The following is a 61,332-nucleotide window of genomic DNA, read 5'->3' on the forward strand; positions in this document are numbered from 1 at the left end:
GTTTTGTTTTGGGAGAGCACCTGAGCCATTTTTCTTTACTGTTTTGAGTAATATTGTACTAGATTAGCTTCTAAACATTAGATTTTCTTTCCCTAATCAATTATTATGCATTATATCCTAATTTCTTCTTGTATTACTTTATTTTTCATGAGTAGCTAAATTTCTAGCTAGGGTTGTGGCCCAACCCTAGTGTGGGTACTTAATGGGTGTTTGATTTAGAACTTGTTTGTGATTGGGTTAGTGATATTTAGCCTAGTTCTTGCTTGAATTCAATAATTAATGGTTGCAAACATTGATTCATGCCTAATTGACTTAGTCTCTACTTGAGAAAGAGAGACTAAGTCTAGGAAAACTTGGCTAACAAGAAATTGGGGTGAAATCATAAAATTGATAGCCCCAATTTAAAAGGGTTGAATCTAGAGATAGTAAGACCCGACTTGAGCATTTATCACTTGTTTTGTGCAATAACTATTTGGATTTGAGAAAGTCAAATTGGGCAAAATCACCCAAACTACCGAGAGGTATAGAGTGAGTAATTACCTGTGATTGCTATATTACAACCCCGATCAATTAAACTTGCCCTAGAGTTTACAACACATTAGGTAACCACCTAGGTGGAATTCACGACCCTAGATCTTTTATCATTTGAAAAACAACCAAAACCAATAATATTGTCTCTTAGCTTTACAATTTCAAGCATTAGAGTAAAAGTAGAAGTAGAAACAACAATTGAAAATGTGGAAGTATAATCTAAGGCATATCGTACAATTACACTAAATATATACCTAATCCCAATTCTAACTCCCTCAGGATTCGACGTCGGCTTGCGTTGGATTTTATTATTGCTTCGACACCCTCACTACCTATATTTGTGGTGTGAGTTTGGGCGACATCAATTTTTAGCATCGTTACCGTGGAGATAAACGGATTTAGCTATATATCTAGGTTTTTGTGTGATTTGTCTTCTTTTCCTTCCGAGTCACTAATTTTGTTTTTGAATTACTTATAGGTACGAGAATGGCTCTCAACAATGAGCCTATTGGTAATTTGCATTGGGGGAGGAAATGGACGATGATCAAGGAGATGAGGTTCTTCCCGAACCTCAAGCAAATAGGCAAGGCCGACCGCCTCATGATAATATCCCCGTCCCTCCCCCACCTCCACCAAGAGCGGCAGCACACCGGGTGTTGCCGAACGAGGGTTATGCAAGTGTTATAGTCCCGCCCCGCATGAGGGCGGGCAACTTCCAAATCACCAATGTGATACTTACACTACTTGAGCAATAGGGATTCTTCACCGGAGCTCCAAATCAAAATGCTTACAAGCATCTCAATAGGTTCGTCGATACTTGTTGGGGGAGCAAGCAAACCAATGTTTCTGAGGACGCGCTGAGGTTGAGGCTATTTCCCTTTTATTTACGGGGAAAAGCATTGGAATGGCTAGAGAGATTTCCCAATCATTCCATCCATACATGGGATGAGTTGGCCGAAAATTTCATTGCCAAATTCTTCTCTCCGGGGAATATGGCTACACTACGGGATGAAATTCTAGCATTCAAGCAAGAGCCCAATGAGAGATTGCATGAGATTTGGGAAAGATATCGTACCATGGTTAAAGAGTGCCCGAATAATGATATGACTGAGGCCATGATCCAACAAACCTTCTACAGGGGGATCAACACAACAAATCAATGTGTGGTAAAGCAACTCGCTGGCGGGAACTTTATGAACACACCTTATGCCGAAGCTTGTGAAATTTTTGATGAGATGGCGGATACCTCATTGGCATGGCAAAGTAGGGCCAATGTTCCCCAAGGTGACCCCAATGTCATTCACCTACACAAGGAACTACATGATCATGGGCAAGCTATCGTAGAGTTAACAACCACAGTGAACCAATTGGCAAAAGCTCAGCTGCAACAAGTTCAAAGGCCAAAAAAGGTGAATGCGATGGAAGGCATAAATATGATGATGAACAAGAGACGGCAAAAAGGTCAACAAGGGCAAAGCCGTCCGGAATAATTCATGCGAGATGATAGTGGGTATGACCAAGGTGATTTGTATAATGAGCAAGAAGAAGAAGTGCAATACGTCAACAATTATCAAGGTTAAAGAAACAATGCTCAAAATCAACAACAATGGAGATCATAAGGAAATCAAGGAAATTGGAACAACCAAGGCCACCAAGGCAATTGGAGTGGTGGCAACAATAATCAAGGCAATTAGGGAAATAACAATAATCAAGGCAATTGGAATAATCAAGGAAACCAAGGCAATTGGGATGGCAACAATCAAAGTAATTGGGGAGGTAAACATGGAGGGTGGAACAACAACAACAACCGGGGGTCAGGTTTTCAAATCCCCCGATGTTCCAACAACCGAGCAATCCACCTCCCTATCCTTCTCAAGGCTCGAGCTCTTCAAACAATGAGATAGGACGGATTGAAAATATGTTCAAACAAATGATGGAGAAAAATGATGACTCTGATGCTCAATTATCCTCCCACAATACTTCAATCCGCAATTTGGAGGTTCAACTTGGCCAAATCTCACAAGCATTGAACACTCATCCTAAGGGGTCACTACCAAGTGATACGGTGGTGAACCCGAAGGGTGGGAATAATACGGGACATGCTATGGCCGTGACTACGATAAGTGGAAAAGGTGGAGATGCAACCACCTCAAATCAAAGAAGAATTATGGATGATGATGTTGTGGTTCAAGAATATGAAATTCCAAGAAATGTGGTTCAAGCTAATGACAAAGTGAGAACTGATATTGATGAAAATGTGGAGGAGACGCAAGAAGAGGTGAACCCATCTAGGGAGCACGTGATTGACATACCGGAACCGGTAGTGCCAAAGGCTAAGGCACCAATGCCAAGGACTCCTCCTCCATACCCTCAAAGGCTTGCAAATCAAAATAGTGAGAACCAATTCAAAAAGTTTATTGACATGATGAAGAGTTTGTCTATCAATGTACTATTGGTTGAGGTGTTGGAACAAATATCGAGTTATGCAAATTTCATGAAGGACTTGGTCACCAAGAAGAAGTCGATGAATTGTGAAACTATCAAGATGACACATCAAGTAAGTGCTATTGTGCACTCAATGGCTCCGAAATTGGAAGATCCGGGTGCTTTCACAATCCCTTGCACTATTAGGAGCGCTGACTTTTCCAAAGCTTTATGTGATTTGGGGGCAAGTATCAACTTGATTCCCTACTCTGTGTTCAAAACTTTGGGAATTAGGCAACCAAGACCCACATCTATGAGGTTGCAAATGGTGGATCGGACTATGAAGAGGCCATTGGGAATTATTGATGATGTGTTAGTCCGTGTTGATAAGTTCATACTTCCAGCGGACTTTGGGATCCTTGATTGTGAGGTTGACTACGAGGTGCCTATTATCTTGGGTAGACCTTTCCTTGCTACGGGGAAGGCTCTTGTTGATGTGGAAACCGGTGAGCTCACTTTCCGGGTGGGTGACGAAAAGGTGGTTTTCCATGTGTGCAAGTCGATGAGGCGACCAAATAGCAATGAAGTTTGTTCATTCGTGGATTTAGTGACCGAATTAATTATTGATGATACTAGTGCAACAATGAATGTTGAGGATAATTTGGAAGTCGTATTGCTCAACCTTGATGATGACGAGGAGAAAGAAGGCTATGTGGAGTGTATGAATGCATTGCAAGGGATGGGGTCGTACACTTATGATCCCCTAAAGCTATCTTTGGATCTTGAAAGCTGGTAGACTCCTCCAACAAAGCCCTCAATCGAGGAGCCTTCCACTTTGAAGTTAAAGCCATTGCCTCCGCATCTTAGGTATGAATTCCTTGTCCCTTTTTCTACTTCTTTCTGCTTGACTAACATGCAGGTACAGTCCACATTGGAGGTGCTACAAAGGAGGAAAAGATCAATTGGATGGACCTTGGCGGATATCCGTGGCATAAGCTTCGCCTTTTGTATGCACAAGATTATATTGGAGGAGGGTGCCAAACCCTCCGTTGAACATAAAAGGAGGCTAAATGAAGCAATGCAATAGGTGGTCAAGAAGAAGATCATAAAGTGGTTGGATGAAGGGGCTGTTTACCCCATTTTTGATAGATCATGGACTTCTCCGGTGTAATGTGTCCCAAAGAAAGGGGGCATGACTCTGATAACAAATGACAAGAATGAATTGATCCCCACAAGAACTGTCACCGGGTGGAGAGTATACATGGACTATAGGAAGCTCAACAAAGTCACTCGGAAAGATCATTTTCCGCTTCCATTTCTTGATCAAATGTTGGATAGGTTGGCTGGACGTGCTTTTTATTGCTTCCTGGATGGATACTCTGGTTACAATAAGATTCTTATTGCTCTTGAGGACCAAGAGAAGATCACTTTCACTTGTCCATATGGTACCTTTGCATTATCGAGGATGCCATTTGGGTTATGTAATGCACCGACGACTTTTCAATGGTGTATGATGGTATTTTCACCGATAAGGTGGAAGATATTCTTGAGGTCTTCATGGATGATTTCTCCGTCATTGGGAATGCTTTTGATGATTGCTTGAAGAACTTGGATAAAGTATTGGCAAGAATTGAGGAAACTAACTTGGTTTTGAATTAGGAGAAATGTCACTTCATGGTCGAGAAAGTCATTGTCCTCGGTCACAAGATTTCAAAGTATGGTATTGAGGTTGATAAAGCCAAAATTGAAGTAATCTCCAAACTCCCTCCCCCAACATCCATGAAGGGAGTGAGGAGTTTCTTGGGTCATGCGGGGTTCTATCGCCGATTCATCAAAGATTTTTCCAAAGTGTTGAACCCTTTGTGTAAACTTTTGGAGAAGGATGCTAAGTTCCATTTCAATGAAGATTGCATGAAGGCATTCGAGTTGCTTAAGTTCAAGTTGACTACTACTCCTATTATTACCGCACCGTATTGGAGCTTGCCTTTTGAGCTCATGTGTGACGCAAGTGATGTGGCGGTTGGAGCGGTGTTGGGGCAATGTATCAACAAAATCTTCCATCCGGTCTATTATGCAAGCAAAACCATGAATGATGCCCAAGTCAACTACACAGTGACCGAAAAAGAGCTCTTTGCTATTGTCTTTGCTATGGAGAAGTTCCGCCCGTACTTGATGGGTACAAAGGCGATTGTTCACACCGACCACGCAGCGCTTCGGTATTTAATAAGCAATAAATACTATAAGGCAAGGTTGATGCGGTGGGTGCTTCTATTATAAGAGTTTGATTTAGAGATTCAAGACCGCAAGGGTAGCGAGAATCAAGTGGCGGACCACTTGTCCCGATTGGAGGAGGAGGGGAGGCCACATGACTGCCTTGAGATCAATGATTTATTTCCCGACGAGCAACTCCTAGCCGTTTCAATGACCGGGATGCCATGGATCTCCGACTTAGCAAATTATCTTGTGAGTGGCATTGTACCGAATGAGTTCTTTTCAAACCAAAGAAAAAATCTCAAACGGGATTGCCGTGACTATTATTAGTACTAGTCATATCTTTTTCGAATATGTGCCAATGGTGTGATCTGACTATGTGTGCCGGAGGAAGAACAAATGGGTATTCTTGAGGCTTGTCACTCTTCACCGTATGGTGGTCACCATGGTGGAGCAAGAACGGCGGCAAAATTTTTGAGTTGTGGATTCTATTGGCCTACTCTCTACAAGGATACTAGTGAGCTTGTCAAGCGGTGTGATGAATTCCAAAGGGCCGGTGGGATCTCAAAGAAGAATGAAATGCCTCTCACCACCATTTTGGAGATAGATATCTTCGATGTGTAGGGTATTGATTTTATAAGTCCGTTTGTTAGCTCTTGTGGGAATACCTACATTCTAGTTGCAGTGGATTATGTATCTAAATAGGTTGAGGCCATTGCTTTGCCCAACAATGAAGCAAGGAGTGTGGTGGCATTCTTGAAAAAGAACATCTTCACGAGGTTTGGTACCTCAAGAGCCATTATTAGTGATAGGGGTTCGCATTTTTGCAACAAGGCTTTTGATACCTTACTCACAAAGTATGGTGTCACTCATAAAGTATCAACCCCCTACCATCCTCAAGCAAGCGGACAAGTTGAAGTGTCCAACCGGGAGATAAAGAGTATTTTGTCAAAGACAGTCAATGCCAACCGGACGAATTGGTCAGGAAAACATGATGATGCTCTTTGGGCTTATAGAACGGCCAACAAAACACCGATCGGGATGTCTCCATACCGGTTAGTGTTCGGGAAGGCATGCCATCTTCCGGTAGAACTTGAGTATAAGACCATGCGGGCTTTTAAGAAGCTGAACCTTGAATGGGATGTCGCAGCAAATCTAAGGATTTCACAATTGAATGAGCTTGATGAATTCCGGTATCATGCCTACACAAGCTCGTCTCTTTACAAGGAGAAGATGAAGTACCTCCATGACAAGTACATCCATAACAAGGAATTTAAAGAGGGTGATCTTGTTTTATTGTTCAATTCTCGGTTACGGATATTTTCGGGCAAGTTGAAGTCAAAACGGAGTGGCCCCTTTGAAGTGGTAAATGTAACCCCCTTTGGTGCTCTAGATTTGAAAAATAAGAATGATGAGGTGTTTAGAGTCAATGGGAATCGGGTTAAACATTATCTTGGCAAGGTTGATGATGGCCACATTGTGGCTATTTTTCATTTCAAATGATTGGTAATCTGCGTCGTGCCGCGACGTTAAATCGGGCACTTCTTGGGAGGCAACCCATGTATCTTTTTCTTTTTCTTGTTTTTATTCTTTGTTAGATAGTTTTGTTTTGTGCTAACTAGTTTTGAAGTGTATGCAGGAATGGGTGTGCATTGCAGGGACTGTGCAAGAAAAAATGGCTAAGTGTCACAAAAGTGCAAACCGCACAAAAATTATGCAGACCGCACAATCACTCTGCGGCCGCACAATTCTGTGTGCGGTCGCACAACTAGAAGATCCAAAATGCATGGTCTCTAAAGTTTGGCCTGTCAAATTTCCTTAACAATTTGCAGCCACACACAAAATTGTGCAGTCCGCACAAATTTTGCGACCGCACTCACTTTTGTGTGGACCACAGAAATTCTTCCAAGGTACAGGTAAGGAGTGCGGACCGCACTCAAAATTGTGCGGCCGCACTCAGGTAAGTTCTAGGCCCGACGGGTCAACCTATAAATATGGCTTTTTATAACTTTTCACACTTTACACTCTCTGAAATCTCAAGCCCTAAGCAAGCATAGTGCATACCCCATTAGCTCTAAATCTTCTCTCATTTCATCAAGTTAGATTCTCACCTGCATCATTCACTACTGGTATGTTCAATCCATGTTAGATTTTTGTTCTTTCTTCTTAATTTGTGTTCTTGTTTTCTTTGATTAGTTTAGTTATTTTTAAGCCTATAAAATATGCTTAATATGTGCTTCAAAATCATATGTGTAGCTTCGTATGTGTTAATTAGGGACTGGGTAGACCACTAAGCTTGTCAATTTGTGCAAACCATGTCTAAATTGTGAAAAATTGCATGAACCCTAGTTTACTACCCGTGAAATTCAAATTGTGCGTCCGCACACATTTTTGTGCGGTCTGCAGTCCTTTAACTTAGGGCTTTTGTGTGATTGAATTGTGTAGACCGCACTCAAAAATATGCGGTCCGCAGTGAAATTGTGCGGTCTGCAGCAAAATTGTGCGGTCCGCACTGATGAATGATCACAGATACCAGTATTTTGAACCTGGGGCTGTGCGGTCAGCACTTTTGGTTGTTCGGTCGCACTCACATTTGTGCAGTCCGCACTTGGCAGTCTGGGGCCGCACTCATTTTTGCGTGGTCTGCACTGCCTCTTCTGTTTTTCCACAACTGGCCTGCAATTGTCATACATATATATGTGTCCTATGCACCTGAACTCTAATTGATTCTTATTGTTATGAATTGCAGACGATGGTTAGATCACATGGTGGAGGAGGTACATCAAAAGGGACGATAAAACCCTCCCGAGGCCGAAGCTGAGGCAAGGAAAACATCAAGAAACCAACCGCCAACAGAGTTCCTGAACCCTCCGAGACCAGTGAGTATCTCCCATCTGGGGAAGCTTCTGAGGGTAACTCCGTCCAAGCACAGGCAGAAGCCCAATCATAACAAGTCCCGGGTAGATTACACTTGGTAGATGAGTCATCTTCCACTGCTAGTTCTTCTAAAAGTTCGAAAGAGGGTAGCCCAGATTCTGAGCCCTCTTCCTCACATGCCCTGGCTGCACCAATCAATATTGATGATGATGATGATGATGTCCCGGATGATGGTAGAGCGGGTGATGCTACAGTGGGGGCTTTAGAGAGGTCGAGGAGAAGGGAGATGTGGGAAGACAAATTTGTCAGCTTGACTGCCTTCAACAAATTTAGAGAGTGGTGGCCCCAGAGATCGCTCACTCTTGAGCGACAATTCTTGATGAACGATTTGGACAAGCACAACCCAAATGTCCTTAAACAGTTCCAGGAGAGAAAAGGATGGAAATGGTTCACCCAAAGCATCCTCGATGCAAATAAGCACTTGATTAAAGAATTTTATGCCAATGTGGCTCACATTAAGAAGGGTACCAAGGTGACAAAAGTGCGAAATCTGAAAATCCAATTCGACTCCTGTGCTTTGAACTCTTATGTGGGATTTGAATAAATAAAGGCAGTCCAATAATTAGGAAAGATGGCTATGGGTGATGCAGCTCGCTCATGGCTAGTTGAGATTTTGGCTATTCGAGGATCACCACCTCTGTGGCTTACAACAGGGGTTCCCATAGTTCGGGCCACCCTAAATTTTCAAGCAAAAGGGTGGCAAACATTTGTGTGCAGCCGCATTGATCCGTGCCTAAATGAGAACAACCTCTCACTTCCCCGTGTAGTCCTGGTGGATTTGATTATGGCTGGGTATCCGATTAATGTTGGTGCTATTATGTCCACCAACATCACATTAGTTGTCCAGAAAGATGAGAGATAATACCTGTACACGAACTTCCTCACAGAATACTTCAAAGATCAAAAGGTGGAGCCGAGGCAATATGATACAGAAGTAAAGGCCAAGAAGCCTTTCTCATGGTACCACCAGTAGGGTGCTGACAACCCGAAGTTCAAGGGTAAGGCAACTACCTCCGCTGGCCAGTTTGAGGAGCCAGCGGTATTAGTTACTGATTTAGCTTTTGAGCCTTCCACAGCATCCGGTCCTTCCACCAGGACAGCAACCACGTCACCACTGTTGTCTTCTAGACCACCGGCTTCATTATCAGTGCCAGCTTCATCCACTTATCCACAGACTGCGCTACAAGTCTCCCAGATATTGGCGAGTCTCAACAACTGGATGCAGGCAACTACTTCAAAGTTGTCTGACATATCAAGTGCTATTGCAGCACAGTCAGCAGCCCCAGCAGCACCACATGTACCTCTATCAATGGAGGAAATATTGAATAAGATTCTGGACAACCAGAAGACCATTATGGAAACTCTAGTGGCGCATGGGAAGGTCATTGAGGAGTAGGGAAAGCAAACAAAGAAGATGCGGAAGTATCAGGCATCGAAGAGGTCAGTGGACAAGTTGAGAAAAGTGGTTGCCAAAATTGCATCTGCCAGAGATCTACCACTGAACTTACTTATAGAGGAAGCACCTTCAGACCCAGCAGCACAGGCAGCATCAGTAGTACTAGAGGTATCACATATAGCAACCGGCTAGTGTGAGGAGCCAGTTGCGATTGCCCACACCGCTGAGGAGATGATCCAGATGCTCAGCAACCCTGTTGTCCCTCAACCAGGTGATGATGAGATACAGCTAGAGGAGATAGAGGGTGTTGCGGATCCTATGCAGACTGAGACCACATAAGGAGTTCTCGTAACTCTCTACCCTTCCATGTTCTTATTTTTGTTAAGCATTTGGGACAATGCTTATTTTTATTCGGGGGGTGGTCTATTTTGATTGATTGACATTGACATGTGGCTAGTAATAACTCTTACTATTTTTTTCCTTTATCTTTATTTTCTCTTTGGTGTGTATATATTCTCCTCCTTCGTATGATGTATATATTTAGTCTCCCCTATGTATATATTCATTTTACTTCGATTTGTATATTCATTTATCTTGCTTTCCGTAGTTTATTTCATAGCTTCTTTACTTTGTCTTTCTTAGTAGTATAACTTCTTATTTCTTTACTTCGGTTTGTATATTCATTTATCTTGCTTTCCGTAATTTATTTCGTAGTTTCTTTACTTTGTCTTTCTTAGTAGTATAACTTCTTATTTACTTTAGTAGTTTCTTCTTGATTTGTTAGCTTCTTTTTACGTTTGAGTGATCAATAAGCCTTTGGTTTTCTTAATGCCACGGTTCTTTCCAAAGGTGGATTTTGAGTGAACCGGGTAGCTCTTCCCAACGATGGATGGCGTGACAACCTTCTTAAGAGATTGAGTCCGTTTTCTTTTATGTTTAGGCAAATATAGTAGTAATGAATAAAAGGGTCTCAAGCATGCTTCACTTGGTACCAACACATTTACCTCCGACCTTATGGTTAAAAACAAAGTTGTTGGCATAAAATAGCTCTAGTTGTGACCTTTTGACTCTTGTGTTGACTTAAACAGTCATCGAGTGGTTCAGTCAAGCCATTTGTGATTCTCAATCTTAACTAAGGTTGTTGTGGGCCCTCGTCTCTATTCTCTTTAGCAATCCAGCAACATGAAAGGGGAGGTATTGAATAGCAAGTCCAAGTTCCCGTGCTAATAGTCTAGAACTTGCCCCGAATGTTTTTCTAGGCGAAATTCTAAGTGTAGCTTGGCTTGAGAAATGATTATAGGCTCTCTTTGATTTGAAATTTGAAATCTTCCATAGCCTACCAATGTGATATCCCTAGTCAACCCATTTGAGCCTAAGCCTCTTATTTTAATAACCATGTTACAAGCCTTTATCCGTTTTGTAATGACCCTCTCTTGGCACCCAATCTTTCCTTAGCATTCTTGAGAAACAATTGGCAAAAATATAAGTTTGGGGGAGAGACGAGGAGTTTGAAAGTGATAAAAGGTACAAAGAATAGAAAGAAAGGAAGAAAACGGAAGGCAAAGAAAAGAAAGAAAGAACAAAATGAAAAATGCCAAAAAGAAAGTGGATAAGGTAGAAAGTTGAAGGGATTCAAAGAAAATAATAATGAAAGGCATGGAGTAAATAGAAAAGAGAAAAATAAATGTCATGACCAAGAAAGAGTGACGTTACGTCTCTCTAGTTCCCCCGAGGAAAAAGGAATTGACTCAAAGAGTCGACAAAGTATGAGCTTACATTACAAAGAAAAAATGGAGTGCTTAAGGAAAGATGAAACCATTATATTCCAACAATTCCTACCTTAGTCCAAAAGCCTTCATTACATCCCACAAAAGCCCTACATGATTTCAAATTGAGTAAGCTTACATTAGTGGTGATTTACATAAGGGGCAAGCTTATGGTACTTAGAGCCGGACTTGTGACATTCTTTAGAGAGAGATGAGCAAACTTTTCACAATCCTTGCATCGAGTGTTACATTCTAAAGTGAGATATGATAATGGAGAGTAAAGGAGGAGGAGTTTGGGATCCACAATGACCTACATGAAAGAGCGAGCTTCCTTGATGAATAAAGTTAACTCTTGATGCTCTAGTGTCACATTAGAACTATTGTACTCAAAATGGCAAGTCATTGCATTGTTGATAATTCATACGTGTTGTGGGTAATTGTTGGTCCCAATTGATATGTGATTGATTCACCTTAGGCCAGCTGAAATATCCCTTTTTCTAGTGGAGGTGGGAATTGCCTTAATTGCTTGAGGACAAGCAAAAGCTTAAGTTTGGGGGAGTTGATAAATAGGGATTTTGACCGCTTATTTGCTCTCTTTTACTTGAGTTTTAGCTCAACAAAGCTTAAAGATATTCCCGAAAACTAATAAAATGTGCTTTCGTGCAGGAATATTGGGAGACAAACCAAAGAAGTCAAAGTCAATTCATAAAGGAGCCAAAAATGGACAAGAACCAAAACAAGGCAAAAAGACCCACAGTGCGGATCGCACAATACTGTGTGCGGCAGCAGAACAATGAAACATCACTGTCAGATGTCCTTCAGAGTATGCGGACCGCACAATTATTGTGCAGCCGCAAAAAAGGAGATTCAGAGAGTTAGTTTTTGGGCAGGCTGAAGACATGTGAACCGCACCATAATTGTGCGGCCGCAGGATGACAAGTGCGGCCGGACTCATAATTGTGCGGTCCGCAGAAGAAAAGAATTAGATAGCCATGTTCCAGTTCAAGTGTGCGGCCGCACTCGGAACTGTGCGGTCCGCGCAATCAAATGAAGTGCGGCCGCATCCCACTTTTATGCGACTGTAGAAGGCCTAGTTGACCAGTCAAGCTCAGAGTGTGGACCGCACACAGAATTGTGCTGCCGCACAACCTCCGCAGGAGCATTTTTGTCAGATATTTTTAGCTTAGTATAAATAGAAGTTTTTGTCATTTTTAGGGTAAGTTTTGTTTTGGGAGAGCACCTAAGCCGTTTTTCTTTACTGTTATGAGTAATATTGAACTAGATTAGCTTATAAACATTAGATTTTCTTTCCCTAATCAATTATTATGCATTCTATCTTAATTTTTTCTTGTATTTCTTCATTTTTCATGAGTAGCTAAATTTCTAACTAGGGTTGTGGCCCAACCCTAGTGTGGGTACTTAATGGGTGTTTGATTTAGGACTTGTTTGTGATTGGGTTAGTGATATTTAGCCTAGTTCTTGCTTGAATTCAAGAATTAATGGTTGCAAACATTGATTCATGCCTAATTGACTTAGTCTCTACTTGAGAAAAAGAGACTAAGTCTAGGAAAATTTGGCTAACAAGAAATTGGGGTGAACTCAAGAAATTGATAGCCCCAATTTAAAAGGGTTGAATCTAGAGATAGTAAGACCCGACTTGAGTATTTATCACTTGTTTTGTGCAATACCCATTTGGACTTGAGAAAGCCAAATTGGGCAAAATCACTCAAACTACCGAGAGGTATATAGTAGATAATTGCGTGTGATTGCTATATTACAACCCCGACCAATCAAACTTGCCCTAGAGTTTACAACACATTAGGTAATCACCTAGGTGGAAGTCACGACTCTAGATCTTTTATCATTTGAAAAAAACCAAAACCAAAAACATTGTCTCTTAGCTTTACAATTGCAAGCATTAGCGTAAAAGTAGAAGTAGAAACAATAATTAAAAATGTGGAAGTGTAATCTAAGGCATATCGTACAATTACACTAAATATATACCTAATCCCAATTCTAAATCTTTGAGGATTCGACCCCGACTTGCGTTGGATTTTATTATTGCATCGACCGCCTCACTACCTATATTTGTGGTGTGAGTTTGGGTGACATCAATCCCACATCACCCTATCCCATACAGGTCTAATAACACAACATAACCAAAATTTCTCAATTCAACCTAGCCCACAAGCCTTAGAATCCAATTTCTAACATCCGGGATTTCTTATAAGATCTGAATCTCGCTACCTACACATCGTATAAGTCTAAACAAACTATACCAAGCCGCAATCATAACCCAAGATACAATCGCATGATATACCGCAAAATTCAAATACTCATAGCAATAATTTCTAATCACAGTAGCTGCTCAAAACCACCCAATATCGGTAATAAACCTCATGTCAAACAAAACCCCGTTCTTAAACCTTCGTACACTGCTGATGATAAAAGAAATGCGTAGAACTCATAGCCATTCATCAGATCAACCAATCATGGAATTCCCTCTCATTCGACAAGAACTATAGCCAATTCTAAGCCGACTTTTGATATTATCCTTCCAAACATGCTGTAATCAATTCTGATAGTATCCATTCTAGGTCCAATGATCTCATATCATCTAACATGACCACTCTAGTGACATGCCATATCAATACAATCTAACGCCATAACCCGTGCAATCCGTGCACCAATAAGCAACCTTCCAAATATACTCAAATCATGGAAAACTGATTCAGATGGGAGAATTGTCCCGCAAGCTCAACAAGTACCACCACAACTCAATGCTAAGAACCTATCACTCACCATAGAACCAAAACACATGAATCTAACACGAGGGATCATATCTCAGCATAACTCTGCTGCAATGCGTGACCCCATCCAAACATTGGTCCATATGAAATACCTCAGCCACCATGCTCAAAATTAATAACCACGCAAAATTCGACATCAAGTACCCAAAGTGCATTACTGTAACCCCGGAGAGCAAATAACACAATACCACAATCCGTAAAGAACATAGCCAACGCGCAAATAATCACGCTATACTCAAATACTCATCTCGCTCAAATTTCGCTATAACGCCCAAATAGAACCACACCGTGTGTGCATATAGCCCACGAATCGCAACCCCTCGTAGCATAAAAGAGTAATTCACAGATCATTTTAGAACACGAATAATCTCAACAACAACTGAATGGCACATCCCTCAATAATAGCAGTACGGAGCCAAGCAATCCGACTCGATGTAGAATACCCATCCTAGTTGGGCCTACCAATGGGCCCCCAAATCGACTCCGATCACCTACCAATAGATAAATAACCCTCCGAAGGTCCACAACGACTGAATCATAACACATACTATCATCTGGATAGCTTCGGCCACAACTTCACGGTCCGCAACCATGAAATAATCTGTTCCTGAGAACTCCCAATCTCCAGCTCCATAGGACACACGAATCACCACATTTGATCCCAACTCCACCACCAGAATGTCTAACACATCTCTCATACACGATCATCCCATGAAGAATACTTCTAAAATTCTTTCGTGCCACATAACAAAATTTGAATATCAGCAGTCGATCAGCCAGGAGAGTGTCGCAATACCAATGAAATATCCATAAATCAAAATACATTGCCCCTTCTGAAATGTATACTTTCATCAGGCCATATCGATTAGTAATATCATTTACCTAGTCATCTGCAACCGTCCATGCTGCCTACGAATTTATGTCCTTCCCTTCAAAACTGACTGTGACCTTGCACATGCAAATCTCAATCCCACACAATACACCGCGTCTACCATGACTTCCTGTGAAGAGTACAAGAATCTCATAATCACTCTGAGTCCCAAGCAAAATACATACCCGATCAGTCAGAAACCTTCAATTTGATCTCATCCCGGAGGAAATCCCAATACGCACCATATTCCTTACACCGGTAGAAAATATACTCCTCGAACCGTGGTAAAAACCATTGAGAACTCTTCAAAACCCATTTGTACACAACCAAGCTATCAGATCCAAATCTCTCTGACTCAACCCAGCCACGCAGGTTGCCAAAACCTAAGAGCATTGCCACGAAATAGCTGTAGAGACTAGCCACATCATAAGTATCCAAAGAACTGATTATATCCATTACTGTGATGATCTAACCTACTACCACGTTATCCTATTTATCCAAGTCCCTTCCAAATTGCAATCAAGTTGATACTTCTCCTTGCTGGAACACAACGATCCTTAACCAAAATTCACCATACAAGAGACCCTAGTATAAAACCACAACGCCCTAAGGCCCATAAGCCGTTGACTTCCCTCTTAAGCACCCCAAAGCACCACAACCGAGACACCCACTTTAAAGAGACCTCATGTGAACCTAAAACTGTTTCCTTCACCTTCTTGATGACGAAATTCATAATCTACAATGGTATAAAAATTCCACAAGTCTCGACAACATCCAATGCAACTCTCAGTTTCTAGCCATATCCAAATATTGAAAATTCCAAATCGCTACATATAAATCTTGAATCCATTAGAACTATTCTCGAGAGTCATCCACTCAACTCAAACCTCAATTAAACCGACCAAATGGACCGAACGACATGTGCCCCATTAGCACACCAACACCCAAGGGAGTAAAGAGTAACCCACACTCCTAAGCAACCGAGCAAATTCCTACTCCATGTACACTACATCCTTCGCAAATAACCACTCAATTATTTTATAATTCTCATATACCCATAGAGTGTAATACAACCTGTATCCGGAAATTCCTTTACCCGAGTCATCTTCGATCTCGACCTCTGCAAGTCATGACTGATTCACCAGTATACCCTGAACCAAAACCAATACAACATATAACCATGCAATCAACTCGTCGATAGCAAACTCCCCCACTTGGCTCAAAGCCATAGAATAAAACATCTGACTACTTCCAATAACCATACCCCATTACTACCATAATACCACAGTGAGATTCTATTAAATCCTTCATCCACTCATGCAACACAAACTATCTAGTACCTCAAATCATCTACAAATCTCGCGTTCATCCTCGTGATCGTTAAGCCAACTTCCGCAGGCGATCCAAACTCAAATTGCAACATATATCATTCAATGGTAAAGGAGAACTCTCTACAAAACATCTTAGGGATCACACAACCTCAGGACACCTCATAGGGGATAACCCACCTACTTTGCCTCAAACTGACATCTCTCTACACCCTTCCACAGTCACGACTACGATGCAATCACTTAATCTTCTCGATTTTGAACTCATCAACAAGACATGAGTCTCCTTCACTCCACAACTAAACAACATGAGAGATCCCTCAACACACCCATAACTCGAGACCATCCACCAAATAAAGAAAGAAATCAGACACCCCATAGTCCTTGCTACATCTCAAGTAAACTCTTCTCATCATATTCGAACAATCCGAACACATCTCGTAATCTCATCTTACTCACCACATAGTCATCCAATCACAAACTCCACTAATAGGGACACCAACGGACCTATAAGTCCCAAAAGCACATATTTACATAATTGAAATCTCAGTGCTCAAGCTACCATCAGAACCCGGCCTCAAGTCCTCTAGATTGGCCCATCCTCAGCATAACAAAATCACATCTCGCACCTCAACTATGGAATCACAAGCCGTCGGCACACAGTCGATACCGAGCGCTCACCTACGCGTACGAATGCATGGAAGGAATTCAAAGAGTTACGCTTCAAGCTGAATCAATGTCGCATGATAAGGAATGAAAGATGGGAAGTATATCCTAAATGTCATGTAGCCTCCCGAAGATAGGTATGGACGTCATCATACCAATCCGCAAGACTCTACTAGACACTTGCTCATGACTTGTAGAACCTATGAACCTAGAGCTCTGATACTACCTTGTCACGACCCAAAATCTGTTTATCGTGATGGCACCTAACCCAACCCGCTAGGTAATCCAATTATCAACTAACCAATTCCATTAACAATTATTAAAGCAATTTAAGTAAAGAAAAATCTTAATCTTATACATTCCCCAAGAACTGGTAGTACAAATCATGAGCTTCTAAGAATAGAGTATACAAAGCTGGTATTAAGTAAATACATCATCTGTTTGAAAAGCACATAAAAAGAGTTTTATGAATCTAAGGCTACCATGAACAAGAGGCAGCTACAATCGGAACGCAGGCACATCTTCAGATCCAGCTCCCAACGAATGCAGCAACATTAGCGGCCAATATCTCACGCAAGGTGCAGAAGTATAGTATGAGTACAACCGACCCCATGTACTCAATAAGTAACAAACCTAACCTTAGGTTGAAAGTAGTGACGAGCTCGTACCAAGGTCACAGTCCAACTTCCATAACCAATAATAGTTTATAATAATATAAAACAAGTAATACCCGAAGTAACTCAGAGATAAAATGCTCAATAAAATCATGATTTCTAAAAATAGTTCTACTTTTCAAGTACATCAGTGAAAACCCAAATCGTTTATCGAAGTTACCAAAAATATGGATAAGTTTGAAAATAATAATTTTCCCAAAATCCTTTACATAATAAATAAGATATTTTATTTTCTTTCCAGATAGCCAGTGTAAAACAAATGCATCACTATGCCCATATGTCAACATGTATGAGAAGTCATGAATGACGTGATACCGTACAGCATGAGGAAAATACATCTATATGCATGTATGTCATGGGTGCATGTCAATGCAATGTATCTCAGAGATAAACCCATGTACTCACACTCTCAGAGTACTCAATCTCATTTTCTCACACATTCCACTCATCATGCTCAATCACTCGGTACTGTATATGGCCAATCCGGCCAAGGAAGATCCATCCCGGAATATACACATCATTTGATCATCATTCACCCAGTACCGAGTAGGGCCAATCCAGCCCGTGGAGAAGATTCATCTCCAGGTATATAATGCTTCGGATAAGATCAATGTTCAGGGAAGGTCCATCCCTCAATAATATCAACCGCGCTCACTGGTGGTGTGCAGACTCTGGAGGGGCTCCTACAGCCCAAGCATTACAATCTGCACGGACAACTCACGTGCTATAATATTAATATCTAGATCCGCACGGACAACTCACGTGCTATAGTATCAATATCCTCACAAACAGGCCTCCGGCTTCACTCAGTCATCAATCTTTCCAGTCTCACTCACGGGCTCACAATGTCATGAAACTAGCCCGACAACAATGATATTATGTATCAATAAATAACAACTGAGACTGAGATATGATATGAATGCATGAATATGACTGAGTGCAAAATATCACTGAAAATAGTGAAATAGCAGTAAGAAACGGCCATTTGGGTCCTAGCAGTATCATCATAAAGCCTAAACATGGTATCTAGCATGATTAACAGCTCAATTATTTTATCACATGGTGAAAACACGGACAACAACAAAGTAGGACCACTATACAGTGCCATGGAAACAACAGAGTCCCAATTCACATGGTGCACGTCCACACGCCCGTCACCTAGCATCTGTGTCATCTCAACACAAATTACATAACACGTATTTTGGGGTTTCATACCCTCAGCTCCAAGATTAGAAGAGTTACTTACCTCGAACAAGATGAATCCAATATCGAGCAAGCTAAACAATGCTCTCGAAATCCCATTCTACGCGTATTAACTCCTGAATGACTCGAATCTAGCCACAATAAATTTGATTCAGTCCACACAATTTATAGGAATTAATTCCATATTAAAATAAAAATATTTTCCCACAAAATCCGAAATTACACTCCAAAAATCGTCCATGGGGCCCACATCTTGGAATCCGATGAAACTCACAAAATCCGACAACCCATCCAATTACAAGTTTAACCATAATAATTTTACTCAATTCCGACTCCAAATCGATGTTCAAAACTCAAAAATTCATTTTATGATTTTATAGGAATTTCCTACGATTTCTCTTAAAGATTCGATAATCATACACCAAAAATAAAGATTAATTCATGAAATATAATTACAAGGGAGTCAAGAACACTTACCCCAAGTTGTGTGGAAAACTTTCTCTCAAAAATCGCCCAAACCGAGATCCAAAATCCGAAAATGAGTGAAAATATCGAACCCTCGAACTTAAAGGGTTCTGGCCAGGCTTTTCGCACCTGCGGAGCCTGGGCTCGCACCTGCGCACCCACTTCTGCGAAAAAATGTCGCACCTGCGCTGCCCGGCTTCCTCACCATTTTTCGCTTCTGCGAATCCCTACCCGCATCTGTACAATCGCAGGTGCGGAAATCCCATCGCACCTGCGACCTCTGCTGACACCCTCCATATCCGCACATGCGTCTAAGACCCTCGCAGGTGCGATCACATCAGAGGCAGCAGTTCCAGCATTTTTCTTAAGTCCGAATTTGATCCGTTAACCATCCGAAACTCACCCGAGGCCCTCGGTACCTCAACCAAACATACCAAAAAGCCCTAAAACATCATACGAATTTAGTAGAACCCTTAAATCATCTCAAACAATGCTAAAATCACGAATCATACCCCAATTTAAGCCTAATGAACTTCAAAATTTCAAGTTTCCACAAACGACGTCGGAACCTATCAAATCAAGTCCGATTAACCTCAAATTTTGCACACAAGTCATAAATAACATAACGGATCTATTAAAATTTTCAGAATTGGATTTTGACCCCGATATCAAAAAGTCAACCCCCCGGTCACCCCCCGTTAAACTTCCCAAAAATTTGACTTTCGCCATTTCAAGCCTAATTCCACTACGGACCTCCAAATAATTTTACGGACACGCTCCTAAGTCCAAAATCACCATACGGAGCTATCGGAACCATCCAAATTCCAATCCGAGGTCAAATGCTAAAAGTCATACTTGGTCAACTCTTTCGAATTTAAAGCTCCCTAGTTGAGAATCATTCTTCCAAATCAGTCCCGAATAACCTGAAAATCAAAATTGATGATTCACATAAGCCATAATGCATCAAATGGAGCTACTCATGCCCGTAAACTACCAAGCGAAGTACAAATATTCAAAGCGACCGGCCAGGTCGTTACAGGTGCCAAGCAGGTTGTTGTGGGAGATGATGGAGTTTTTGCGGATGCAGGGTCGTATATGTATTCCTAATGTAGATGGGCTTCGTGAATTAATTCTTGAAGAGGCCCATAGTTTTCGGTATTCTACTCATCAGGATACCGCCAAAATGTATCAAGATTTGTGGTAATATTATTGGTGGAGAAGAATGAAGAAGGATATAGTTGCATATGTAGCTTGGTGTATAAATTGTCAGCAAGTCAAGTACAAGTATCAGAGACCTGGTGGTTTACTTCAGAAGTTAGAAATTCCTGAGTAGAAGTGGGAGCGTATCACTGTGGATTTGGTTATTGGACTCCCGCGGACTTAGAGGAAGTTTGATGCAATATGGGTCATTGTGGACAGGTTGACTAAGTTGGCACATTTCATTCCAGTAGCAGTTACCTATTCTTCAGAGTGGTTGGCGGAGATTTACATCTGCGAGATTGTTCGTAATCACGGTGTACCCGTGTCTATCATTTCTGATCGAGGTACACAGTTCACCTCACACTTCTGGAGGGCTGTACAGCATGAGCTAGGCACGCGGGTTGAGTTAAGTATAGCATTTCATCCACAGACAGACGGACAATCAGAACGCACTATTTAGCTACTGAAAGATATGCTTCGCGCTTGTGTTATAGACTTTGGAGGTTCTTGGGATCAGTTCTTACCACTTGCAGAGTTTGCTTATAATAACAGCTACCAGTCGAGCATTCAGATGGATCTATATGAAGCATTATATGGGAGGCGATGTCGTTCACCAGTTGGCTGGCTTGAACCGGGAGAGGCTCGGTTGTTGGGTACCAATTCGGTACACGATGCCTTGGATAAGGTCAAGATTATTCAGGATCGACTTCGCACAGCTCAATCTAGGAAAAAGAGTTATGCCGACCGTAAAGTTCGTGACGTTGCATTCATAGTAGGAGAAAGAGTATTGCTCCGGGTTTCACCTATGAAAGGTGTAATAAGATTCGGAAAGAAGGACAAGTTGAGACCTAGGTATATTGGACCCTTTCAAATTCTTGAAAGGGTGGTTGGAGTAGCCTACAGGCTTGCACTACCACCTAGTTTATCAGCAGTTCATCCGATGTTTCATGTGTCCGAAAATACCATGGTGATCCATCCCATGTATTAGATTTCAGCTTAGTCCAATTGGACAAAGATTTGACTTACGAGGAGGAGCCGGTAGCTATTCTAGCCCGGTAGGTCCGGCAATTAAGGTCTAAGAGTTATCCGTCAGTTTGGGTGTAATGGAGAGGTCAGTCGATTGAGGAAGCTACTTGGGAATCTGATTTGGGCATGCGGAGTAGATATCCACACCTTTTCACCAGCTCAGGTAATTTTCTAATTCCATTCAAGGACAAACTTTTGTTTTAGAGGTGGAAAATATGATGACCCAATATGTCATTTTTAAATTTAATATTCATTTATGTGCTCAGAGACATCGAATAGTACCTTTCAGCATTCCTTGACTTGCGTGCGCAGTACGTAAATTTTTCCGGAAATTGTTTATGTGAAAAATTGATTAAAATGTGAAATAGTGCTTTAAAATTCACTTAAGTTGACTTCGGTCAACATTTTGAGCAAACGGACCCAGATCAGTATTTTGACTATTCCAGTAGGTCTGTATCGTGATTTGGAACTTGGTCGTATACCCGGAATCGAATTCGGAGGTCCCTAGCTTGAGTTATTGCCATTTATCGAAAATTGGAAGTTTGAAAGCTTAAAGATTTTAAAGTTTGACCGTGAATTTGACTTTATCGATATCGGACTCGGATTGAGATTTAGAGAGTTGGAATAGCTTCGTTATATCATTTATGACTTGTGCGCCAAATTTGAAATCATTCCGGATTCATTTAATAAGGTTTTATAAAGTGAAAAATTTGAAACTCATAAGTCTGAATCGAGGTGTGAATTATAATTTCGACGTTATTTGATGTGATTTGAAACCCCGAGTAAGTCTGTATTATGTTATGTGACTTATTGGAATATTCGGACGAGGTCCCGAGTGGCTCGAGTGAGTTTCGGACGTGTTTCGGACCATTTTGGTAAAAACATACAGGTCGGGTTCTCGTGTTTCGCACCTGCGCAATTTTGGCCGCATGTGCGTGATCGCTTCTGCAGAGGTAGTGCCAATTCTGCGATTTAGTCCTTGGTCTCCTTCTCTTCTGCGGAGAAAAGAGGCGCAGATGCATGACCGCTTCTGCGAAGGATTAAGCGCTTCTGCGGAAGAGACTGCTTCTGCGGTCGTTTGGTCGCTTCTGCGATGTTGCAGGTGCGACATTGAAGTCCGCAGATGCGGAATTTTGCCTGGCAACCCCATTTCGCAAATGTGAGTTTTGTCTCGCAAATACGAGTCCGCGAATGCGGAAAATTATCCGCAGATGCGAAAATGCTGGACAAAATACATAAAATCGGGTGTTAGCCATTTTTACTCATTTGTGAGTTTTGGGTCTCGGATTTGGGCGATTTCAAAGGGGGTTTTCACAACTTCGACTTGGGTAAGTGTTCTATATCCAAAAGTGATTATATTTCATAAATATATATTTATATTCATCATTTATTTCGGATTTAGATGGAAGAAATTGGAGTTTTTGTAAAACTTTTCAAAAACATAAATTTAGGATTTGAAGGTCTATTTGACATCGGAATTTGATAATTTTTGTATGGTTGGACTCATCTCAGAATGGGTGTTCGGATTGCGTAAGTTGTTTCGAGATTCGAGATGTGGGCCCTATTATTAATTTTGTTTTTTAGAAGAATTTCGGATTTTAATTCCGAAAATTAGTAATTTCATATGGAATTAATTCCTACGATTCGTGTTGAGTATATTGGATTGTTTGTGACTAGATTTGAAACTTTCGGACACAAATTCGCAAGGCAAAGGTTTATTGGAATCTTGAATTTGGTTGCGAAGCGAGGTAAGTATCGTGGTTAACCTTGACTTGAGGGAATAGAACCCTTGAATTATTTGTTACGTGAATTTCATGTGTAATGATATATAGGCGAGGTGGCGAGTGCCTATACATCGTTAAGTTGGTTGTTTGCATATTTATCTAAGAATCATAAATTATTTTAATCATGATTTAATTATTATATTAATTATTTCTCTCATATTCCATGTCCAATATTATGTCTTGAATTTATGCTATAATTTGCTACATGCGTATTTGACTTATCTGACTTAATTGCTACTTGACATTTAGCATATTAAATATTAAATTACCTATTTTCTCCCTAATTTCCACAATTAATTGCTAGTTGTCATTACTTGTTTCCTAAATAAATCATAATTTTTGTATGCCTTGTTGCCTAATAATTTCTTATTAAATGTTGTATTTATTGAAGTATTTTTACATTTAAGAATTGTTAAATTATATTGTTAGAGCGGGTAGCACACCGCAACGGATTTATGTTAAGTTTATATTGTTGGAGCGGGTTGCACGACACAACGGATTTATTGAAAGTTTATGTTGTTGGAGCAGGTTGCACGCCGCAACGAAATTAAATTGAAAGATTATATTGTTGTATCGGATTGCACGCCGCAACGGATTTTATTCTAAGTTTATATTATTGGAGCGGGTTACACGCCGCAACGGAAATTAATTGAGGGATTATGACTGTTGAATTGACTTCAGTTATTGATATTATTTATCGGTCTTACTTCTATTCATGTTAATATTATTATTATTGCGTACAGGTTAATGTAAGCGACCTGCCTTAGCCTCGTCACTACTTCGTCGAGGTTAGGCTCGATACTTACAGAGTACACGGGATCAGTTGTACTCATACTATACTCTGCACTTCTTGTGCAGATACCCGAGTTAGTCCCAGTGGCGTACTGTAGATTTGCTCGGATTCAGCTATCAAAGGAGACTTGAGGTATAGTTGCACAACGTTCGCAGCTCTTAAGTCCCTACTTTATCTTAGTTGTGTGCTTCCTTTCAGACAGCTCTATTTTTGTTTAGACTCTTATTTGTATTATTCTAGAAGCTTGTGCACTTGTGACTCCAATTCTGGGATGGTATTTAGACATCGTATTTATTTTGGTTTGTTCACCTAAATTCAGGTATTATTTCAGTTGTTGATTTTATTACTATTTAAGTCAGATTAATTGTTAAAAATGGTTAAATTATTCTAACATTGACTTGCCTAGCAAGTGAAATGTTAGGCGCCATCACGATCCCAAAGGTTTGAATTTCAAGTCGTGACAGTTAAGGTGTTATGGAAAAGTCGAGTTGTTGAAGAAACAACAGGGGAAGCGTAGGATGACATTAAGAAAATATAACCTTATATATGTCAAGCAAATGTAGCTTACGCTTGAATAATGTACTAATGTTCCTTATATTTCCTCTTGAGACTTGCATTATAATCACTGGTGTTTGGTAGAGTGTATTAAACTTTTGCTGGTATATAGAGGTGCATTGTGTTAAATGCGAGCCGGATGGGGCCGTCGTGCTTTATGTATATCGTATTCGTGTGGTTGGATAGTAGGTGGATATTTTTGGATGGTCCTATTTATAAAGGGGACTCTATCAAATTTTTAAAAATTTGGAGAGTTAGTCAAAACAAAATGAGTGATAAGGGGCTACTTGGTGCAAAGGTCTAGAAAGGTTATGATTGGATATTTGAATTTGATTACGGCTTCGACTTAACATTCGAGGACGAATGTTTCTATGTGGGGGAGATTGTAAAGCCCAGAAAAATAATTCTAACAAGATGAAGCCTAATTTGAGCTTAAGAAAATATTTAATGAGACCTCAAAGTATGTGTGTGCCCACACAAGGGTATCGGGTTCATCACAATACTTGGAAATGAAAGTCACGAGGTTCGTAGGTCCCTAAGTTAAGTGTCTAAGGAAATAATTTTGAAAAATCAAATAAAGAAGATAGAAAAATCACCGAAGCCCTGCGTGGCCAAGATGTGTGGCCCACGCAAGCTACATGGCCCATTCCAGACGAAGGGGAGAAGAGGAGAAGATAGGGCTCAAGCTGCGTGGACAGGTTACGTGGCCCACGCAGGTTACGTGGCCCACGCAGGTTGCGTAACCCACGCAGGGCACCCACGCAAACCCATGTTCTATAAATAGAGGGAGTTTCGGGGAGAGAGAAAAGAAAAAAAATTTGAAGGTTTTGAGATTCTAGAGAGAGAAGTTCTCGGCCATGGACATTCCATACACTTCAAGGTGAGTTTTTATCCATGTTTTATGCTAATTAATGTTTAGAAACACTAGTATTAACATTGCAACATCCGTGGGTTTGCTAGATTTCATCAAATCAACCAAGAACACCAAAAGAGGGATTTTTTAGGGTTTGTTTTCAAAGGAAATTTCTACTACTTAAAACTTATTTATGGAGTATAAATGAGTATTTTAATATTACTTATAAGTTGAAAAGGTAGTTAAAAGAGTGGAATGGATAAACCCTAGCTTTGACATTGAAAAGTTTTTTGGCATGGAAGATGAATAGTGTTGGGTTTATTTGAATGGCAACGTTTTGAGTTTCTAATAGAATGACTAGATTCTATAATACATTTAATGGATGAATTGGAGTTAACATTCAAGGATTTACCTTCAAATGGTGAAATAGGGATTTTTGTGAAAGTTGTGAAATTGGACCCCTAAGTGCTAGGCGCTTAATTTGTTTAATTGATATTTTTGTGACGCGTTAATGATATATGTGAACTCATAAATATAGATATCGACTTGTTGACGGCGTTTGGGCATTTTAAATAAATTGGCGCATCGTAGTAGTAGTTTGAAGCTTGGACTTGAGGCAAGTTGACTAAATTTACTTTTTTTGAGGGACTTTCTCTAAGAGCATGATTTGGGTTAAGACGTGAGTTATTTATATATGTGTGTCCGTACTTGTGGGGACAAGTGGGTGCGGATATCTCTATGTACTAAAATATTGTATTGCATATGAAGTATTATTTTAACCTTGTTTTAAAGAAAGGTTGGTAAAATGACACTTGAAACTAACGTTATATGTTTTATTAAAATAAATATTATGTTAATGATAAAGAGATTAAGAATTTGAGTTCTATTGTTACCTTATTTTAAAAATGAGAAATATAATATTTCTAAAATCTTTATATTTCGAAGTAGCATTTGTTAAAATTATTTTGTTAATTTCTTAATATGAAATGAAAAAGGATTTCATTTGATTTTGTTCAAAAGGTTTGGATTGACTATAAACGTCATTGTTTGATAAAATAGATACTTTGAGGCTATTTGATATGAATCTATTTATGGGTATAAAATATTTTGGGAGTTACTTGTATTCATCGAGATTGATTTCGGATATATCATGTTCGTCGTCATGAAACTACACGTGCCGGTGTAGGCGTAAATGGTCACTTCGTGGTATAGACTACGGCAGAGTATCCTCCTTGAGAGGGTGCTATTTTATGCTATTAATAGCATGGCATAGTCGATTTATACGGCACTGTGATGAGACGACCTGAGCAAGTAGAGTATATGATGCTTGCCGCTAGGTACATAACCTAGTTGACCTTCTTGTGTCGGTGATGGTATAGTACTCCCGGTGAAAAGATAAAAGATAATTTTGTTATGATTAGGTCTAAGAGGCCGAAATGGATTTCAATGACTTAATGAAGTTGAAGTTGTTTTGCATGATTCTTATTAGAATCATGGGTCGATATAAATGTTTTAAAAGTTTATATCATGATTTACATTATTCAAGTCTTTTCATTTGAAATGACAAAGAACAATGGATTGATATAATTGTTATCATTTTATATCAAATGTTGGTTGCATTATTTTTGTAAAGCCTTGTCCCAATAACTTGAGTTAGAGATAGTTTATGACACTTATTGTGTACCGTCGTGGTGTACTCATCCCTCAGGGTCCCTCTCCAAGGTACCACTTACTTTACATGTTTTCAGGATGAGAGGTGGTACGTGATGAGCGGATGGGGCTAGGATAACTCTTTTCTGAGGCATATAGCAAGGCACCACTTCTATTATGTGGTAGCCTTCATGTTGATCTTACTTACTTTTGGTTGGGGTTTGTCCCAAATATTTATTTCATCTTGTGTCTTAGAGATTCCATAGACGGTTGTAATTCTTTTGGAGTTGTAATCGATAGTTATTCATATGGCATTCATGAAAAAAAAAATCGTATATTTCAATTATTGAAAAATGATACATTTATAGATTTTGTTTCATGTATGGTTTTAATCATTTAAAATGATTATGTTTTCAAAAAGACTTTTACATGTATTTATTTTACATATAGATGGGCATTCTTGTACGGTTTGTTTCGCCCGGGTTGGATAGTGTGTCGGGTGCCGGTCACGTGATTTTGTGTCGTAACAGCCTGCGCAACCATTCTAACTCACTCAGAACTGCATATGCGACCCCTTGGCCGCTTCTGTGGCTCCGCACCTGCGGCCAAATTCACGCAGGTGCGGTGACACCAGGTCTGATCACACCAGCAATAACACAAGTCCAAAATTCAATTTATTTCCAATCCTAATCACACTTGAGGTCCCCGGGACCCCATCCAAACATACCAACCCATCCTAAAATATCATACGAACTTAGTCGAGGCCTCAAATCATATCAAAAACACAAATCGCATCCCAATTCAATCCTAATGAAACTAATGAATTTTCAATTTCTACAATCGATGCCAAAACTTATCAAACCAACTCCGATTAACCTCAAATTTTGCACACAAGTCATAAATGATACAACGGACCTATTCCAACTTCCGGAACCAAAATCTAAGCCATGTAATAATAAAGTCAACTCTCGGTCAAACTTCTCAACTCTCCAAACTTCAACTTTTTCAACTTTCGCCAATTCAAGCCAAAACCACCTACGGACCTCCAAATCGATATCCGGACATACTCCTAAGTTCAAAATTACCATACGGAGCTATCGGAACCATCAAAACTCCATTCCGGAATCATTTACACATAAGTCAACATCCGATCAACTCTTCTAACTTAGGCTTCCAACCTTGGGATTAAGTGTCCCAATTCATTCTGAAACATCCCCGGAACCAAACCAATCACCTCGGCAAGTCACATAACAACAAACGAACATAAAATAAGCAATAAATTGGGGGACCAGGACTACAATACTCAAAACGACAGGCCGGGTCATTACACATTTAGTGAAAGTTATTTTACTATAAAATCCTTTAAAAACTAAATGACCAAATTACCCCCACCTAAAAGTAATATTACTTTCAGTTTTATTTGAAATACTGCTATGAGAACTTGTGAATTGGAAAACAAAGTTGGTCATTAATTTGGGATCCTATTAAATGGTAAAACTACAGCTGCTATGTGAAATTGTGAATAGATAAACTGAAAAACGAAGTTGTCCATTTAATTTGATCCTATTAAATGGTAAGGTATAATTATTGAACATGTGAATTGAAAATCAGTTTTTAGCACAACTAAAGCACTTTTACATGTTGTGAACGGAATTAAAAAAAATGTTTGACATTTAATTGGGATCCTATCAGATGGTACCTTTTCTTAAAATATGATACTATGCTTTATTTTTCATTTACAGTTTGTTATATGTACTAAATTGAAGGAGAAATCTCATTGAAAAAATCTCCCCTGTTCTTTCCCTTGCTTACTTTGTACATGTATATACTATACACTTGACATATATATTTATTTCTTTCACACTAACCCACTAACTTATGTCTCCTTATATTATAATTCTCTTACTAACCTCATTAATTTATGTTTCCTCATGTCCACTAATTTATGTTCCCTAACCCATTAATTATGTCCCCCTATAATCTAAAGACATAATATGCACGACCATTTCTTTACCCTTCTTCTTCTTCACCCTTCTTCTCTATCTCTAAGTAAATCTCCACGAGTGTTAGAATTAGGATATGGTTTCTTGTTCCCAACCAGGGGCGGAGGAAGAGTATAACTTACGGGTTCGGCCGAACCCAGTAGCTTTCGTTCAAACTATGTATTTGTCTTAAGAAATTCATTGAACTTGTATAAATTATTAATTTACAACTTAGTAACTTAAAAGATTTAGAATCTCGAACCTATAAGTTTCAATCATGGCTCCGCCTCTGTTCCCAACATTTCATTTTCAGAAATACCCAAGAAACACCCCTACATAATTAACGCGGTAACAATCTCCAGTTCCATTATAATAGGCTTCCTTATTTATTCCCCAAATTTTCTTACTCTTCTTATGCTCTCTTTTTATTTCTTTTTCCCTTGTATGTTTCTACTGTAATAACTCCATCAAACTGTAAATGATTAATAGGAATAATTTTCTGGAAGCAGTTTTGTATTTTTCATCTTCCACCGTAGTGAACGTAATGCAGGTTGTCATCACATTTCAGTTTTTTTTTTTCCGTTGATCTTCTAAGAGTCTCTTTATATTCTTTATTTTATACCCTATAAAAGTGCACAACAAATTATCCAACCACTATATCACTTGCAAAACGAGGGCATCGCATAGTTTTTTTTTTTTTTTAACAAGATATCAGAAAAGTATAGTAAGGGATTTTGGAAGAAGTAAGAGCCTTACAGCATTTTGCTTTTTCTTTTTGCTGCAGTCTTTTAATCTTGCTTGTTGCCCATGTATTGACTACTACAAATATTTAATATTGAAGAAGGTCTTTATTAGAACAATTAAGTTTTGATTTACAGTAAAATGCGTTATGTCATTAGTATTCTTGCGCAAATCTTCAGCTTGCTAGTTCATTGCTTTTGCACTCCTCTTTGTGTGAGGCAATTATCTCTTTCAGAATGTAGAAGTGATATTTTATACCTTTCTCATTTTTGTGTGGTTCTTCTGCATCACAAGGATGCATCCAGTGGCGGAGCCACATTGAACTAACGGGTGTCAAGCGACACCCCTTCGCCGGAAAAATTATATTATATCGCTAGATAGATTTTTTTATTTTATGTAGATTTATTGTATGTTGACTCCCCTTTACTTTTCGATATATTTAATTATTTATATTTTGACACTTCTTGGTGAAAAATCCTAAATCCGCCACTGGATGCATCTACAATCCCTTATACTTTCACGTTACTCAAATTAGCAAACTTCATGTATTGTTATTGATAAAATCTTTGATTTTATTAGTATTTTATGTCTCTATTATTCTTTCTTTAGTTTTGGACTTGTATTTTTTATATTCCTCATCACACACACATATATTTTAATATTATTTATTCTCATTATTTTGTTTGTCTAGGTTCTTTTTTGGAAAAAGGGCCAAATATACTCTACTTTCATACAGTGTCTGCATTTAACCTTCGTTATACTATCGGACCAAATTTACCCTTACCGTTATACTATCGGACCAAATTTACCCCTATAATCAGCAAACTTTTAAAAATACTCCTTAATCTGTTAAGTAATCCAAAATCTTCCAAATTACTTTTATTTAAATCACTGGTTGTTCTTCTTGGTTCACTATTTTAATTTTAAAAATTATTATTGATGTGAATGCTAAAGTTACTAGACTATACAAAATATTCATAATTTTTTTTATTACCAATGCACCCATTTCTCTTTTTATAATAAATAAAATTGGTTTAAAATTTTATTTATTTTTCAATCATATACACACCGTAGAATTTAGTGGGTCTATTTATTATATATTATATACAACTGATCACCATGTATGTACTTCAAATATATTTTATCACTGCTTAGTTAGTATAGAGTTCGATCGACTAACTTAAGAGTATAAAATATGTAGGCATTTAATTAAAGCAAAATTGAATTAGACAATGTAAAATCTCCGAGGAACTTCAACTTCAATCACTAATACTTGGAAAGTCTCCATACATTTGATGCAACGAATTCATTAAAATTGGGATGTTGTAAATACTTTTAGAATTTAGAAAAGCTACCTAATTTAGATTTTTTAATTTACTATACTTTGTTTATTCGGTTGTATTATTTAATATTTTTTTCTCTTATTTTTTTTTCTCTAATTCAGAAAGCAGGTAAATACTAATTATTTCAAAAATAGTGACCAAGAAGAACAACAAGTTATTTAAATAAAAGGAATTTGGGAGATTTTGGATTACCTAACAGATCAAGGGGTATTTTTAAAAGTTTGTTGATTGTAAGAGTAAATTTGGCCTGATAGTATAACGGTAAGGGTAAATTTGGTCCGATAGTATAACGGTGGTTAAATGTAGACAATATATGAAAGTAGAGGGCTATATTTGGCCCTTTTCCCTTCTTTTTTAACTATTAAAAGTTAAATTTGAAAACTACAAGATATATTGTTTTTTCTTATGTAATAGTGTTAAATTTTTCCATGAAATACTAAAATATCAAACTGCCAATATTTTACACGATCATGCTTCGTTTAATAATACTGTTATATTTATACAATTGAATTAATATTTTTCTTTTGTCAAATTCACATATGAAAGGACTCATAGTTTTAAAACAGAAAAAGGGTACATGTATGTGTAATTAGGCTTTATATACATCAATTAAATATTTTAGCAACTATTATCTTTGTACAAAATAATAACTCTACTTTTGTGTAGGTGTATCATGATATCGACAATGATCTGTTAGCCACATACATTGGTCGAATTTCTGTACAACTACGATGAAATACTACTTTCAATCCATAGAAACTTCTTGATATGTATGTGACTGTAAGGAGGAGGATACGGTTTCTAAAAAATGACAAAAACTTTAAGACGTGAAATATTTGTAAACACAACCGATGTTGTTCAAATTCACTTATAAATTCTGTGTTGTTGATATATAAAAAAATAAAATACTATCAAAATACTCGATAAATTATAAGAATTGCATAATTGAAATCGAACATTTCTTTTCTAAAAGCATTTTTTAGATATGATTGTGCTTTGCAATGGCAATAAGTATCCGCCTAATAAGTTCACATTCATCAACTTGAGTTGCCTTTTTCCCTTCAACTTCTATCACACGTGTATTATTATACTTTTAAAATATTTGTATCAATTAGTACGAGATACACGTGGAACACACCTGTTCAAAAACAAATACTTATATGTAGAGAGAGGTGTAGATTACTTATTTTAATACTAAGCTGATTAGAGGTAGGGGTTGTGCCCAATATTTAAATCGAAGTGGCTAGAAAGTGCGTAGAGCAATGGCTTTAGCAATCAAACATCAAGAAGCTCAAGAGCAGGCAAGAAGAGTGTAGAGAAATGACTTCTTCTATTCATGTTGTTCTATTCCCTTTCATGTCCAAAGGCCATACTATTCCTATCTTCGATCTTGCTCGCCTTCTACTCCTTCGCAAAATTTCAATCACCATCTTCACTACTCCTGCAAATCGTCCTTTCTTCGCCAATTCGCTTTCCGACACTAACATAAATATCATCGACATCCCTTTTCCTGAAAACATACAAATTATTCCCCCCAGATGTGGAGAGTACTGATAAACTCCCATCCATGTCCCTTTTTGCTACCTTTGCAAGCACCACCAAATCCATGAAATCCCATTTCGAACAAGCCTTAGAATCTCTTTTGCCAGTTACTTTCATGATCACTGATGGATTCCTCGGCTGGACTTTAGACTCTGCAAACAAATTTGGTATACCAAGACTCGCTTGTTATGGAATTAGCACTTTTTCCATGTCAATGTCTCGTTCCTCCAGTGGACTTCTTCGGACAGAATTGTCCGATGATGAGCCTTTTGCAGTCCCTGATTTCCCCTGGATTAAGCTCACGAGAAATGACTTTGATTCACCCTTCAGAGAGCGTGAACCCAAGGGTCTCTTTTTTGAGTTTGCTGTTGAGCAAAGCATTGCCAACTCTAAAAGCTATGGTCTACTTATTAACAGTTTCTACGAGCTTGAGTCTATTTATGTGGAATACTTTAATAGTAAATATAGTCCAAGAGCAGTGTGCGTTGGACCATTTTGTGCAGCGATCGAGCCACAAAAAGCACAATCGGAAAGCTTAGAGAAACCTTCATACATCAAATGGCTTGACGGAATGCTAGAACAGAGAAAATCAGTTTTGTACATGGCATTTGGCACCCAAGCGCAAGTATCTTTTGAACAATACAAGGAAATTACAATTGGTTTGGAGAAAGCGGAAGTGAACTTTTTGTGGGTAGACAGGAGAAATCTAGCAGAAGTCAATGATGGATTTGAAAAAAGAGTGAAAAACAGGGGATTGGTGGTGACAGAGTGGGTTGATCAGAGAGAAATCCTGAGCCACGGGAGTGTTCAAGGTTTTCTAAGCCATTGCGGCTGGAACTCGGTGATAGAGAGCATATGTGCAAAGGTGCCAATACTAGCATGGCCAATGATAGCGGAGCAACACCTGAATGCAAGGATGGTGGTGGAGGAAATCAAGATTGGGCTAAGGGTCGAGACGTGTGATGGGTCAGTGCGAGGGTTCGTGAAGTGGGAAGGTTTGGAGAAGCCTGCAAAGGAATTGATGGAAGGAGAGAAAGGTAAAGAGGCAAGGAAGAAAGTGCAGGAAATCGGGGAAGCAGCCATTAATGCAGTCAAAGAAGGGGGGTCATCCTGGCAAGCATTGAACGAGCTGATTCTTGAACTAACTGCAACATGACAGGTTTGATTTGTGTTTTTCTTGTGGGAGTATGCTACCTTCTGTAAAGAAATAAATTTGTGTCTTCTTGTATCTTTTATGTTTTTCTTTTTACCTGTTCCCATTAACTTGTTAAAGTGGTATGAGGACCCTAATCAAAAGATGAAGTTTTGAAAACCATCAATCAGAATATCTGATCATATGTCTATTGCTGTGCAGGACTCTAGGTTTCTAGTTGGTTTATATAAAGTATCACCTAAAGATATTAACTGAACTACACTGGAAAATAATGTAGCAATTCTTGCAGGCACTATTAGATGTCATCTAATAACAACTTTCTTTTCTTTTGATAGGCTTTTCATTAGAGAATGTAAGCTCAATAACACAAGTATATTTCTTCAAAAACCACTCAGTAGTTGGCGGGCAGGGTGGAAGGTTTTTAAAATTTAGAGAATTTATCTTCTATCCACTTGAAATTTTGAATGCATTTTTACACAATTAGTGCAAATTAACCTGTAGTTCACGGCTACTGCCTTATTTTTCATGTTACTAGTTGCATTGATTATGAATAGTTTCCATAAATTATCTTTACGAATTAGCGTTTAGAAGCTAAAAGATGGATTTTGGACCTAACTTCATCCCAAAAGCTAACCCATATAAGTGAAAATTGCTCAAGACCACACTCTAACAGACATATTTTTGGGATCAACCTACTATGAAGATTAACCATGATTAATATAACCACAGCACAATTTCTCGAATTTTTAATTTTTTAAAAAAGATAGTAGGATGATTTCTAACTAGGACATATTTCAATAAGTCAAATGACCCATAAGTTATGCCACAGATTTTCAACAAAGGCAATCCTACTGCTTTAGATCCCACCACTATTTCAACACAAAAGATTGTGGTCAAACACCCCTACCCCATGCCCCTTTCATCCAATGAAAAACAAGAAAAAGAAACTGAAGACCACAAATAAAGACCATCGAAGCAACACTATCAAGATGCTTCAGGAAAAAGAAGAGAATCTTTCTTTGATTTTCTAGGAATCAAGATAACATAGTGGAGTTTCACTTCCCTGACACTCAAATTCTCAAAACTATGAGCAAAATACAACGGTCAGAAACAGACGCTTGGTCTGTTGTTGTCAAAGCAATATTCTGGAATCTACTATTTCATTTTACCTTTCTTTTCTGAACAAAGAACATGAGCTTTATGTGGTTGAGGACAGGACACTTCTAAATGGGCTATATTCCAATTCTGGTCATTTTTAAAGGTTGTTGTAACACAGGCAATGATATTGTCCATCAACTCTGATCCTAGCTCTCATGGGTTAGATAACACCTCAAACTTATTACTATATGAATGCTTCTCAACTACATAGTTATGAAGTAAATTTGACAGCTGCAAATATCAGGATGCAGTAAAGAAACCAATGTCGTGTGAGTGGTGTAAAATAAAGTAATAGCATTTCAAGAATCAATAGATAACACATGACCTATATTTTGTAGGACTTCAAGAGAAAAAATAAAACAAAAGCCATCAACTCTACTGTCGAGCTTGTTACCATGTATTAGCATGCTTTGATCATACAGCATCTCAAAGAATTCCAAACTGAGGGACTAACCTCTATGCCATCAGATAACAGAAAGATCAACAAAGAGAAGCGAATCAGAATGTCCGTTAATTGCTTTCTGTTTTTGCCAACCACGGTAAGTCAATTTTAGGAGGTGGATTCTCCGTTTGGCATTCTGAAGAACTTGCAAATTTTCCCTTCTTCGACCAAAGCCAAATCTTGGAAAAAGAGTAGCTATCAGTCTTCGTTCCAATACCTATTCTTTTCCCCTCACCATCCCTTTCAGTTGACAAATTGACACACCGTTCACGCAACTTGGCAAGCTTCACATTGCATGCGTTTTGCTCGTTGCTCAAGTCTACCTTAAGATTAAAATCACCAACCACATACTGATATGAGCCCAATGAATAGCATCTCCTTGCATCCAAGTTACTACTACTAGTCTCTCCTTCTCCCTCCTCTGCCCCATCATACAATTTTCTAAACTTACCAAGCCTCACAGGAAAGGTTGCTATATCAACTGCACTTTCCTCTATATCAATTGTTTTCTGAGCAGCAGATAACCCATGATCTCTATTGACACGACATCCGGCATCTTCTTTAGGGTCATCAAGATCAGAAATTGGACTCTCCGATAAGAATCTGGGATCGAAAAGGGTTCCTCGACATAGTGGGCACGTGGAGTTTGTTAGGAGCCAAGTATCTATACAATTGATATGAAAAGCATGGCTGCAAGTTGGGAGTAACCTCAACTTGTCCTTATCAGAGAATTCACACAAACAAACAGCACAATCAAAGGGTTCTTTAGGACCCATAACCTCTTTGTAAACAAAGACAGGTAATGCATCAATAAATGATTGATCCAGACCAGAGTCATGTTGATGGAAAAGCTGCTGCAACTGTCTTTGCAGAGCCTCGGAGCTAGAAATTTCAAGGTTACCATCAGTCTGTGGTGAAGCTGAAGAAGGTTTCTTGATAAGAAATCTAACAAGCAAGTGGAGAAGACCTGATATGAAAAAGATAACAGCTAAGATAACTATAATGATAAGAACAGCTGGACTAATTTTGTTGCCAGAAGAGGATGAATGGCCTGGCTCTTTGTGAAGATTAGAAGTTGGACCAAATGAAGAATGAGATGGGGGAGATAGATGAGGGGAATATGCAAAGGCACCACCTTTTCTATGTTGAATCCAAGACATTTTCAAATCGGTATGCCCAAAATCCAATCTTTGTGCTCTAACTTCTGTAAATAAACAGATCATTTTGGCACATTCCAAGAAAACCAAAATTGGAACTTGTTAATTATTTCCACTATCTCATAACCAATAACTGCTGTTGCATTAGAGACTGCAGCAAGTTCTAGTGATGCTTAAAGCAGCAATTTTTCTACTGGTTTCAGATGAAAGCACAGTTCAAGAATTGTGCAAAGACATAATATGGTGACAAATTATCCAGACAGAAAAAGTTAAAGGCCAATTCTTCACCTGACTGGATTCCCACATAGCTACCATTAGCAAAGACTGAATACTCAAAGACCCTTTAAAGAAAATGGAATCTTTTCTTGCCCCAGAAAACCCCTGAGGGGTTCAAGACTAAGGTGGATCTTAGAAGCTCTTATGTGGAAGAGACAAAAGGAAAGTTTGAATCTTTGAGCATGTACACCTCTAACTCTCTGTATCTGAATTTCTTTCTTATACAGCTCTTGCCAAGCAAAGTATGCATACAACTATATATATATATATATATATATATATATGTATATATATACTGACAAAGTGGGTGTCTGAACTAGGGGGTGAGATATTTTTTTTTGGGGGGGGGGGGGGGAGGGTGAGTGTTCTGAACTGGAAAAAGAAAGAGACAGATTTGGAAGAACCAAAGGGTAGCAGGGACAGTCGTAACTAGTCTCCAAAAATAAAGACTTAAAAAGAGTAAAGAATGACAAAAAGAAATGGGGCTGATTGCCCTTTTTATTTCTCGATTAAATTAAAAGGGAAAAGTGGAAAAGAAAAAGGGAAAGTAGTAGGGAAAAAAACAAGTTTCAAATCCTTGCTCGCTCCAAGAATAACGCGCGTTAGTTTTGGCAATAATGGGCTTTCTTTTCGTTTCCCGCCACTTACCTGCTTAAGAAATTTGTTAAGAAAGAGTCTCGGATCTTAATTTTGATACACAAGCCATTCTAGATTTGTAAAATTTATCTTGTTCATAAGTTATATAGTGTGAGTCATAACTTTATATAAATTGTTTACAATTAATGTGGGACAAACAAAACTTCCCTTGTTTACTAGTTATAGCATGCGATATAATTTTGACAAAAATTATTCACAAGTTCAATCGGATAGGAATTTTTTTTGTTGATCAATTGTTTACAAGTTTTGCACTACTAAGTGTTGCTAATCCGATAAAATGTGATCAATTGAACAATACGGTCAAGTTTTGCTTATCCATTAAAACTTGTTAGTAATTTATACTAAAGTAAATCTCACCTTGCATAACATCTGAACAAGATAATAAGCAAAACTTGTGATCAATTTGTATCGAAATTATGTCCCGCTAGGCATAATTTGTAAAAGCGTGATTTTTTATTCTTCTAAATATATTACGCTATTTTTGCACAAAGTTTTTAAAGGATAAAGAAATTTTAAAAAGCAGCCTCAAATCTATTTGTGTAAATTTCCCGTTTCCCGCGAGGCTCGCTTTTTAGGCCTTTTGTTAAGGGTGGGCATTATTTAGATCTCTAACTCTAAGGGGGCTCAGGTGAATTTTTTGATCGAACGGTTCTTGTAGAGCTTCTCTTTTACTAATTAAAAAATAGAAGAATTAAACTAAATAGCAGTGCACTCAATCGGTAAAACTAAAAATAGCCGATAGAGGTATAATTAATATATGGATAATTTATGTATTATATGTGTATAATTATATATAATTAATGTATAAACTATATATATATGACTAGAAAAATTAAAGAATAGATATGGCCGGCTATTTATGTAAATATTCCATTAAAATATATAATTTAAGTTATACTGACAATGTAAAGATATTTTACACCATCAAAGATTTAACATGTGATTATAAGCGATTACTATTTTTGGGTCAAACCGGAAAAATTTGTTCAACCAAATAAGCATTATATACACAATAAGCTTAATTTGATTCTAGAGCTAGACCAACAAACCAAGGAACACTAAGGTTGACACTGCTAAGCTATCAGTAGCTATAAACTCCTCACCTTACCAGGAAGGATATGAGTTCAAGCTTCTTCACGTAGCACCAATAACAGTAGTCTAAGCGTATTAACAAGGAAAATTATTTTGAGTTGCTCTAATACTCTTCCATTTACAATTTCTTTGGCCTACAGGATGAAGTTGCATCACAATTTCGTTAATTCTGTCTTTCCAATCTCTAGTCTTCAACTGAAATCTTTTGTTTTTTATTGGGATTACCCCCCCCCCCCCCCCCCGCACACACACAAAAAAAAAAATAATATCACGGTAATAACAACGGAATAATAATATAGTACCGAGATACGGTAATCAACAAGAATAAAAGAGTGACAACGACACTAATATTTTTATGTGAAAAACCCTTCTGAATAAGGGAAAAAATCACGACCACGAGAGGAGCAACTGATATCACTATATTAAGGAATTTTACACTTTGTAGGTATGAGTAAAATACTACAAAGAGCACTACTACAACACTCAAAAGAAATAACCTTCTTTTGATATTCTCACCTTACTACAATATCGCTCACACTCTCTATTTTCTTCACAAACTATTTTCATATGCCCTGTCTGTGATGCCTCACTCTTTCTTTCTCTCTTTATTGGTGTGTTGAAACAAGTGAAAGAGCTCTCCTTTTATAGGAGAAAAATATGTAGCATCCAAGAATGTTACGCAGGGAGCTTCAATTCTCCTCCATTCATTTCCAAACTTGGGGATAAAGTAATCATAGGCATATGCCTATTACAAATTGGATGGACCCCACAATCTCAACCTCCAGTCCTATTCACCTGAAAGAGGTAACATCGGGCTTCTAGTTTGAGTGCATGCCGATAAGTTCTTTTCATATCTCGAACTTGTCTCTTGGTACCACCTTGGTCAGCATATCTGAAGGATTCTTACTTGTATGGATTTTCTTGACCAACATAGATCCATCCTCTATCCTTTCTCGAATCTAGTGATATCTCACATCGATATGCTTCGTTCTTGCATGATACATAGTGTTTTTGCTTAGGTCTATTGCACTTTGACTGTCACAATATATGACATACTCTTTTTGATGCAATCCAATCTCTCGAAGGAACCGTTTCAGTCATACCATCTTATTGCCAGCTTCAGTAGCGGCAATATACTCTGCTTCAGTTGTAGAAAGTGTGACACACTTCTGCAACTTCGAATGCCATGATATAACTCCTCCTGAAAATGTGAACAGATACCCAATAGTAGATTTACGATTATCAAGATCACCTGCCATATCAGCATCCGTGTAACCCTTCAAGATTTGATTAGATCCTCCAAAATACAAACAGTATTCAAAGGTACCTATTGGGTACCTGAGTATCTACTTTACTGCTTCCTAGTGTACTTTTTTATAATTTTCAAGGAACTGCTAACAACACCAACTGCATAAGCAATATCCGGTTTGGTGCATACCTGTATGTACATCAAGCCTCCGACTACTAAAGAATAAGGAACTCTGGCCATGCTCTATTTATCCTCCTTTGTTGTAGGACACATCTTCTTGCATAACTTCAGATGACCAACAAAGAAGTTATGCTTAACTTCTTGTAAGTTAAGCTAAAGGACGAAGAGTGTTAAGCTAGTCATCGAAGTGTTCACCCTACATGAAGAGTGTTAAGCATAACTTCATGTTGAAGCGTTTCAGTACACGTTCAATGTACTTCTCTTGAGATAGCCACAACTTTCTGCATGTTCACTCTTGAACAATCTTCATCCCCAGAATTTGTTGTGTTGGGCCCAAGTCCTTCATATCAAATGACTTGGACAAATCTCTCTTCAACTTTACAATAAGCTCTTTGTCTTGTCCTACAATCAACATGTCATCTACATACAACAATAATATAATAAAATTATTATCAGAAAATCTTTTGAAGTTTACACATGGATCAAAATAGGTCTTTATGTATGTTTGACTTTTCATGAATGAGTCAAACTTCCTGTATCATTGCCTGCTTCAACCCATAAAGACTCTTATTCAATTTGCACACCAGGTGTTTCTTTCCAGCTGCTTCAAATCCTTCTGGCTGCTCCATATAAATCTCATCTTCCAAATCTGCATGAAGAAATACAGTTTTCACATCCAACCGTTGCATTTCAAGGTCTAGGCTAGCTGTTAAGTTCAAGATTATTCGAATATAAGTCATTTTGAAAACAAGTGAGAAAATTTCGTCAAAATCAATAACTTTCTTCTATTCGAATCCTTTAATCACCAATCGAGCTTTGTATCTGACCAGCTTGTCATTTCTATCTTTTTTGAGTTTAAAGACCCACTTGTATTTGAATGATCTTTTACCATTTGGAAGTTCAACCAGCTTGTACGTGTCATTTTTCTGTAGAGACTCCATCTCTTCTTGCATGACTTTCATCCTCTAGTTCTTTTCTGGATGAGACAGCTCCTCCTTAAGATTTTCTGTCTCCCCCTCATCACTGATAAGAACATACTTTGTGGAAGGGTACATGCATGACTCTGCCATTGGTCTTTCTGATCTCCTTGGAGGTTGAGGTTATTCTTTTTCCTAAGTAGGGTACTCTACTTGCTCGGCATCATTATCAATTTACTCCCCCTGCTCAGCGACCTCATCAGGTTGCTCCCTCTGCTCGAAAGGCTCGTCGGTCGTACTTTCTGTACTTGTGGGATAGTTAAAAGTAGAAGGAATGGTAAAAAGTTTAAGGATTATACCATTCTTTTTCTTGACCTTCTCTAACATATCATTAGCAGTTCCAACTTCACTTTCTCGGAAGACTACATCTCTGATCTTAATGACTTTCTTCTTTATAGGATTCCACAGTCTGTATCCAAACTCTTTGTCTCCATATCCGATGAATATGACGGGAACGGATTTATCATTCAGCTTTGTTCTCTGCTCCTTTGGTACATGTGCAAAAGATCTGCATCCGAACACCTTCAGAAGCAAGTAGGACACCTCTCTGTTGGTCCAAACTCTCTCTGGGATGTCAGACACTAATGGAACTGATGGACTCCTATTGATCAGGTAACAGGCTGTCTGAACTGCTTCACCCCATAATGACTTATGCAGTTTAGCCATTCTGAGCATGCTTCTCACCTTCTCAACAATAGTATGGTTCATCCTTTCGGCTATGCCATTATATTGTGGGGTTCCAGGAACTATCTTTTCATGTCTGATCCCGTGACTTGAACAGTACTCTTTAAATTCCATTGAAGTATACTCACATCCATTATCACTTCGGAGACGCTTTAGCTTTTGGCATGTCTCCATTTCTACTAGAGCATGAAACTTCTGAAAAACTTGAAACATATGATCTTTGATTTTCAAGATATAAACCCATAATTTTTGTGAAGAATCATCAATAAAAGTAACAAAATATTTGTTACCGCCCATCGATTATATTTCCATTAGACCACAAATATCAGAATATACCAAATCAAGTATATTCAATTTTCTTTCAGACAATGTCTGAAATGAGACTCTATGTTGTTTACCAAATAAACAGTAGTCACAAGGTTTTACCGTTGTGCCTTTGGAAAAAAAGATGAGTGATTTCCTGGAAAGAATATGCAATCCCTTTTCGCTCATATGACTCATTACTTTATGCCACAAATCTGCAGAAATCTCATCTTGTGCCGCGTTCAATTCACCTCGGCATATTTCGACATTTGTCCTATACAATGTGCCATGAGCAACTCCCTTAGAAATCACCAATGATCCCTTGGTGAGTCTCCACTTTTGATTTGCAAAATAATTTTCGTACTCATCTCGGTCCAAAGAAATTCCCGAGATCAAGTTCATCCGCAAATCGGGTACATGTCACACGTCCTTTAGAACCAATGTGCATCTGACATTTGTCTTGATACAAATTTCACTAATCCCCGTAATCTTTGAATAACTTGTGTTACCCATTCTCACAGTGCCAAAATCACCTGCTATATATCTACAAAAAGGATCTCTTACTGGTATGGCATGGTAAGATGTTGTTGTGTCAATCACCCATTTTGACTCTGGACTTGCCAAGTGCATGCATTCTTCTTCCTATTTTATGAAGAGAACAACATTATCATTGTTTTGCACCGTGGCGGTTGTATTGTCGTCATTTTTCTGGTCACTTCTTTTACCTTTGCCCTTCCTTAGATTTGGGCAGTCTCTTTTGAAATGACCTGGTTGATCTCTAATATAGTAATTTCTGGCTTTTGATTTGGATCGGTTCTTGGACTTCCCACGACCTCTAGATCTACCATAGTTGTTTGAACTCCTTTGATAACTCCTGACTCTACCTTTTGTGATGAGAGCATGTCCTTGATTTTCAGGCTTATTTCTCATCTTCTCATTAAGTAGAAGAGCCGATGTGACGTCTTTCAACTCAATAGTAGTCTTACTGTGCAGGATGGTTATTGTCAAATTATCATACGAAGATGGCAACGAGTTCAAGAGCAAGATGACTTTATCTTCTTCCTCGATCTTTACTCTGAGGTTGGCGAGCTGGGTGATTAGTCTGTTAAACATATTTAAATGTGACAAAAAATTTGTACCTTCACCCATGTGTAGGCGTATAACTGCTTCTTTAGGTACAATTTATTTGTCAGCATTTTGGACATATATATATATATATATATATAGACTTTCCAACCTTGTTCAAATACCACATGTGGTGTCTTCATCAATGATATTATTTACCACATCGTCTGATAAGTGCAACCTGATTGTACTAGCAATCTTTTTATCTAAGTTAGCACAATCCTCATCTTTCATGGTATCAGACTTTTTGGCATCAACATCTAGTATCTTGTGTAATCCCTGTTGGATAAGCAGATCTCTTATCCTTCTTTGCCATGTTGAGAAACCGCTATCTCCGTTGAATTTTGCTACTTCGTACTTTACTCCGGATATATTGTTTTTACCGAGTATAGTACTAATGACAGTTAATAGTATTTATGTGAATGAGAAAACCTTGTGCTTTGATACCAGTTGTTGGGAATAAACCCTCCCCCCTCCCCATAGAAATAATATCATGATAATAACAGCGGAATAATAATGTAGCACCGAGATATGATAATCAACAAGAATAAAAGAGTGGCAACGACACCAATAGTTTTACGTAAAAACCTCTTCTGAATAAGGGAAAAAATCACGACCCCGAGAGGAGAAACTGATATCACTATAGTAAGAAATTTTACACTTTGTAGGCATGAGTAAAATACTACAAAGAGCACTACATCACTCAAAAGAAATATCCCTCTTTTAAATTTCCTCCTTATTACAACATCGCTCACACTCTTTATTTTTTTCACAAACTATTTTCTTATACCATGTCTGTGATGCCTCACTCTTTCTTTCTCTCTTTGTTGGTATGTTGAAACAAGTGAAAGGGCTCTCCTTTTATAGGGAAAAATACGTAGCCTCCAAGAATGCTACGGGAAGAGCTTCAATTATCCTCCATTCATTTTCAAACTTGAGGCCAAAGTAATCATAGGCACATGTCCATTACAAATGGGATGGACCCTGCAGTTTTTTTATCTCTACCCAAATATGGTAAGTGGTAGCTGCAAAAAGGAATCTCAAAATGGATGATCTAACAGTCTTGTGACCAATCTGGGAGGATAGCCTTTGAACTTCAGTTTTTCAGTGGTGTACTGCTCTATTAGTGCCCATGCAGTGCAATAGAGTCTGTCACATTATTCTGGAATAGGAACACTCAAAAACTTGAATGAAAGTGTGTTTCCTCATATTCAGGAAGAACATAAAACACACTCTTGTGGTGCCTGAATTTTTTCACTTCCTCAACCTATCTATAGTAGGCAGTCTATATTAAAGAGCCTACCGGAGTATGAAATGATGCCTAGGAAGTACCACGTTCACTATAATGAGTTTCTTGCAATAAACTTTTTAGTATTGTGGAAATAATAGAGAGTTGTAAGCTTTCTTTATGGTGAATAAGCTCTTAATAGTAAAACTGTCCAGAATATAATCATGATATACTCCAGTATACCACTCTCTTGCATCAAACACTTTTCTCACTAACCAGATTTCCTGCTTAAGAGTGATGATAGTTTTCCGATCTCTGTCTTTTATATAAAGAATATGAATCCAATGAACCCAGAGTTTCTCTTTATTCTTTATTATTGCCCATAACAATTCGCTGATTGCATCCTTGTTCTAGAAAAAGAAGTTCAGGATATTCAGTCTACATATTAAACTAGGTTGACATATTATTTCCCATACTAACAAAGCCCTCCTTGAGTATTCATTAGTGCATGTCCAAAGAGAGCTTCTGCATACAATTTATAGAGAACTTTTATCTACGTTGGCTTGCAACCCTAATTGTTGGCCCAAGAAAGAGAATAGTTTTGAAGATTGACAAAGGAACTCCGATATGAACCAGGTCCATCACTGGCAGACATAGACACAGGCAGAGTCAAGGTACGTGAGGTGAACATGTAGGAGATAAGCGTACTCTGGTAGAATGAGATATCTCCTGATCGAAAAGATTGCAAAAATGATAAGGAGAAGAACTCCTTATTCGGTAAGAACAATATCTAAGATAAGGGAAGGATTTAGGAGTTGAGTTTAACTAGAACTCTTCCACCAAGGAAGAGTAGCATTAGGATTCTAGTTAATTCTCTATCTACTAACTCCTATATATTGCAGAATGTTCTTATTGTACAGTGATGCACAAAAATAGAAGTTAAGCAAGAATTGAGAGCAAAATAGCGAGGCAATTTTGCAAGCAGTTCGAGTGATATTTGAGTGTGCGAATCTGACGCTACTTGAACCAGCTAGAAGAACCAGTTCAATTGTTGTCTTTTAGTCTAGTTATTTGTAGTAGGTGGTTTTAACTTGTACCTTTTCAGCTTTATCTAGAAGCGTCTGTAATAGGTACGTTGTGTTTCAAGTTAGAGTTAACTTGAAGTTTGTCGCAAATAGCTAGAGGCTAGTTTGCTACAAAGGGTTAGAGGTAATCCTAGGTTTACAAAAGAGTTTTTGTAAATGTTGTTTTGGCTCACTGATTTAGTAAAGAGTTTTGGAAAAATCCTACTGGGAAGTAGGTCGTGATTTTTTCACCGTTTGAGCTAGGTGTTTTCCACGTAAAAGTCTTTGTGTTCTTTATTTTCTGTACTTAATATTCTGCAACAGTAGTAGTTGGAACACATAGAAGAACCATGTCCTTCTATAATCTGTGCACGCGAAAAATTAGATACCACATAAATCACCCCCCTCTTGTGTGGTATTGACGTATAAAACATCAATTGGTATCAGAGCAGGTTATCCTTGAAGAGGCTAACATCTTAGGAGAAGATCAAGATGAGTGCACCACCTAGAAATTGAGAAGGGCAATCTGCTGCTAGGCCACCACTCTTCAATGGCCAGTACTACTCTTGCTGGAAAAATAGAATGAGAGACCATATCACAGAAGAAGACTATGAACTATGGGACATTGTCACAGATGGTCCATTAGCTACCATGAAGATAAATGCCAAAGGAGAAGAGGTGCCAAAAACAAGAGCTGACTGCACTGCTGACGACTTGAGGAAATGGGAGAAGAATGCTAAGGCTAAGAAATGGCTTGTGTGTGGACTTGGTCCAGACGAGTACAACAGAATTCAAAGTTGTACTACTGCTAAGGAAATTTGGGACACCTTGCAAGTGGCTCATGAAGGAACTGCTCAGGTGAAGAGGTCCAAAGGTACTTTACTATATTCTCAATATGAGAATTTCTCCATGAAAGAAGGAGACACTATCCAAGAGATGTATACAAGGTTCACCACACTGACAAATAAACTGAAGTCTCTTGGAAGGACTCTTCTTGAAGAAGACAAAGTTGAGAAGATTCTGACTAAGGTTCTACCAGTTTCTTGGGAAAGCAAAATCACTGCAATTCAGGAATCTAAGAACATTGCAACTCTTAGGTTGGATGAGCTAATGGGAAATCTCACTGCTTATGAACTTAGAAGGCAGACTATGAAGATGGATGTGCCCAAGAAGGAAAGGAGTCTGACACTCAGAATCACTGAAGGTGGTGATCTAGAGGAAGATGAAATGGCTATGATCACCAAGGGAAATACCTTATAAGAGGAAAAGGTTCTTCAAGAGGTGGAAATTACAACAAAGCAAGGGTTCCAGAAAAAATGACCGATGAGGGCTGCTACAAGTGTGGGAAGACTAATCATCACATCAAGAACTGCTCTCAATGGGAAATTTAATGGAAGAAGGAAAGATCTGAACGAAGGAACAGGAAGAAGGAACAGGTTCATCCCAAGAAGAACAAAGGATCAACAAAGGCTATGGTTGCTGCTTGGGGAGAAAGTTCAGATGAGGAATCAGATGATGAAGATGGAGATAAACAAGCATGTATGGCAATTGGAGAATCAGATGAGGAATCTGAGGTAAGTATAATTCATCTCAAAGACAAGATTAAGTTTTTGTCTAAAGAAAACCTCTTTGAATTATTGCTAGATTTCATTGATGAATCTGAGGTAATAAATAAAGAAAAAGAACAGTTGTCTAAGGATTGTGTAATTTTAAAAGCAAAGTGTAAGAACCTGGAGCTCAAAGTTAGTGAGATTGTGAGTGAAAATACTGCTCTGAAGAACCAGGTTCATACATTTGAAGCAAATGTTCTTGAGTTAAAATCTGAAAATCTAAAACTGAAACTAAGAACCAGTAAGAAGACAGCTGATTGCACACAACTCACTTTAGAAGAAAATGTAGGCAAATTGGAAGATGAGTTGTATAGGAAAGATAAGCATGTAAGAGTGCTAAAGGAGGATCTAGGCAAGGTCAAGCATGAACTAGACAGAACTAGTAAATGGAACAGGTCCTCCGATGCTTTGTCATGGCTACAGGAACATCACAGTAGCAATAGAAGAGGACTTGGCTTTGGGAATCAGCTACCTAAGCGGGATCCTAAAAGCAAGTACCTCACTCTTCCTGAGAACAAGATTTATACTCACTGTGGTAAGATTGGTCACTATAAAAGTGAATGTAACACAAAAGAAAGGGCCAGTCAAAAGAATAAACATTTTGTTCAAGGGAAGAATTGGTTACCAAGTTGGGATAAAAGGAATTTAATTCATCCTTTTGCTTATAGAAAGGGACCCAAACTAGTTTGGGTTCCTAAGACTAACCCCTGATTTTCTTTTGTAGGTTCAAGTGAAGGGGAGCAGCCAAATATGGTACATGGACAGTGGCTGCTCAAAGCATATGACAGGAAGCAAGGACCTGTTCCTTTCACTTGAGGACCTCAAAGGAGGAAATGTCTCCTTTGGAAATGGAAAGAAAGGTGAAATCATTGGGGTTGGTAAGGTAGGTAATGATGACTCTCATTCCATTGAGAATGTCTACTTGATAGACGGCTTGAAGTATAGCCTAATCAGTGTGTCATAATTGTGTGATAGAGGTAACTTGGTAGCATTCACCTCTACTAAATATTTTGTGATAAATCTTATCACTGACAAGATTATTTTGCAGGGTAAAAGAGTGAATAATATATATATATTATAGATCTGTCCACACTCTCAGAGAATGAACTAACTTGCTTAAGTGTGCTGGATAGTGATCCCCTCCTTTGGCATAAGAGGCTTGGACATGCAAGTCTAAGTCAACTCAACAAATTAGTCTCCAAGGACTTAGTGATAGGACTGCCTAACATTAAGTTCAAGGAAGACAAAGTTTGTGAGGCTTATGCAAGGGGGAAGTAGGTAAGATCCTCTTTTAAATGCAAGAAAGTGGTAAGTACCACCAGAACGATGGAACTGCTTTATATGGATCTCTGTGGTCCAATGAGAACATTAAGTAGAGGTGGTAAGAGATATGTGATGATATTTGTTGATGATTATTCTAGGTTTACCTGGATAATGTTTTTAATATCTAAGGATGAAGCATTTGACATGTTCACTTCCTTTGTTAAAAAAACTCAGAAACAATTAGGTAATCAACTTGCATCAATTAGGTCTGATCATGGTACTGAATTTGAAAATGCTAAATTTGCTGAATTTTGTGATGTGCGTGGCATAGATCGTAATTTTTCTTCCCCTAGAAATCCACAACAAAATGGAGTAGTTGAAAGAAAGAATAGGACTCTTAAAGATATGGCTAGGACTATGCTTATTTCTAGTAAGCTGCCCCATAGCTTCTGGGCAGAAGCTATAAATACTGCATGCTATATTATAAATAGGTGCATGACAAGACCTCTAGTAGAGAAGACTCCCTATGAGTTACTTAAAGGGAGAAAACCAAATATATCCCATCTTAGGGCATTTGGATGCAAGTGCTTTGTGCACAACAATGGTAAAGATTCCCTAGGCAAGTTTGATCCCAGAAATGATGAGGGAGTATTCTTGGGATATTCTTCATATAGTAAAGCATATAAGGTATATAACAAAATAACTATGTGTGTTGAAGAAAGTGTTCATGTGATTTTTTGTGAAACTAACATTCTTTCTGAGAGACAGGAATATGATGATGAAGCAATTAGGCTGGTAAGAAACTTAAATGAAACCACAGCCCAGACTGAAGCTGCACTGGAAGAAGGAACATGTGATAGAACAGCTCCTTCTACCCAGGGCAACCTGACAGGGGGAATAGAACAAAGAGGAAATGATTCTCAAACCTCAAGGGAACCTGTCCATGAACATGTTCCACAACAACAAAGCATTGAAGGAACATCAAGGGGAAACTAGTTGGTTTTGAAACCTTACAAGTATCAAAGTTCTCATCCCATTGAGAACATAATTACTGATCCAATCTCTGGAATCAAAATCAGATCTTCATTAAAGAATCTTTGTGCTTTTGATGCTTTCTTATCTCTTATTGAACCTAAAAATGTTGGTGAGGTTTTGCAGGATGCAGACTGGGTAAATGCAATTCAAGATGAACTCAACCAATTTGAAAGGATTCAAGTTTGGCATCTAGTGCCAAGACCCTTGTACAGATCAGTAATTGGCACAAAATGGGCCTTCAGAAACAAACTTGATGAAGATGGAACTGTTACAAGGAACAAGGCAAGATTGGTGGTTCAAGGATATAGCCAAGAGGAGGGCATAGACTATGATAAAACCTTTGCTCCAGTTGCAAGGTTGGAAGAAATAAGACTCCTCATAACCTTTGCTGCTTATATGGAATTCACCCTCCACCAGATGGATGTCAAGAGTGTCATCCTCAATGGCTATCTAAAGGAAGAAGTGTTTGTCAAGCAACCTCCAGGGTTTGAAAGCAAGGAGAGTCCCGATCATGTGTACAAACTTGACAAAGCACTTTATGGGCTCAAGCAGGCGCCAAGAGCATGGTATGAAAGATTATCAAAGTTTTTGCTTGAGCATGACTACAAGAGAGGTAAAATTGACAATACTTTGTTCTTGAAAGAAAAAGGTAAATATATCTTGGTAGTTCAGATATATGTTGATGATATAATCTTTGGAGCAACTACTGATAAGTTAAGTAAAGATTTTGCTAAACTAATGGGGAGTGAATTTGAAATGAGCATGATGGGTGAGCTTAATTTATTTTTTAGGCTTACAAATTAAACAAAACTCAAATGGAACTATGATCCATCAGTAGAAGTATGTAAAAGAGTTGCTTAAAAGGTTTAAAATGGAAGATTCCAAAGAAATTGACACTCCTATTGCAACAGCTACAAAGTTGGATATGGATGAACTTGGTTCATCTGTCGATCAGAAGTTGTATAGGGGAATGATTGGCTCATTGTTGTATCTCGCTGCTAGTAGACCTGACATTGTTTTCAATGTAGGCCGTTGTGCAAGATTTCAGGCAAATCCAAAAGAGTCTCACTTGACTGCTGTCAAAAGAATTTTGAGATATCTAAAAGGCACCACCGATCTTTGTCTTTTGTATCCAAAGGGTAGTAATTTCAATCTTGTGAGATATGCTGATGCTGATTATGCAGGGTTTTTTGTGGATAGAAAGAGCACCTCGGGTATGGCACACTTTCTTGGCTCATGCCTTGTGTCTTTGGCCACTAAAAAGCAGAATTTTGTGGCCTTATCTACTGCTGAGGCTGAGTATGTGGCTGCAGCCTCATGTTGTGCTCAACTATTGTGGATTAAATAGCAATTGAGGGATTTTACAATTGATGTTGGATGTATCCCTATCTTTTGTGATAACACTAGTGCTATTAGTATGACAAAGAACCACGTTTATCATAAAAGAACAAAGCACATAGATATTAGACATCACTTTTTAAGGGACAATTATGAGAAGGGATTGATCACTATAGAGTTTTGTGCTACTGGTAAACAGATTATTGACATCTTTACAAAAGCACTAAGTAGAGAGCACTTTGAAAGGAACATGTTGGAATTAGGGATGATTAAGATTACCTAAGTGAACCAGTTCAGATTGTACATGGAAAAAAATGTTTTTTTGGTTAGAAAATCTGGAATTTATGTACATAACCAGATTAATTGTTGCTCAGTCTCATATTGTAAATAGTATACTCCAATGCCATGTTTTAATATGAATCACTGGTCTCTAATGAAATTTTCTCTATTTTTACAAATTGAGACATGGATGAGAGGATTCTTCGTGAAAAACCTAGTTCATCATTGCTGGTTCATCTGAAAAATGAGGTATGTATTCTACACTCTGTATATTTTGAAATACTAATATTTAAATCATTAGCAGAACTCTACCCCAGTACAAAATCTTCTAAAGCCTATCCAATAAAGATTTGAACCAGTTCCGTCTCAACTAAAGAATCCTCACAGAATTAAAACACCTAGATTCTAGGGGAGCTGTAACCGTCACTCCAAACTGAAAATTGTAGAGTGATTAGACTTCTAATTGACCACAAAAAGCTATCGTTGTGTATTAATTACACTTCTCCTTTAAATCCCTCATCATCAACTCTGAAAAAATTCTTTATTATTTTTGAAAAAAAAACGTCGAAACTGTTTCTTCTCTCCTTGCCTTCGAATTCAATCCAAGCCTTTTCCTTTATCACAAAACCATAACCAAAATGTCCAACCCCTGGAATAACCCTGGTACTCCTCCACCCCCTACTCCTTCCTCTTCCTCTACAAACCCTCAACCTAGTTCTATCCCTCAACCTAGAAAAAAGATAGTCAAAATGCTAGCTAGAAAAACAGTGGTCAGCGGTGCTTTATCTCAAAAATTAAATGCCCAGCTTCAAGTAAGCCAAGCCTTAAACTCATAAAATTTGAGTGATTCCTTTAAATCAGCGACTGGGGGGAAAGAAACTGGGTCTTCCGATTCTGAACAGGTAACTTCTGTCCCAAAACCTTCATCTGAGGTTATTTCTGAGATTGCTAAAAATTTAGAAACTAGGTTCATCCTGGTTGGGTCTGTGATAGATGTGGAAATGCCTGAGACAAGAAGGAGAGGTGGTAAAAACAAAATTGAAAAAGAAAAGAGAGAGAGGGAGTACGGAGTGAAGAGAGGGGAAAAGGGAAAGAAGTGGTTGATTCTTCACCCACCTCTGAATCTATTAGAATGGTTATTTGTGGAGCTGAGCCAGGGAAGGAGGAAGAAGATGGTAGGCACACAGGGGGAAGTGGATCAGGAGAAGCTGCTGAAGGGCTAGTAAATCTTGGAAAGCAAGCAGACGAACCCGGTTCATCTGCTGAGGAAACCCTCGTTGATCTCTTGAAAAAGTTAAGTGACAGTTACTAACCCAAGAAGAAAGGAACTCCTAAAGCTACAACCTCTAGGACAGCAAGAGCCAACAAGAAATGGAAAGCTGCTCCTTCTGATACCTCTGATATTCCTCTTCCAAGAGGAAGAACTACAAGGAGCAAGCTAAAGCAGAGTGAGGAGGAGTTGCAGAGAGCTTTAGAGGAGAGTAAGAAGAAAATAGTGGATAAAGGGAAAGAAAAGGTGGTTGAGCCTGTCGAGGCTGTTGAGTTGGATGAGATGGACCTGGTCCATCAAAGTGAAAAAGTGGCAGAGGTAGAGGTTCAGACTCCTAAGCCAAAGAAAGTCAAGACTTCCTCAAAGAAGTCTTCATCTGTTTCTAAGTCTGCTGAACTCTCTATCTTGGCTAAACGAACCAGGTCTGCAGTGAAAGCCAAGCAAGTGAAAATTACTGAAGAAGATAATTGGAGTGGTGAAGAGGAGGATGGTTCTGATGGTGAGAAGGACAAGCTGACAAAGTTTGGTAAAAGAACAATTCTGAAGGGGAGATTATTGAAGGACTTGGAAGAAGAATGAATGATTGTGCTGCCGGAGAAGCTTGAGATACAGGGGTGGAAGGACATGGTCCTTCAGTTGGATGGGAGACTGGCTAGGAATGAGATTATAGAATTCATGGAAAATGCCGAGGTCAAGGAAAGCAGAGTCACCAGCCTAGTAAAAGGGGTTCAAATCCCTTTTGATGCTAAAGAACTGGGTGAAATCCTTGGCATACCCTCTAAAGGCTATGATGACTATACTAGGCAGAAATGGCCCAGCTTGGATTCTTTTCCACCTGCCCTGGCCATCATAAGGAAATTTTGTGATAATGAAGAAGAGAGTGAGCCCAAGGCAGTCTATAAGAGTGAAATGAAGCCGTTTATCATGCCCCAAAACCGATGAGCACGACCAGCGCTCAACCGAGTGAACCCGACCGAGCAAGCCTGTTAGATTTTATTTTACCCAAACTCATCCATGAATAGAGATAATACATATTATCATTAATTAGACAGAAATGTGTTCATGTCTATGATACCAATTCATTTCTAATAGTTTCATCATCTTTCAAGTCTCAAATGGACAAGTAATACATCCACAACATAACATAGTTTGTCTTTCCCCAGCACCAATACGCAACCCACATTATGTCTACGGAGCCTTTATAGATAAAGAAGAGTACAATAATAATACCGGCAACAAGGCCCCGGCTATACCTCAAACCGAATACACAAAGAACAAAAGATACATGACCCCAGGATGAAGTGGGGCTCACCAAGACAGCTGGGAAGAAAGTGCACTGCTATCACTGATCAATATCTCATGTTGTGGAACCACTTGCATCCATTGAAAGATGTAGCGCCCCCGGCAAAAGGGACGTTAGTACTGTCGAATAGCACTAGTATGTATAACTAAACACCCTCTCAATAGAATGAGAAATAATACAAATAAGATTATCATAATATCAATGAAAGCCTTAATTAACATCAAACCTCAATTTAGGATCAAGACAGTGTTCAAATTAATTTCCATATCTCACATTGGGAGATTTTTATTATCGATATACCATTGTCCACAATACCAGTACCATTATTCACCATACCAATACCACTATTCACAATACCATTATTCACAAAACTAGTACCACCGCACTCTTAGCACGGAGTTCGATCACGACCCGATCGGCTAGACTATCTCAGTAGAGACATCAACCACAATTTCTCTCAATATCAATACCACCATCTTTAACACGGAGTCCGATCACGACCCGATCAGCTAGGCTATCCATTAGGGACATCGACCACAATCACAATTTCAATTATAATTTCCAGCACAATCACCACCATGTGTGCGGCATGGTGTCCGATCATGACCCGACCGGTTAGGCTGTCTTATTTGAGACATCAACCTTTTTATATCAATCATCGCATTTCATATTACTTTCACATCTTTTCATTTCATTGGCACTAATGGCCATAATTATAAGGTTATTCTTGGCACGTTGGCCATATTCAGTATTTCATGCTCACCTTATCAATTTCAAATATCATTATCATCATCAACAACAAATACAACTCAAATCAATATGTGTAGTACACATGTGAGCAATTTAGAGTCTAAGGCACATAGAGATATTTCATAAAATTTGGCATAATAGCCTTCATTTGAACTTGACTTAAAGTCGAAACATTATTAATGCACTGCCCGTATTTTAACACATCCTCAATTGGTAAAATAACATGAATAAAACATTTAGAATGCTTGTTGAATATATATCTTTCAACCCAATATTACTCGGAATGGTCAGTCTCATAATGAATCACTCGGGACTTACATAATTTACATGAATATCGTGGGATTCAATTCTAAGAGAAAGGTTTAGCCAACATACCTCACTTGAGCTTCCTTACACTCTAAATGTTCCGGAATTCTTAGCAACTTCAATCTATTGTAGAAATATAACAGATTGAATCAAAATTAGGAAGATGATCATGGTTCGAGCTCATTTGAGCATTTTATCAAACACTAAGTGTGCATTAAGGTTCCAAGGTCCTTTTATGGAGAATTTCATCATCTCACAACCCAATCTTTACCATTTTTATCTCAATAATTTTCCTACACACTTTGATAACACATGCATGTAAAATAAACAACTCTCATGCCCAAATATTATCTTGTTAGTTACCCATTTTCAGAAAAATTCAAAATTAGGGTTTAGGGTGTAGAATCTTACCTCTAGGATGAAGACCTAGTGAGCTTCCCTTCTTAATCTTCCGTGAATATATCCACATGGACCCCATATAAATAATGACGCCAAATTTTCAATGCAAATACCACTGCTGCAAGTTCTAAATCATGTGTTGGATAGTTCTTTTCATGATTCTTGAGTTGCCTAGAAGCATACGCTATCACCTTCCAATGTTGCATTAATACACACCCAAGCCCGATTCTTGAAGCATCACAATATACCACAAATCCATCTATACCCTCTAGTAGAGTCAACACTGGTGTCGTAGTCAATCTTGCTTTCAATTCCTGGAAACTCTTTTCACAAGCATCTGACCATTGGAACTTAATTGCTTCTGCGTCAATTTAGTCAATGGACAGGCAAGAGTAGAAAACCACTCCACAAACTTTCTGTAATATCCAGCTAAGCCTAAGAAACTGCGAATCTCTGTTGGAGTTGTAGGCCTTGGCCAATTCTTCACAGTTGCAATTTTCTGAGGATCAACCTTAATTCCTTCATTATAGACAACATGACCCAAGAATATGACCGACTCGAGCCAAAATTCATATTTTGACAACTTTGCATATAATTTGTGTTGATGCGGGGTTTGCAGAACTACCCTGAGATGGTCAGCATGGTCCTCCTGACTTCGTGAATATACAAGAATATCATCAATGAACACTATCACAAAGGAGTCGAGTAATGGCTAAAAAACGCGATTTATAAGATTCATGAAGGCTGCTGGGGCATTTGTTAGCCCAAAAGACATCACCAGAAATTCAAAATGCCCATACCTGGTCCTAAAAGCTGTTTTCGAAATATCCCGCTCCTTGATCTCCAATTGGTGATACCCGGATCTTAAATCAATTTTGGAGAAGTACCTAGCACCTTGGAATTGGTCAAACAAGTCATATATCCTTGGCAGTGGGTACTTATTTTTGACTGTTACCTTATTAAGCTGCCGATAGTCAATACACATTCTCAGTGACCCTTCTTTCTTCCTTACAAAAAGGACCGGTGCGCCCCAAGGCAATACACTCGGCTGGATGAAACCCTTTTCTAATAAATCTCTTAATTGTTCCTTTAGCTCCTTCAATTCTACCGGTGCCATTCTGTAGGGTGGAATAGATATAGGATGTGTGTCTGACATCACATCAATCCCAAAATCAATCTCCCTGTCTGGTGGGATCCCAGGGAGTTCATCCGGAAAGACTTCCGAAAATTCATTCACAACAGGCACAGACTCAAGTGTAGGTGCCTCAGCATCGGTGTCCGTAACCCGGACCAAATGGTAAATACATCCCCTGTTGATCATTTTTGTGGCCTTTAGGTAAGAAATAAACCTACCCTTCGGCACTACATCATCACCCTTCCACTCAATAATTGGCTCATTTGGAAATTCGAACCTAACAGTTCTGGTTCGGCAATCAAGCTTGGCAAAACAAGAATAAAGCCAATCCATCCCCATTATCACATCAAAATCGACCATTATCAATTCAATAAGATCGGCCACGGTGTCCCGACCACGCAACGTAACAACACAATCCCTATAAACCCGCGTGGCTAAAAAAGACTCACCAACCAGAGTAGATACAGAGAACGGCTCATAAAGTTGTTCTGGTTCTATCCCAAATTTCATAGCAACATAAGGTGTGAGATATGACAAAGTGGAACCGGGATCAATAAGAGCATATACTTCATGAGATTGGACAGTCAATATACCTGTGACAACATCTGGAGAAGCCTCTGAATTCTGGCGACCCCTCATAGCATAGAAACAGCCGGATCCTCCGAACTCTGTGCTCCACCCCTAGATGCACCACGCCCTGTGGGTGTTGGAGTGCCTCGAGCTAGAGGAGGTGTTGTGGATGTAGTAGCTACAGAAATGGCTAGTTGTGCCATGCCCCTGCCTGTACCCTGGCGGGACGAACGACAATCCCTCTGAATGTGACCCCTCAATCCGCATCCGTAGCATATGGGTAAGTCCATATAGCATATTCCTAGGTGCATCTTTCCACACCTAGGGCATGGGGGCTTCCTCTGCTGCTGGAATCTACCACCATGACGACCATGCTGATTGGATCCCCTGTTGCCCCGACTGGGCCTGAAACGGCTCCACTGTTGTTGCTGACTAGGCCCTGATGGCAGTGCACTAGCCGAAAACTGAGCAAAGGACTGTGATGGCCCTGACGACCTTCCTCTGAATGTTGACTTGCCACCACCTGAAGAACCACCAAAGTTGCTCGTAGACCGGGCCTTATTACTACCCTCTCGCTCTATTCTGTTCCTTAATTTGCGGGTCTTTGTGGCTTGAGCAAATGCCACCATCTTTCCATAGTTCATATCAGAATTCAAGGCTGTTGTAGTAGCCTCATTAATTACCAAGGGACTAAGGCCCTGTACAAATCGGCAAACTCTAGCCTTCATAGTGGGCAACATATAAATAGAATATTTAGATAGGTACGCGAATCTCATATGGTAATCCCACACACTCAGTCTACCTTGCCTCAAGTTCTCAAACTCAGCAGCACGGGCTGCCTTAGTCTCGGTAGGAAAGAAATGATCAATGAAGGCATTGGCAAACTCACTCCACCTCGCCAGAGATCTCCCTTCTTCATGGGACTCCTCCCATAGTTCAAACCAAGAATATGCCATCTCCTTCAGGCGGTAGGAGGCCAATTCCACTGCCTCTATTTCAGTAGCACGCATAACTCTGAGAGTCTTGTGCATCTCATCAATGAAATCTTGGGGATCTTCCTCTGGGTTAGTACCCGTGAACACTGGAGGATCCAACTGGAGAAACCTGTTCACCCTAGAACCAGTAGAATCCCCTGACTGACTGGAAGAAGTGGGTGCATTATTTGACCTTTGGGTCTGGGAAGCCACTATTTGAGCCAACATCTGTATGGCTCCCCTAAGATCAACATCAGAAACACCAAAATCGGAAGTTGGAAGTGGAGGTGGAACTGGTATATCAGTTGGAGGAACTGTTGCACCTTCAGAAGGTGTAGGAACATATGCGGTCTGATTAGTTATAGTAGAGTCAGGCAGTGTAGTAACTGGAGGAATATTCTCACTCCTCGGGTGCTCAACCGCATCATCAATTATACGATCAACTGTCACTCCTGGGGTGACATTGGCTCTTTGGCCAGTTCTTGCCTTCTTCTTAGGTTCCATGTACTAAAAATTAGAGCAACTCAGGAGTTAAAGGAGGAACAATCTTACAACAAGCTTTATCGCATGATCAAGAACATGAAAGAAGGGGATTATTCCTAAATGCCCATGTAGCATCCTAATTATAGATGTGGTCGACAACACACAGATAATAAGGACTCTACTAGACACGGCTCCGAGATATCCTAAGACACTTTAAAACCTTAGGCTCTGATACCAAGTTTGTCAAGCCCGAAAAACCGATGAGCGTGACCGGCGCTCAACCAAGTGAAACCGACCGAGCAAGCATGTTAGATTTCATTCTATCCAAACTCATCCATGAATAGAGATAATACATATTATCATTAATTAGACGAAAATGTGTTCATGTCTACGATACCAATTCATTTCCAATAGTTTCATCACTTTTAAAGTCTCAAATGGACAAGTAATACATCCACAACATAACATAGTTTGTCTTTCCCCAGCACCAATACACAACCCACATTATGTTTACGGAGCCTTTATAAATAAAGAAGAGTACAATGATAATACCAGCAACAAGGCCCCGGCTATACCTCAAACCAAATACATAAAGAACAAAAGATACATGCCCCCGGGATGAAGTGGGGCTCACCAAATCAGCTGGGAAGAAAGTGCACTGCTATCACTGATCAATATCTTCTGCTGTGGAACCACCTGCATCTATTGAAAGATGCAGTGCCCCCGGCAAAAGGGACGTTAGTACTGTTGAATAGCACTAGTATGTATAACTAAACACCCACTCAATAGAATGAGAAATAATACAAATAAGATTATCATAATATCAATGAAAGCCTTAATTAACATCAAACCTCAATTTAGGATCAAGACAGTGTTCAAATTAATTTCCATATCTCACATTGGGAGATTTTTATTATCGATATACCATTTTCCACAATACCAGTACCATTATTCACCATATCAATACCACTATTCACAATACCATTATTCACAAAACCAGTACCACCGCACTCTTAGCACCGAGTTCGATCACGACCCGATCGGCTAGACTATCTCAGTAGAGACATCAACCACAATTTCTCTCAATATCAATACCACCATCTTTAACACGGAGTCCGATCATAACCCGATCGGCTAGGCTATCCATTAGGGACATCGACCACAATCACAATTTCAATTACAATTTCCAGCACAATCACCACCATGTGTGCGGCATGGTGTCCGATCACGACCCGACCGGCTAGGCTGTCTTATTTGAGATATCAACCTTTTTATATCAATCATCGCATTTCATATTACTTTCACATCTTTTCATTTCACTGGCACTAATGGCCATAATTATAAGGTCATTCTTGGCATGTTGGCCATATTCAGTATTTCATGCTCACCTTATCAATTTCAAATATCATTATCATCATCAACAACAAATACAACTCAAATCAAGGTGTGTAGTACACATGTGAGCAATTTAGAGTCTAAGGCACATAGAGATATTTCATAAAATTTGGCATAATAGCCTTCATTTGAACTTGACTTAAAGTCGAAACATTATTAATGCACTGCCCATATTTTAACACATCCTCAATTAGTAACATAACATGAATAAAACATTTAGAATGCTTGTTGAATATATATCTTTCAACTCAATCTTACTCGGAATGGCCAGTCTCATAATGAATCACTCGGGACTTAAATAATTTACATGAATATCGTGGGATTCAATTCTAAGAGAAGAGTTTAGCCAACATACCTCACTTGAGCTTTCTTACACTCTAAATATTTCGGAATTCTTAGCAACTTTAATCTATTGTAAAAATATAACAAACTGAATCAAAATTAGGAAGATGATCATGGTTCGAGCTCATTTGAGCATTTTATCAAACACTAAGTGTGCATTAAGGTTCCAAGGTCCTTTTATGGAGAATTCCATCATCCCACAACCCAATCTTTACCATTTTTAGCTCAACAATCTTCCTATATCCTTTGATAACACATGCATGTAAAATAAACAACTCTCATGCCCAAAATTTATCTTGCTAGTTACCTATTTTCAGAAAATTTTAAAATTCGGGTTTAGGGTGTAGAATCTTACCTCTAGAATGAAGACCTAGTGAGCTTCCCTTCTTAATCTTCCAAAACTTGAGCAAGAATTGAAAAAAAATTATTGAAGAACACCTTCTCACTCTAGAATATCAGATTATGTCTCAAAAATGACCCAAAGAGTGTATTTAACGAAATAGGGTCGGGTTTTAAAAACCCAAAAATGAAGCTCCGGAACAAGGTATGCGATCGCATATGCGATCGGATAACCGATATGCGGATCGCATATCGGTCGCATAATTGGTTACAAAATAGCCAAAAGAACTGTCTGTGTATACGGTCACTATGCGGTCCGCATAACTGTTATGTGGTCGCATAATGCATCGCATAACAGTTATGTGGTCGCATAGTCGACCGCATAGTTGCTTCTAACTGACCCAATTAACTGCCTCACTCTGCGGTAATTATGCGGTCCGCAGAGTGGTTCTGCGGTCGCATAATGGACCGCAGAAATGCACTTTTTCGCCAAAATTTTTTCTTTACTTTCCGGTGCATTGTTCAACCCAAAAAGTCTGAGCTGCTGCTCGCAAGCTCGCAGCAAAGAATTTCTACAATCCTCAAACACGTAAGCCTAGTCTGGCACCATGAAATATTATTTTCTTTGCAAATTTTACTGGGCTTTACACTTAAGTACTTCAAATTTTTTTGGGGTATTACACCACCCCACAAGGTGATCTTTGAATTCATCAACAAGTGTGTGTTGCCAAGGCAGGAAAGGAGGCATATTGTAAATTATATGGACTTGGTCTTGATATAGTGTATGGACAGTGGGAGGCAGATAAACTGGCCTGGGTTCATCATTCAGCTTTTGGACAGAGTTGTCAATGGCTCCAAAGCCCATGCCATTCCTTATGGTTTCATCCTCACTTCTGTTCTTGCTCATTATAAGGTGCCATTGAATAAGGCGGAGATGACCACAAGCAAAGACCATTTTGGGATCAATACTCTTCTTGCTTGTGATTATGAGATCCATGTCAACCCCAATGAACCTGGTTCATCGAAAAGGACACATGAAAACAGT

The 61,332-nt window shown here is 38.9% G+C and overlaps 4 protein-coding genes and 1 pseudogene across 4 annotated transcripts; 4 read left to right on the forward strand and 1 right to left on the reverse strand.

Moving 5' to 3' along the window:
* Positions 1-32,410: 32,410 nt before the first annotated feature.
* On the forward strand, positions 32,411-37,167 carry LOC104120501 (UDP-glycosyltransferase 90A1-like; annotated as a pseudogene).
* LOC104120502 (RING-H2 finger protein ATL46-like) lies at positions 35,315-36,727 on the reverse strand. The gene has a single exon (XM_033652634.2). The coding sequence runs from the start codon at positions 36,725-36,727 to the stop codon at positions 35,573-35,575; it is 1,155 nt and encodes a 384-aa protein (XP_033508525.1). The 3' UTR covers positions 35,315-35,572.
* Positions 37,168-46,078: 8,911 nt separating the features above from the next.
* Positions 46,079-46,756, forward strand: LOC138905532 (uncharacterized). The gene has a single exon (XM_070194056.1). It carries the CDS (start codon positions 46,079-46,081, stop codon positions 46,754-46,756), a length of 678 nt encoding a protein of 225 aa, XP_070050157.1.
* A 212-nt stretch (positions 46,757-46,968) lies between these two features.
* LOC138905533 (uncharacterized) lies at positions 46,969-47,817 on the forward strand. The gene has a single exon (XM_070194057.1). The coding sequence runs from the start codon at positions 46,969-46,971 to the stop codon at positions 47,815-47,817; it is 849 nt and encodes a 282-aa protein (XP_070050158.1).
* A 2,458-nt stretch (positions 47,818-50,275) lies between these two features.
* LOC138905534 (secreted RxLR effector protein 161-like) lies at positions 50,276-50,752 on the forward strand. Its single transcript, XM_070194058.1, has one exon. It carries the CDS (start codon positions 50,276-50,278, stop codon positions 50,750-50,752), a length of 477 nt encoding a protein of 158 aa, XP_070050159.1.
* Positions 50,753-61,332: the final 10,580 nt, after the last annotated feature.

Source organism: Nicotiana tomentosiformis, chromosome 2, assembly GCF_000390325.3.
Source record: "Nicotiana tomentosiformis chromosome 2, ASM39032v3, whole genome shotgun sequence".
NCBI lineage: Eukaryota > Viridiplantae > Streptophyta > Magnoliopsida > Solanales > Solanaceae > Nicotiana > Nicotiana tomentosiformis.

Excerpts from the sequence above, each read along its gene's own strand:
- LOC104120502 (XM_033652634.2), bottom strand. The coding sequence starts at position 36,727 with ATGATCTGTTTATTTACAGAAGTTAGAGCACAAAGATTGGATTTTGGG.
- LOC138905533 (XM_070194057.1), top strand. The coding sequence starts at position 46,969 with ATGGTTGCTGCTTGGGGAGAAAGTTCAGATGAGGAATCAGATGATGAA.
- LOC138905534 (XM_070194058.1), top strand. The coding sequence starts at position 50,276 with ATGGAAGATTCCAAAGAAATTGACACTCCTATTGCAACAGCTACAAAG.
- LOC138905532 (XM_070194056.1), top strand. The coding sequence starts at position 46,079 with ATGAGAGACCATATCACAGAAGAAGACTATGAACTATGGGACATTGTC.